General features: G+C 36.3%; 2 protein-coding genes across 9 annotated transcripts; one reads left to right on the forward strand and one right to left on the reverse strand.

The window, feature by feature from the left end:
* Positions 1 to 7920: 7920 nt before the first annotated feature.
* LOC131071965 (CMP-sialic acid transporter 4) lies at positions 7921 to 59075 on the forward strand. Of its 8 annotated transcripts, none has more exons than XM_059221077.1 (16): positions 7921 to 8077; positions 10425 to 10482; positions 10634 to 10691; positions 10778 to 10889; positions 11108 to 11187; positions 18267 to 18341; positions 32315 to 32390; positions 39929 to 40029; positions 56499 to 56570; positions 57177 to 57225; positions 57364 to 57405; positions 57716 to 57837; positions 58082 to 58141; positions 58263 to 58311; positions 58400 to 58494; positions 58632 to 59075. In XM_059221077.1, exons 1-16 carry the CDS (start codon positions 8051 to 8053, stop codon positions 58681 to 58683), a joined length of 1128 nt encoding a protein of 375 aa, XP_059077060.1. In that variant the 5' UTR covers positions 7921 to 8050; the 3' UTR covers positions 58684 to 59075. The 8 variants fall into 8 exon arrangements, with proteins under 8 accessions (XP_059077060.1, XP_059077067.1, XP_059077062.1 ...); XM_059221084.1 differs by lacking the exon at positions 18267 to 18341 and adding an exon at positions 31760 to 31810; XM_059221079.1 differs by having other exon boundaries at positions 10637 to 10691.
* A 2083-nt stretch (positions 59076 to 61158) lies between these two features.
* Positions 61159 to 62997, reverse strand: LOC131071960 (UDP-glycosyltransferase 85A1). Its single transcript, XM_058007943.2, has 2 exons — positions 62460 to 62997; positions 61159 to 62378 (listed from the first exon to the last, which is right to left on the reverse strand). The coding sequence occupies exons 1-2, from the start codon at positions 62953 to 62955 to the stop codon at positions 61300 to 61302; spliced, it is 1575 nt and encodes a 524-aa protein (XP_057863926.2). The 5' UTR covers positions 62956 to 62997; the 3' UTR covers positions 61159 to 61299.
* Between the last annotated feature and the right edge of the window lie 9092 nt (positions 62998 to 72089).

Below are 72089 nucleotides of genomic sequence, written 5' to 3' on the forward strand. Positions count from 1 at the left end.
TTCAATCTAGAAGCCATCTCCCCGAATCATGACTTGTAGTAGCACAAAGAGCTTGTCCCTTTCTCTTTGACTCTAAAGTATGATCCTTACCTTTATCCTTTTCTTTGGAAGAAGAAGCCAATGTAGACATTCTAGAAGGCAAACTTATTTTGTTCTTCTCAAGAAGATGTTTCAATTCATCAATATCCTTCTTGTAACAACGTTGTTCATCATGTCCTGACTTCTTGCAATATGCACAAAAAAGATTGTCCTTATATGATTTCCTCTTAGGTGAGGATGTAGAATCACCTTATTGTGGAGAGAAGGATTGTTCTCCATCTTGTTGTGGCTTAGGCTTAGGTTGCTTTTGGTTTTTGTCTTTTCCTTGATTGCTTTGATTCCCTTTATTAGCCACCAAAGCTTGTGACTTTGAAGATTTGAGAATCCCTATCTTGGTCAACTTAGATTGCTTGAGAATAAACATATCCGTGAATGCATCAAAGGATGGTGGAGTGTAGGAGGCACCTTGAGCCAATCAATGGGTGTGAAATCTAGAGACAAAGGCTCCATACTCTGATGGAAGCTTGTCCAACAAGTTGTAAACCAATTGAGCATCCTTTTTGTCAATGCCACAATCCTTTAGCTTTGCTCTTAGCTCACTTGATTTTGTGACATAATCTTGGATTGTATCAAAATCCTTGGGATCCAATGTTGTGAGTTCACTGTCAAGCTTGTAGCCCTTAATCTTATCAACTCGAGCATACAATTTGTCATAAATATCCCAAGCCTGTTTAATTGTTGTACACTTCTCAATGTGAAAAATGAGGTCATCTGATACATACTTTCTCAATGTTCCAAGTGCCATAGAATTTTTATTGATCCATTCAACTTGAGAATTAGGATCAGCTTTATTAGGATCAAGTGGTGTTGTTATTGTTCCATTGACATAATGAATGAGTACTTTTTCCATTAGTTTACTCCATGCCTTAATCTTCCATGATGCATAATTATGAGGAGTTAAAAGTGGAAATTTATGAGAATCCATAGCACCAAAATAAAAAAAACACAAGATAGAGAGAGGCACAATTACACAAGACACCCCACAAAATTACTCAATCAAGAACCCCCCCCCAAAAAAAAATAAAATAAATAGATGATTTGACACTTTATATTTAGTGCGTGTACAATGGGCCACTTGCACAAAATGGCAATGTGGACTTTTGATTTCAACTTTACAACTACCTCAAATAGGCTACAAGAGACTCCAACAAATACTGCAAGTGATTTAAACTGAGATCCAAGCAAAATACAAGTACCAAATAGGCCAAAAATGACCAAATACTGAAAGTACAATTTCTACTCAAAATCATTGCAAACTAATGGTAGATTATGAAAGTAGACGTAAAATTATGCACTTAAAAAAAAAAGGATCCCAAAAAGGAGGGCGTATGACCCCAAACGAAGCTTCTGAAGTTGCAAAATTGAGGATTAGATAGGTACGGTCATAAAAAACTGCAAATTGTGAAAAATTTATCCATGAAAATCAGAAAATTCCTCCACCACAGTGAAGAGCATGAAAAATTAGCTCTTGAATAAAAAAAATTGGACCAAGAAGGAGCACAAATGAGCAAGATGCGACCTCTTGAAGTTGAACCGCAAAATCAAAAAGCCAAATGGTGAGGGGGTCCAAAAAATTTAAAAAAGTGTTGATGCAGACTGACGTCAGCACTTCAACCATTTAAAATTGACAATCGTCAAAATTTTTTGCCTCCTTGCTCATGTGGATGCACGTACAGTACGAACTGATGATGTGGTCAAATCCGAAGATGACACGTGTCAAATCGTACAGATAACATGGTAGTACAAAGATATGATGTGGCAACCTCTTATTGGATACGTACAGTACGAAAAAGTTGATGTGTCAAGGTGATGTGGCTTGTTGACGAGGCGCTAACTGGGCACTGATTGTATGTTCGACTAGCTAACTGTATTCCCCTGCGTGGTCGTTGATGTGTTTTTCCATACGGTGATTGGGCATTGAATTTGCATAAACCGTACCCTGGGTGGCTAAAGTCAGATCCTCCATGGGTCCCTTCGACTGTGTTGACTAGGTAGAGAATTTGTGAATAATAGTGAGTCGCGTGGCAACAGTTGTCGGTCAGAGAGACGAGGGGAGGCGGCAGGAGCCCACGAGTGGAGCGGCGACCGGGTCAAGGTGGAGGTCCAGCATGGAGGACGATGACATGGGGACCCGGGCGGTGGTCGGAGTAGAGGCATGGTGGTTGCAAAAAGTGGAGATCCCGGGGAGGAGTGGCCGGATAGAGCAGCTACCAGAAGGAGGAAATTCTGGTGGTTGCTGAAAAACAAATTGCAGGCGACCGATACGATTCCAGAAAGGTGGATCTTTCGATAGTGATGAGACCAGTTAGAGCCGGTCGGTATGACACCTGCAGTGTTGCAAAATAATACGGGGGTGGGGGTAATAAACCCCCATCCAAATGCCCCCTCCAAATGATTTTTGAATAAATATAACTATTACACCATATAAAATTAAAAAACTACGAAATAATAAAAAATATGAAAATTTAAAAATTTCGCAAAATTTATAATTTATTTTTTATTTTTAAAAAATTTGCACCGCCTAGCCAAATAGTCTAAATTTTTCCTCCAATTTTTTTTTTCTCCAAAATAGGCCGAATTTATACTCATTTTTCATGGAAATAGCCTCTCGAATGCAATGGTGAGGTCAAAATCATCATAGAATTCACCTAAAATGAGAGGCTCCCCAAATCCAAAAATAAAAGCTCCAAAATCTCTCCAAAAAAGACTAATCAATGAAGCCCTATAGGCTCTGATACCATGTGAGAATTTGTTGAAGATAGCCAAGATCAAGAGCACATTGAATAACACGAAAGAGAGACAAAATAGATTGATATGAATAAACTATATTCTAAGCAAGATGAAAATACTGATCAACTGGATCATCAAAAGTTACATGCAATGTAGATGAGCTTGTTTATAAAGGCAAGGCTAAGAGACAAGATAGCACATAATGATGACATGTGGCTCAATGAGATGCAAGGGTAGGTAGGAGAAATTGTAAAAAATTCCACATGAGGTGGATCACCCATTGAAGGTGGAATTATCACTCCACAATAAGTGGATATGATAAAGTAATAACAAGATCACACCATAAAAGGTGGAATTTCTCCTACACACACACACTCCCAATGTATGCACATCTTCCCAAGTGTCTCATATGCAAACTACAGTGTGGTGCATGTACCTAAGTAAACTTAAGTAAAGTGTAAGTATATCCAAGATGAATAATTAATTAAACCAACAATTTTGGATACTTATTAGTGCACATGTCAAGGCTAGGAATCATTGTCAACTAAATATTGTTTAATGATTGATTCATTGCATTTTACCATGTATGTAGAGATATCACTTCCTTAAGTTTTCTTTCACATTCAACGAAATTCATTAATCATTGAATGGTATATCATGATTTCCTCCATGTCCAATAGAGCCTATCAAAGATGTTACTAATTGTGGAATGGTTTTGAATGCAATTTGTATTAAATAGCAAGACCTTTTGCATTATATCTCTATAGAATGACAACAAACATACTAATCCCATATAAATATTTTAGCTTGGTGCTTTGCAACCATTGAATAATTTAATGTTCCTTTATTTTAGATGTATCTTTAGGGACATTAAGTATATTACGTGCATCAATAGACAAGACAAGTTTTAATAGACTAACATTTCATCATCTTCCTAACCTTTGATGCATGTGCCCCATTTGATTATAATCATGTAAATTAAGGCGGATGTGAAAAGTAAATATAGGAAGGCATAAGCCATATTTACATGTAATGCATGAGGGTTGAAATATGGATTATGAGGGGCCATATCAAAGTTCACACCTTCTTCAAGTAAATTAGGTCTAAGAAAATGCAGTAAAGACAATGACCAAACTAGGAAATGAAGCGTGGAGCAAGCAAGATGAATCAAGCCATTATAAATCTCTACCACTTATATATAATCTAAAATCACTAATTGATAGATTTTTATCATTCATGTGCATATAATTAGTAAGAATTACTTCACACGTTAGGATGAATCACTAGACCCATCGTAATCATTATATAAAATTTCTGCTACAACTTGTAATATCATGTAATGTGTAGATGTATAAAATTAATTAAATTAATAATTAATTAATTTAAGCCTTTCTACACAATTAATTTATTTTATTATGTCTATCCCATTCCTCTTAAAACAAATTAAATCAAATTTAAGTAATTTTATCACTGTAGTCCAATAATTAATATATCAAAAAATTAACTATTCCCTTATTCTTTTAAAGTCACCTTCATCATTTTATTTCTTCTAATCCCATTTAGCTAATTAATTTCAACTAATTAACCTAATTATGCGATTCCTACAAATCACTTTCTCTGATCTCCATCTAGCCTAATTAATTCTTCTTTAATCATACTTACCATTATTCTCTAATTTTATATCCCTCCACTCATTCTCTCTCCTCGTGTCACATCCTCCTAATTTTACCACTTGTACTTTAACCCTCATTAACCCAAGTAATCACTCCTAATCATTTGCACATCCCTTAATGGATGAGTCAAATCTTTGCCATAAATGACTTTCCCATCTCACCCTCCAAACCTTACATGCACCAACTTTGGTCATGTCAAATAATTTCAAATCCTTTGCACATCCCCATGCCCTCTATTCCCCAGGAATTTTTAATTCCTTTATTCTTCCCACACAATCTATTATCTAGGAATTTTTAATTCCTTTGTAGTTGAGGATCTCTTCCCCATGTACTTGAGGAGTGTAGAGACAAGAGATACCTTTATGGAAAATCTATTGAATCCCACATCTTGACCTCTCAATTCTCTCCCACCTTCTTTCAAACTCAACCTTCCATTCCAAATCAATTCTGGCCCACCATTTTAGCCTCCTCCAATCTATAAATTGGAGTCTTCTTCCTCCATATCCATATCCATCATCCAATTAATCTTATGTTGTTAGTTTGAGCTCTCGATCCATCAATACTACCCATATTACGCCCAATTTATGCCACACTTAACCAAATCCATTCACCTCCATCCTAATCCCATTCAATCCCTTGTTGTGTAGCGAAGAGAAATCCATAATAAATCCATCCAAAGGAGCAAAACTCATTAAGTAGAGCAATAGGGCACATCCAGTTCATGATTTGGCTCAATCAGAGGAGGAAGGAAAGGGTATAAAGGTTTCTTGCATGTTTTTATGATTTACTTGTGTTTTATGTTCATTGTATGCAAATAATCCTAGGTTTCTTGCATGTTTTTATGTTTTACTTGTGTTTTATGTTTATTGTATGTAATTAACCCTTCCACCATTTTCTTGTTTTCATAATGTATGATAAGGCAATAGAGTATCAGTAAAATCAACATGAGAAGCTAGTGAATGATCATTAAGGTACAAGTTATCACCATGCAAGGAAAGATGATGCAAAAGATAAGTACTAATATATTCAACATGAGATGCAGAAGATTAGCCATCATGTATCACATCATTGTATATGAGAGGGGATTTGTTATCTAAAAGGTGTGTCCTATACATATTAGCTTATCAACAACATGTGGAAGTAAAATCGTCATGAGAAGAATCAATATTAATAGTAGGAGTAAGAGGTAAAGGTAGATCATTTATATGCGTGCAATATGGCATGCCACAAGATATATTTGCACTAGGTGTGTCACATGATCATATCATTAGGTGTATGAATACATACACAAAGATATATAATAAGCATAGATGAATACCCAAAAAAATCAATAAGGAATTAAAATATCAGACATTATTAAATAAAGCCTCTATAAAAACACATCCATATCCTTATCCTTATAAAATGTCTTGAGAATAACAACCTAGATAGAGGGATGTTATTTAATAAAATATAAAAATTTGTCAAAATTTTAAATGTACACATGAATACTAACCAACGAGAAAGACTTAAAAGGATCTATAAGATAGAATATCCTACTGTGGGAAGGTGGGAGGAAAGATATATGTGACTATGTATACCCAAACCCCAATGAAGGTGCAATAAGCATGGATAAATCCCAAACACTAGGAAATCTTAAATTTGAATGATAATGTTAGAATAATAATAGATATGAAATATCATAAAATCAAAGAAAGTATGACCCTAAAGTCAAACCTTGGGGGTGTAAATTTGGACAAATCACATAAAATGTGAAACAAAATAAAATTTCCTCGAATTTAACCTAGACTAATTACACAAATGCAATTAAGCAAACACATATTATCCTAGATTAAGTGGGGCCATCTAAGACTCATATTATAAAATTTGGGCTAGTGATTAAATGTGAGATTCATATTTAAATAGAAATAAAGATACTTGGATCCATAACTAATGCACGCACAATCTAACATAGATTTAAATCTAATAAACCTTAATGTAAAACACAACAAAGGATAGTTTGGTAATCACCTAAGAATCAAAATATTTTGTTGACACTATGTAGAGATGAGTGATGCAGTCATGGACAAAGGATCCAATAAATATTATCCAACCATGTAGTGAATTAAAATAACACACAATCACACAATGAAACTCTAATGAAATAATGTAAGACCACTATGAACTTTATTTATCCCCAATCGTGAACAAATTACTATCTATCACAATGGACTTCCAATATGCTAGGCCTTAGCCATTTGATTATAAATAGGTAAATTATAAAATTTGAATGATATTTATAATGTAATGCTCAAACATGACCCCCAACTCAAATCTCCCACTTGACTACCTCTAAATGATCGTGAGTGATGTTTATATAGTTGTTCATACCCTTAGAAATTACCTCAATTGATTGCAATGTTGTGCAAAATTTAAAGCTTTATGAAATATTAATTGATTAAATGTGTAGATGAATCTTGTAGAATGAAAACAATAATAATGGATCAATAAATCTCGATGTAGGGGAGAGGACCCAACAGTTGAGCACCCTAACTTCGTTCTTCTCAAAATCCTACGTGGAAATTTTGAATCACTCCCAATTTTTTTATAGCAACTTACTTGGTAAGTCCCCTGCTTATAACTAAGTTTTCAGGGCTATATTATCAAATATGATGCCATATCAACCCGCACAAGTAGCGGAGTTGGCTTGGGCTGTGTGTTTGCTCCCCATTGGTCATGGGTTCAACTCCGAGGCTCGAGTTTGCCTAATGCACGTAGTTTGTGGGTGATTGCGTGCATCCCTAAGGGATTAGTTTTGCCTTTGCTTGCCCCTTTTAGGCCCCAACTTGACAGTAAGCAAGACCAAGGCAAGGCAAGGCAAATTGGGTGTTGGGTGGAGTTGTGGGGATACCCTTGAGCCAACAAAAATAATAATAAAATGATGCCATGTCAACATGCCTTTTGCCAATGTGTCCAAAAAAAGGTTAGACCAATAGTCGTGAAAAAGGGAGACCCATACGTATGCAACTGATGTGGCATCATATGATTGGTTGCTTTTTATGACTAAGGGAAGCATTTCATTGAATTATGGATAGTCATCATCACCAATAACAACTTTAAAGTCACAACTATTAATATAATGTTATAAAAAAAATTAGACATTAAATTAATAACAAGTATGGGTATTAAATTAACATCTTCTATCACAACTATTAGAATAGAATGCCCCCGAAGTACTAGATCCTCTCCCCTAATCCACACAATATGATTTCTTGGGTCCAATATAAATGTTTCTAGTGATAAATTTCCTAAACCTATTAAAAAGTTAAGAGCTACTAACTTTTAACATTACATTAATGTTAAAAATTGAGAAATTTACATACCATACTTTTTTTTTCTTTTTTTGGAAAAGTGTGCCTTAATATCTAAATATGAAAATCAGTCCGTATCACGGAGAAAGCAAAATAAATTCAAGCATACATAAGCTGAACCTTCGACACCGAGTTAATTCTTCGCCTATATTGTCGACGGAAGCCTAATATCAGCATTCGAGACCTGGTTAGACTACAATGGAGTACAGAAAGATCAAAGATCAGGTGCCATTGTTTTACCCTTTTTCAAATTGTCATTTTTGTCGCTATGTTCTATTGTTTACGCTGCAAAATCCTATGTGGGTCAGTAGCTATAATTCTTTTTATTGAAAACTATCATTTGGGTGCTAAATTTGTGGTTTTTAACAATCCAAAGCACTTGTTTTTTATCTGGTCCATTTTCAAAGTTTCAATGCAGTATGCCTGTTGTGTAACCGTGTTTTACAGAGATCTTTTGTCGGAAAATATTGTTTTTCTATTTTCTCTGTGGAAGTTTGCTGAGCAGTCTGCTTTGAGATGCTCTAAGCATTTTTAGGTGCAAATAGATCCAAAAACTTTAGTTCTATTGCTTATTCGCAATGCAGAATTGTGCTCTGAGCATTCTTTTTAAATTCCCAGGGAACCCAATTCCATGCTTTTGCCTACAGAAATTTGCTATGGGGTACGAGGATTTGAGGCATGCTTGTAGATCCCAGGGTTTTGATGACTAAATTACGTATTTAGCTAAATGGTTAATGTGCATCTTCTCAATTCAATATACTAAAGGTGTTAATTCTTTTCATTCTCCATTGGAGGATCGTCTTCTGCAGGGCAATTATTGATTAAGCTTGAGATTTAAAAATTTCGCACCGCAACCATTTTGTGCATCGTGAAATTCTAAAGCAATTAAGATAACCCTTTTTAATGAATCAGTTTTAAACTTTTTTTGGCTTGGTAAATAGATAACACATATTCCTTGGTCTTTTAGTGCATGGGAGATGCTTGGCTTAGAAGTATGGAGTGCATCAGCATTTTTTATTGCACAGAAAGCACGTCATCTTTATTGCTGGACAATGAGAATTTTTTTTTGCTTTTCACAAGAGAGTGTAGTGTGTATATTCGAAAGTGGTGTAGACATCTCTACTCTTATAGACGGATCTATATGAAAGCACTTGGAGAAACAGCCCAAGAAAGCAGAAAGCACAAACACAAATCAAGAAACACATTTTTTCCTAACTATCTGTTATGTGCATATAGGATCCCCCCTTCAGGCCCAAGTCCCCCTGTCCCTGAAACTTTTTCCCTTTGTCCCCACGTCCCCGAAGCCCGTCCCCCCGTCTCCCCGTCCGCAACGGCCGTGGAACAATGAGATTCTATCCTGATAAAAATTCTTAACTGGTATGTATCCACTGTTAAGTATCCAATACACCAGAGTTGTAGTTCCTCATATAGAAAAGTACTGCCATGTCTGGGCCATATTGAAATAGTAATTATCTCATCAACATCCAATCAGCACCTAGAATGTCTGCTTACAGCGTGTAAAAAACTGTCCAAATCTAGATTTTGGACAAACCATTTATATCTTTATAATATATTCTCATTTTTATTATGAATAGAGATTGAGATCCGTTAGAGACTTTAATAGTGCAGAAGTTATACATTTGATTCAAGAATTGAGAACATTATTATCAAATTGAATTTTAAATATGAGCAATATAAGACTTTTCAGGGTAGGATTAAAATGCTCTAGCAAAGTAAGATGGATTTTAAGGATAATAGCATTAACCTAAATAAAATGAAAACCTAGAAAACAAAGAAGAGCACTAGAGTTCAAAATTGCACCACTGTCAGATAAATGTATCTCCTACAGCCATTTGTCATTATAATGAAAAATAACACATTGGAATTGTAGCTCTTAAAGGATATTCCGAGAAATAAGCATATAAGTTTTAACATCTTGAGCAGACGTAAATACAATAACCTGCTGCATGTATTGCTTTCTAAATGTATGTCTGTGTTTAGTTGTAAATTTTATATGGGCATATCCACTACTGTAGTGGGACTTTGAAAAGCTGCCATGTAAATATCTGTATTGTAGTATTCTTTACATGCACATCTACCTTTTGCCATTTGTTTCATCTACTCCATGAGAGTCTTGATATTCTCCAGGATAAAATCTGGATTTCCTTGTGTACTGAATATATGTGTATGCATTGGAAAAGTCAGTTTTTACTGATCTGAGATATTCATTTTATAATAGTATTCTCAAAAGATACTAAATGCTGGATGTAGTTGAATTTATTATTTGACAGTGCTTCTATTTGTCTTAAGTCTGAAAATAGTATTATAATTGTCAAGTACTTTTCTTTGGCCATTGAAAATGTCTCTGTACAATTCTGCTTCCTGGAAACAAGAGACACTCTGTAAATGTGAAGCCCCCAAAGAGTTCTAGGTCTTAGTTGATTATACTTTACCTTTGGAATCATGAGCATATGTAGTATCTTATGATTTGTAAACCCACTAGTCACTGAACCAAACATGGTTGTTTTGCATAAAGGAGTGAATTTCATAACGGTTGCCTTTGCTATCTCAGGATAAGGAGGAGAATGTAGCAGATATCGAAGATGCACACCCTAAATCTGGCTCTGGTGGTATGTTAATGCTGGGCTGAAACTCCTGTAGAAGCTCATAGCTGCCAGCAACCTTTTTCTATGTTGGCAATATTTTTCAAAGGATAGTCTTAGATATAGGAGCTTGGTACTAAAGACTATATTCAATATATGTATGTTTGTACATGTTCAGCAGGTATTGTAGATAAGCCAAAAATTGGCATTCAAGAAGGATCAGAATGGAAACGCAAGTAAGCCATTTGAATTAGCAATTCTACTGATTTCATGTTTTTATTATTGCTAACTAACCTTTTTGTTTCTGTTTATGAAAGTTCAGGTCTCTTGTGACAATTGCATTGACTGTGCTTACTAGTTCACAAGGGATCCTTATTGCATGGTCAAAACGAGCTGGAAAGTATGACTACAGTATCACAACGGCAAATTTTTTGGTGGGCATACAATGTGATTGTGATGTTGTATACACGAAAAGATTTTCCCTTTGATTGAATTGTTTGTTTCCAGTACATTGATTCTACTCAGTTATTACTGCAGATTGAAATGTATCTATCATTTATAGTTGGACATTTATTTTGTTTAATGATATGGATATTCATTTTGTTTGCTGAGATATTGAATATTTACGTCAATAAAACTATATATTTTGCAGGTGGAGACACTAAAGTGTGCATTATCATTGATTGCTCTCACTCGAACATGGGAAAGAGAAGGCATCACAGAGGATAACAAGTAATATTGACAGGCCTGTTTGACTGGTAATTTCTTAAAGTGATGTTTATTTGGATGAGGTACAATTAACAAATAAGATAGTGAACAATGCCAAGTAAGACAGATTATTTTGTCAAACATGTTCTCAAGTCCTGTGAATATAACCCCAAAGTAGCCATAACAAACAATTAATAACCCTCAGTCTCACAGAAAACAAAAAAGACAAACAACCGAATCAGTGTTTCACCAGAATATGCCCCCGGGCCTGGGTGATGTCCTTGTTGGTCAGGTGACTTGGAGATTTGGAAGGGACACCGCTCTTTTGGACTGGACAGACTGCTTCATTTGGTGCATGAAAATAAAAAGGTAACTTTTTAATGGATAAAATTGTTAAAAACCTTGAAAAATTTAAAAGGTGGAGGATTATCCATTGCTAATCCAGCACATTGCCAAAGTTCGGATAAATATTTGTAGTCCCTGGAACCCTATCTCTACATCCTAACAATTGATTGACACAACTCGAGGTTTGAAAGTCTCTGAAAATGCTTTAAAACTCCACCTGGAGCACCAGAAGTGGCAGAAAGAAACACATAAATCTTTGATTCCCTTGTTATTTGTTTCCCTTGGGTGCTTCCTTGTGTTAAGTTCTTCCAAAATTCTGTGGTCAAAATAGAAGAGATGGAGATATGATCTGAAAGTTGTATTTTATCTGCTATAGCGTGTTTTAAAGATGCACCACACTTATCAATTTCGGTGTGTACATCCTCCTCAATGTAAGCATGCTATATAAGTGGATGAGGGGTTACGTAGTGAAGAGATATGTCTTCCCACGTGGGAAGACACATCTCTTCCCTACGTACCTCTCACCGCAGTATATAAGCTAGTCACCGTTTACTTACCCGATCGGAAGGAGTGCAACTTGTTTGAGAATCGCTTTACCACCCGATACCATGAACGGTGTAACCGTTGGTCAAACGTGATAAGTTAACTTTGGTTTTATTTATCATTAGTTAACTTTAACATATTAGTATATGTAATCAAATATATATATATATATATCGGAAGCATGAAATAGTACGACCGACGTTACAAAATTAACACTCCCTCTTAACTAGGGAGGACACATTTCATGTTAGAGAAAACATCACAATTCATCCATTGATTGTGAAGAGAGGAGATATCACACCATAGTGATATTCAGAGATATGGTTCAACAATGAATATCAAGTCTCATGATACTCACCATAACTCATAGTTATCAAGTAAGGTATGTGCACTGGCATCAAGTCACATGATGCCTACCATACTGATAATGATTTCATGGCATGTCCACGAATATTATGTTCATAATATTCACCATGAAGATCTCTATCATAATTATGGTTTATTTAATGATATCAACCAACAGATATCTACCATAATGTCTTAGAGATATATATACTATCATGACATGTCCACAGATATCAAGTCACATGATATCCATCAAGATGGTTAAACTGATAATTGTAAAATCGTCACCTTACAATATCAATTTCAATTTGAAACAAGTGTTCATTATTGAAAAGTCGTCACCCTTCAATAATGTTCACAGAAGGCCCAACAGTCATGGAGTCACACACATGACAAATAAAAGAGTTTACACACTAAACATCTTTAAATATATTAGTATATCAGAATAAATGAGACTCTGTCTCAAAATTAAATAACATTTTCAACCATACCAAGTTTATCTCTAAAGTGTTCAATCTTGATCCTGGAGAGAGGCTTGGTAAGAACGTCTGCAATCTGATCACCTGTGCTAATATAATTCAGTTGGATCACATTCCTTTCCACCATATCTCGAACATAGTGATAAGGAATCTCAATGTGTTTAGACCTGTCATGAAATACTGGATTCATTGAAAGCTTGATGCAACTCTGATTGTCACAGTAGATGACAGTAGGATTTAAGCGCTGACCAAACAGTCCTGCAAGCAATTTCTGGAGCCATACAACTTCTCTTTCTCCCATGGAGGCTGCAACGTATTCAACTTCTGTAGAACTCTGAGCAACTGAAGACTGTTTTCTACATATCCATGAGATCATTCCTGATCCTAAACTGAAGCAACATCCTGATGTGCTTTTCCTGTCAACTATGCTTCCAGCCCAATCAGAATCAGTGAATCCATGTAGGTCAAGTTCTACATGTTTATATTTCAAACCAAAACCAATAGTTCCTCGAAGATATCTCAGAATTTGCTTTGCAGCAACAAGATGTATTTCCCTGGGTTCACACATGAACTGACTTAGTGCATTTACATCATAACATATATCAAGTCTTGTGTTTACCAAATACATCAGAGATCCAATAATCTGTCTGTAGAGTGTAGGATCTGCAAACTCTGATTCTGCAGCTGTTTCCTTTAGCTTGTGCAAATTTGTCTCCATAGGTGTGGTCATGGATCTACAATCCAACATTCTAAATCTCTTGAGTATATCAATGGTGTATTTTCCTTGATTAAGGATTATACCATCTGCCTGCTACAAAACTTCCAATCCAAGGAAGTAGTGAAGAATTCCTAAATCTTTCATATCAAACTCAGAGGCTAATTCTTTCTTACATCGAGAAATACAATTATGCTCTCCTGTGATTAGTAGATCATCAACATAAAGAATAAGAATTAATAATTCACCATTGATTACCTTGTAGTAGAGATTTGGATTTGCTTCATTCTTGAAAAACCCCATTTCCAAGAGATAGTGATCAATTCTTTCATACCATGCTCTGGGGGCCTGTTTGAGTCCATAAAGAGCTTTCTTTAATCTGCAGACATGTGATTCAGCCTTATGAATCACAAAACCTTCAGGTTGATCCAAATAAACTTCTTCTTCAATCTTACCATTCAGAAAAATAGTCATGACATCCATTTGATGGACTTTCCATCCTTTAGATGCCGCAATAGCCAAAACTTCTCGGATAGAAGTGTATCTGGCAACAGGAGCAAATGTCTCTTCATAGTCAATACCTTCTTTTTGTGAGAAACCTCTTGCAACAAACCTTGCTTTGTGCTTCTCAATGCTGCCATCTGCTGCATGTTTGATTTTGAAGAGCCATTTAGAAGATACCACATATTTGCCTTTAGGCCTAGGCACAATATCCCAGACATCATTTTTCAAAATTGACTGATACTCTTCTGACATAGCATCTTTCCAAACTTGATGCTTGAGCGCATCTCCAACATAGAAAGGTTCTGCATCAATGATCTCACTCATCAAGGCAGTATAACTGGAAAATAGGTTATGTCTCTTACTTTCTCTGAAGGTCCCCTCTGGAGCAGCATAATTTTCAGCTTCTTCAAGCATCTTTTTAGCCCAAAGTGGTCTCTTCCTAGTTTCGGGATAATTTTCTTCTAAAGGTAAGCCTTGAACTTCATGCTCGGCATCTTCAGGTGTCTCCCTCTGAATCTTAGGGGTGGAATCCTCATCCAAGCTTGTAGGAGGATCTTGGTGTTCTAATTCATTAGAGCTTTTGGACCTCCTGAATGCTATGTCGTCCTGAAAGATGACATTTCTGCTTAGTTCAATTCGTCTTTGACCAAGTATGTATATTCTGTAGGCTTTAGAGGTTTCAGTGTACCCAACAAATACTCCTTTCTTTCCAGAAGGTTCTAACTTTGACCTCTTTTCTTTGGGGACATGAATATAGACTGGACACCCAAAGATCCGGAAATGACTTATGTTAGGTTTGTTGCCAGTAAAGGCTTCTTCAGGGGTTTTATTGTCAAGAAGAGAATGAGGACATCTATTTTGAATGTACACAGCTGTCCTAGATGCTTCAGCCCAAAATGAGGTTTCTATATTTTGGTCAAACAACATAGCCCTAGTAGCTTCTACTATAGTCCTATTCTTTCTTTCAGCTACCCCATTTTGTTGTGGGTTATAAGGTACAGTTAACTCCCTCTTAATCCCAACATTTATACAATAATCTTTAAACATATCAGAAGTGTATGCCCCCCCATTGTCTGTTCTTAAGGTTATGATTTTCTTACCTGTCATATTTTTTGCAAGAGCTTTGAATTCCTTAAATTTAGAAAGGATTTCTTCAGACTCTTTGTACCTCAGAAAATATATCCAGGTCTTCCTAGAATAATCATCTACAAATACTACATAATATAAAAATCCCCCTAATGAGGGTACAGACATAGGTCCACATAAATCAGAATGAACTAATTCTAATTCATTTTTGGATTTACTGTTGCTAGAATTAAAAGACCCTTTAGTATTCTTTCCCAAGGCACACCCTTTGCAGGGTCCTTTAGATTTTTGACTTAGCTTGGGTAAGCCGATCACCATTTTCTCTATCTTAGGTAGGGCATGGAAATGAAGGTGCCCTAATCTTTTGTGCCAAAGTTCATTTGAATCTGTAGTCTCATGAATCAAGGCTAGAGGTGGAGTGGTGCAAAGTCTGTAGAGGCTCCCTTGTCTTACTCCAATGGTGTGGGCTTTCTTGATGGTGGAGTTCTCTGGCCAAGCAAGTACCTTTCCTTCCATAAACGTTAATCTGTAACTCTTATCTTCAAGTGCAGAAACTGAGACAAGGTTTTTCTTTATACCAGGTACAAATAGAACTCCATTCAGCTGTAGGGATATGCCTGACTTTAGGTTGATATTGCAGGTTCCTATTCCCATAACTGGATAATTTGAGTCATCACCAATTGTCACTTCTTCATTTGAACTTTCCACAAGTGTATCTATGTGCTCACGAAATCTAGTGATGTGTCGAGATACTTCGCTGTCAATCACCCATGTGTTGAAACTGGAGGTTACTTGACTAGAGAGGGCTGAGTAGAAGACTAGCTTCTCGGAATTACTCCCTTTCTTAATTTCTACCATTGAAGCTTGTTGTTTGATCTTGTCTGGACACTTCATTGCATAGTGCCCATATTGGTCACATTTGAAACATTGTACTTCATAAATGTCTCTCTTCTTCTTTGAAGACCTCTTCCCATTTGAGCTGTTGTCCCTCTTTCTCTTAAAGTTCTTCTCCTTTCCTTTCTTGTGGGAATTAGAGTTTAGAACTTGAATGTCTTCATTACCATTGTTTTGTTTTATTCCTCTTGTGACAAGCTGAGATTCCTCTTGAATGCAATCGGTTTTCAATCTATCAAACTTAGGAAATTTAGAACGAGCATTGATTCCTTGAATGAATGATTCCCATGAGGTAGGAAGTCCATTTAGGGCCATCATAGCAAGTTCTTTGTTGTCTACTAGATGTCCAATAGTGGATAGTTGATCCCTAAGCTCAACGATCCTCAAGAAATAGGATGTAACTGTTTCTCCTTTATTCATCTTTATATGGTGTAGTTGATTCTTTAGAGTGAGAGCCCTGCTAGTGTTGTTGATTTCATAAATGTCAGCTAGTGCTTTTAACATCTGAAAAGCCGTCTCATATTTAGAAATAACTGGTACAATGTGGTCTCTTACTGAATCCACAATTATCTTAAGGGCCTTCTCACTGTCCTTGCTCCACTAAATTTTCTCTATATCATCAGAGGGTTCAGGAATTTCACTTTTGACATGATAGTCAATTTTATTTTCTTTCAAAACAAGCATGATCCTAAATTTCCAAGATACAAAATTTGATCCTCCATCTAATCTATCTTCAAACCTAACTCCGGTTGCCATTAGGATTATGGGAATGTGATCTTAGTAAGAGCCTAGTGAAAGTTTATGAGATCGTTGCAAAATTTCAATATGATCTTCCTTAACTTCGCTCTGATACCATGTTAAGTTCTTTCAAAATTCTGTGATCAAAATAGAAGAGATGGAGATATGATCCGAAAGTTGTATTTTATCTGCTATAGCGTGTTTTAAAGATGCACCACACTTATCAATTTCGGTGTGTACATCCTCCTCAATGTAAGCATGCTATATAAGTGGATGAGGGGTTACGTAGTGAAGAGATATGTCTTCCCATGTGGGAAGACACGTCTCTTCCCTACGTGCCTCTCACCACAGTATATAAACTAGTCACCGTTTACATACCCGATCGAAAGGAGTGCAACTTGTTTGAGAATCGCTTTACCACGTGATACCATGAACGGTGTAACCGTTGGTCAAATGCGATAAGTTAACTTTGGTTTTATTTATCATTAGTTAACGTTAACATATTAGTATATGTAATCAAATTAATATATATATATCGGAAGCATGAAATAGTACGATCGACGTTACAAAATTAACACCTTGTTTGCCACAAAGTCAGTAATGACTAACCTGGGCTGAAAGGTTTCATTCAAGTTGTCTATTTCCTTATGTAATATTCTTAGCTTGCTTCAATCTCATAAAATATTTGTTGAAAAAGTGCAGTTTCTTGTGCTCCTTAAATAGCACTTGTTGATCTTCAATTTTATCAGCTGATAGGGTCTTACTGTGAGCCTACAAGTCCAAAAACTGCTGGTTGCTTTGTCTCATGCTGGGTAATTTTTTTCAATTGCTGGATTTTTACTTTCCAGCAGATGAGCTAAGAAAATTTATATGAAAAGACATATCTCAATCCAGCAGATAGGAAGATGAATACATTTCTAACAAAAATACTAGGCATGAGCATCTGATACTATATATTCGATTCATATGTCTCTTGGTTTTTCATCATAATTTTAAAGTGAACCACATCAGAATTGCTGATAATTTAGGAAAAGGCTACAATATTATTGGAAACTTCCAGTGTGATGATCTCATAATTTAATAACTGGAAGATTCAGTATATTTTCATTAGTTACCATGCCATAATTAGGCATGGGTGTCTTAAATTTCTATTGCTAGCTCCCACAAATATACCATGAAATATAAACTCCTATAAAACCAATCTTTTGCATTAAGGTCTGGAGTAATTAGTCCCATCAAATTGTTTCAGTATTATGTGATTTTGTTTTAGATCGATAAATATTTGTAGCACTTCATTTAATCATCACAGACCATGAAGGCTTTCTGCTATGTTAAGATGAATGATAATAGTGAGTATAGTGGTGATAATGTGAGAGGCAAAGCAGAGTATTATATGCTTACGTGGTCATGTATGCTGTATGCACTGGCTGGGTTGCTCCTGCCAAGGTCGGCAGCCAGATGGTCTGGTGTGGGAGCTTTATGCAGCTTGTCATATGGGATTCATTGGGCTTCCATTTCAAAGGGACCAGGTGCTGCTTTTCTGCCAAGTATATTTCTCATTTTATGATTTCAATTTCAATAAAATGCCTGCATCATCGAATTTGCCCCTTCTATCTGAAAATTCATCATTCTGATATGCAATCCTACAAATTGTAAGGACTTTGGATTTGCAGCTTTAATGTGTTTTCCCATACTTGTTTCCTTCATTTCATGCCATAGATTTGTAACTGTAAGTTATGATAGTTTTTGTGTCCACGAGGTTATCAGATTGCACTAGTAATCTACTCATAGTGATTGATACATACTTTCTACATGATTGTAATTGCAAAGCACCTGGTTGCAGTTAACATTGGATTGCTTGCTTTTCAGGACTGCAAAAACTCTCAAGTTGCTTTTCACGTCTGTTGAGTTTTTAGGTCGGATAGGAACGTCTGCATGGGTTTAGTTAAACGAATGTAAATGTTTGGAAAGAGTTCAAGTGGTTGGAGTTATTCTATTTTGCATTTCACATTTAAAGATTAATGTGAAAGTCTTTATTTAGCTATTTAGTGTAATAAAGTGTAGATAATCACTGATGATTTAGACTTATCTTCCAACTCATCTTTTATAAGAGATAAGGGTTATGCTTAGAAGATTAGATTTTAGTTGAATTGTATGATAGATGAATATTTGCTGAGTATGGGCTTCAGAAAAAATAAAGTAGATTCTAATCTGTATTACAGAGTTGTTGAGTCTGATTTGCTTATTTTGGTACTCTACGTAGATGACTTTTTCAGTACAGGAGTAGAGCACCTCGTTACAGGGTGCAAAGTAAATTTTTCTGCTGAGTTTGAGATGGACATCAGCTTGATGCATTAGTTTTTGGGTTTAGAGGTTTGGCAAAAACTGGAAGAGATTTTCCTTGCGTAGAGTAAGTATGCAGTAGAAATACTGAGGTGATTCCTGATGGAGGATTGGAAAACTATGACCGCACCCTATGATCACTAATCTAAAAAAGTTAGTGTTGTGACCTTTTCACACATCGCCCCATTGCAAATGGGGACCCTTCTTTTTGCTGAATAAACCAAGTGTTTTGCAATTTGTGTCGTCTCCTGACCCTGAGGAATGAGTTATAAGGTCTTGTTGGTATAGATCCTGGCCTTTGGAAGTAATAAAGTGACTAAGTAGGGAAGGATTCTTAAGGAATATACCGCCTAGACAGGATACTGTCTTAATATTGTCATCAAGTCGAGAATTAGGGTTTTAATGTATTGAGAAATGCATTGTGCTTATTGCTTTATCCTTCAAACTTTGCATTTTGCTAACTATGAACTTGATTGATACTTGTACTTTACAATGTTTCCTTGTCTTTTTTCAAGTACATTACGGGGAGCAAGACTTTGGATGTTGAGAGGAGGACATTGTTGAGTGGGTGATATCATCGTCCAAGGAAGAGATTGCAATAATAGAACAAAGAATGCACAGTCAAAGGAATGGAATGATGGACATTGGGCTAAGTGTCAAGATCACCTTGAGAACTGATATAAGGGAATGAAAGAGAAGCAGCCAAATTTTGGCCAAGTTTGGAAGCAAGTATTGTCTATTTTAGGGTTTTTATCCTTTAGACTTAAAAAGGAAGTCTGTAACTTTGAGCATGGTGAAATTTGAGGCTAAGTATATCAAAGGAGAATCCTTCAAGGAAGCCACCAATGAAATTTGAGCATTTTCTGAGAACTTTCTATTTTTAGCAGTGTTTATTTTTAGAAAGTTTCATTCTGTCCCCGATTGACCTAATTTCGAGTTTGAACCAAACTTTCTGTTTCAAAGGGCCTACCAATAAAATTTGAGAGTTTTTTGAGAACTTTCTATTTTTAGAAAGTTTCACAGTGGGGCCCTGATTGGCCTAATTTTGCGTTTGGACAAAACTTTGTATTTTTAACAGTTTCATGAGAACGTTGACTGTAAGTGGAGCAGATATCTAGATTCAAGTCTGGTAGAACAAAGATGAAATGCAGAGCGTAAAAAAGTGAGTGCAAAAGGAAAAATCCTCCTCCAGGTTAGGAGTGGAAATTCTCATTGAAGGAGGAATTTGGTGAAAACGAAAAATCCTCCTCCAGCCTAAAAGTGCACTTAGAAGTGGAAGTTCGCATTGAAGGAGGAATTTAAGAAAAGGAAAAATCCTCCTCTAGCCCAAAAGCGTGCTTAGGAGTGGAAATTCTCATCGAAGGAGGAATTTGGCGAAAAGGAAAAATCCTCTAGCCCAAAAGTGCGCCCAAGAGTGGAAAATCCACTTTGAGGACAAATTTTCAGCAAGGACAAAAATCCTTCTCCCTAGCAAAAGTGTGCCTAGGAGTGGAAAATCCACTCTGAGGAGGAATTTTCCCAAAATCAAAAAAATCCTTCATTGCCACTCCAAAGGCGCCCAAGTCTTGGAAATGGAAAAAAAATGACTATGGGAAAATTCCTTCTTCCCCCTCCAAGTGCACCCAAGTATTCATGAAGTCAGAGAAATTGAAAATTTGGCTAAGTGTTTGAAAATGCTTCCTCCAAGCCTATTATGTGCTCAAGCATTCCAGAAGGTATGGAAACTCAAAATGTGACTAAGTGTTGGAAACATCCTCCATGCCATCCCATGTGCGCCCAAGCATTCTCAAGGCATGGAAACTCAAAAATTTGACTTAGTACAGAGAAATTCCTTCTCCAAGCTCCAAATGCGCCCATCTCCCAAATGTTAGAAAATGATAAAACATTAGGGATTCATCTATCCAATCCAAAGGTAACATTAGGACATCAAGAGGCATGGAGGTCCAAGATGAGCAGATCCAATTTATGACATACAAGTTCAAGAAGAAATCCAATCTCAGCAAGTTCATGGAGGAAGAATTCTTGTTCTAAATGTCGAGGAGGACATGCAAAATCCAAACATTCAGGTTTCAAGGCAATCTAGTTCTAGACCCCAAGGTTCACTTCAAAGATCAAAGTTCAAGTGCAAATGTAGAAGGAAGAATTTTCTCTGGAAATCCAAAATCAAAGGTTAGAAAGTTCAAGTGTGAAAGATTTCAAGAACGACAGAATCTTCGACAGGAGAGTCCAATCCATTCCAAGAAGGTGAATTCCCGAATCCAAGTATGTGGAAAGTAGGGGTGATTAGGGAAAAGGAAGCATATGACTTCTCCAGATGGTATTGCACAGTGATATTAGGAAAGGAAGCCTTTGAGAAATCAAATGAAGAATCGGCTCGGCTAAGGAGGATACTCAAAGAAACTCAGATGGAAATCCTCTCCTCGACGAAGGATTTGTTTGCGCAAGAAATGAGATAAGGAAATGACTACAGATAATTTGAAGAGCAAGGTCAAGGAACATGAGTTCTTTCTCAAGGAGTCACCTGGACGACATATCCATATTCATCAGTTTCATGAACAGGATTCAGGTACTCAAGCTAGCATGGGAGAAGACTCTCAGTCAGTGTGAGAAGGATACACCAACCATGGAGTACAAGCATGAGACTTCTCCAAGTGTCTTTGTAGATGAACTCGAGATAGTGATGTCTAGGTTCATTGAATTCACCAACAAAGAGAGAGATAAGGGATGCTTACTTCTAGATGATGAGTTGTTTGATGCTTAGTTGACATCTAGTTATTGGTTCTTTACTCTAGTTCTTTTTGCATAAAAGGTGGTCATTTACTTTGAAACCCTAATTAGGGTTTGCTCTCATTGCCTTTTGAAGGCTTATATAAAGGGATTTACCCCCCTCATTTGTAAGGAGTGATATTATGAAATTGTTGCTGAAAGATTACTAAGATAATAATAATTGATTCATTGATTCTTTGGTGAATATTTATGTTGTCTTGAAGTTGCATGGTTTCCTATCCTTAAAAAAATAGAATAGAATTTGTTTCTTTCGAAGTTCTTTAGTGAATGAAAGATCTGATAGTGTTGATTAGTGGTGAAATCCTTTTTCTCATACCTTTGATGAATAGATGATTTCTTTTCATTGTGTAAGGTTAGTCTAAGCTTGTTTTTGTGGATGTTTAACTTCTATCCTTAGATAAGTATTGTTCATTCTGATGGTAATTATTCAAGGTATGAAAATCATAAGCACAACCTTTGAAGATTGCACCCACTTTGTCTAGTTGTTTCTTTTGGCGAACCTAAGTGTGGTTTGATTTCACTCGATCATTCTCCGTCTCTTGAATTCTTAGGAGTATAGTAGAATTCCTAACCCAATCCTTTTTTCCATTTTTTTGAATTTCATGATCCAAAATCCAAAGAAGAGAACCTTCATTGTTATATCTTCTGTACCATACATTCTTGGAGAGTGCATCATTCCAAGTCCTTATTATGATCAAAGAACAACAAAAGCACAAGTCACCCTTGGATTACCAACACACATCATACCAAACGAGCTATATCCATCATAAAATTGCAAGTTCGCATAGGAACCTTGGAATCACTTTTATGAACTTTTGCAATCTTAGCATAAAAGGTGATTTTGCTCAAGAGAGGATAAAGTGTCTTTGGCATTTTTATTCTGTGTTGGTGTGGTCATAAAACACCCATCAACAGGTAGCAACTTCAGATTCAGAGGTGATTGATCCCCTGTTGTACAGGAAACTGATAGGTTCCTTGATGTTTTTGGTTGACTCTAGACTAGACATCCGTTTTGTAGTGAATACCTTGAGTCAATTCATGGTGAAGCCAAGTAAGGAGCATTGAGTAACAACAAAACATGTGCTCAGATATTTGAAGGGCGTAGGTGGAGTATGGTCTAAGATATCTTGGAGATGGTAGAGCAAAAGTCTTTTATTTAGCTAATTAAGTCTAATAAAGTGTAGATGAACACTAGTGATTTAGTCATTTAGACTTATCTTCCATCTCATCATGGTAATTGATAAGGATGCTTTTTGTAGGTAAAGCTGATTTGGTGGAAGATTAGATTTTTAGCTAAATAAATATAAAGATAGGAGTAAGATAGAAGATCGATATTCAGAATGTCTTTTGAAGGAATGAAAGGTTAAGTTTTTCTAAGGGTGTAAAAAATGATTGTAACATACTAGAACAACATAGTACATGTTGGAGTTTTCAAATGGGAAGAGCGGGAGGAGCGAGGTTTTTTGCAGGGGGATGCAGTGAGGTCGGTGAGGATCGAGCAAGGGTTATTAGTTATTTGGTCCATAGTAATTAATAATGTTAGTGCATTTAATAATTGTTGCGGGTAGTTGGATGTTGGTTATCTCTATTGGCCTTCTCTTTGCCTTTATAAGCAAGGTATATGTACATTTTATTTATCGCTCAATCTCAATTCATCTATCTCTCATTGATGAAAGAGCTTCGCTTCTCTTGTTTGTGAAGGTGTGTTTGCAGTTTGTGCTCCTGGGTTTGGTGTCCATCACCAACAGATATGTGGCAGAATACATCAGCTACATATGTCACTATCTCCCACACTTGGGTAGTTGAGTTACACAACCTCTTTTGGCTTTTTCTGCCACCTCTCATAACCACTCTTCTGTCTTTACTTGAGTAGGTTATGGGGTAGTTGGGTTGCACATCCACTTTTGGCTTTATGTGCCACCTCTCATAACCACTATTTTGTTTTTACCATAGTCCCCTATAATAAAAACACAATTTTCTCCTCCTAAGATCATTCAATTGTTCGCTGTCCAACCTTTTTGAATCACTTCGTGACCAATGTGATTCCTTTTTGAAATTCTTTTTGTCCTTGTCCTTCTTTTGTAGGAAATCCTTGGATTGAAATTTGGTCCTTGAAGTGGTAGTCTCCATAGCTCTATCCTTTTTAATTGCTTCTTGTAGATTTGGAGGATTAAATGCTTTGATCCATCCCTTCAGAGGCTCCAATAACTCATCTATAAAAAGCACAATAAGTCTCTGAAATATTTGTCACCAAAAAAGATAATTGCTGAAAATTAGCAACATATGAATCTACTGTGTCCCTTTGATTCAGCTGCGCTAATTCCTTAAAATGTAGTTCTAGATCCTTCTTGTCAAATCGCTCAATTAACCTCTCAGTGAACATTGCATAGGGTGTGATCTCTGCATGACGCATGTGATCATACTGTGATGCCACCACTCATGAGCAATCCCGTCTAAGTGCAAGGTAACATATTTTATGGACTCTTTTCTTTAGGCATAGGGTTAAGATTGAAATAGGTGTCCACTTTTTGGATCCATCAAAGTATGGTAAGCTAAGTTTCCCAACCAACTTGTGCAAGTACTATGTTGTTTCCTATTGCCTTTGTTAGGCATATGTCTCATCCTAACATCCATATAATCCCTTAGGGATATATCATGCTGAAAATCAGGTCCTGCAACAAGCCAATCCTGTCTAAGCTCCTCTTGTAACTCCTCTTGTAATTCAACCAGTGTAAGGTCATTCCCTACTGGAGGTTCCACTATGGGTGGAAAAACGGGCACGAGATGTCTAGCTAAAGTTGCTCTATGGGATTAGAAGCCTTGCGTTGATCCTCTTGATCTCTCTACTCATTATTTCCTCGATTATTGACCCCTATCTAAGCTACTGCATCAACCAATTGTGCAATTCGCTGATTGGTTTGCTCTTGACTTCTAAACAAAGCATCCAGGAGTGCTGTTCAATCTGGTTCCTGGTTACCTATTTCACCTCTTTCACCCATGTTCCTGAATGTGATGATTACCGAGAATGATTCTGAGTGTTGTTCCTTTGGATCTGAATGCCACTGTTCCCAAAAATCTTCCTCCAGTTTCTTTAGTCTTTTCTGGTATCTTCTTTCTTTGTCACTAATGCTCATAGAAGCTCATTAACCCACTGGATGACAGGAAAACTGTGCTCTGATACAACTGTAGTATGCTGCCATGTTGTTCTTTTAATTAAAAATACTATGTTATTTTTTTTGGTGTGATCTTTCAGACTAAACAGAAGGTGCAAAAGGAATTTTTTTTTTTTTTTTTTTTTTTTTGTTTGTTGACGAATCAGCATGAAAGAACAATAATTCACAGCAATAACAAATTCTGAAATAACATGCAATTTAGGAGCAGAATTTTCCAGATTTAGATTCTGATCAAAATAATGGTTTTTTCATCAATACAACAGCGACCCAGTTCATCAAAAACCCTTACATATCAAAGCCAAACATACTAAGAAAATTTAATGGACTGGGAACTACTACTGGAATAAAAATCAGGCCTTCAAACTCTCAGATCTGGGTGCCACACCTTCAATTTTGAGTGCCAATTGCCAATAGAGTGACGGAAGGATGTCTGCAACCCCTAACTCCCCAATTTTTCTGATCAAGCCCTTCAAACCCTGACCAATCAGCTTCTGTAAATTTGCAATAGCTTTGTTATTGAATGAATTGTTTATTTTGTTGAATCCACGTGTTGCCTTTAGGATAATAATCTCAGATCTCCCAGACTGTATCTCTCAACAGTGTAGAAGATATTATCTGTGAGGGGTTTTGTTCACACTAACCCAGAAGAAAGCCTCTGCAGCTGAAAGCTCCAAACATGAATAACCTGAATGATTTGATCTAAGCTTCAATTGGCATCAAATAGGGCATCCACTTGCCAACCCTAACTCCCACTCTCTAAAGAGGAATAAAACACTTTATTTTACTGATATATTAAAACCCTTATGACTCCCATCTTGGACGCCACCTTTAGGCATTTTATTTTATTAACATATTAAACCCGTATGACTCCCCATCTTGGATGCCACCTTAGGTCTCTTTTATTTTTTATTTAATAAAACCTTATAAATCTTGGGTTGGGTGCTCATCCCTAGGAGTCCCCTTTTTAAAAACAACTTATGATGATGGGACTCTCAAATGACATAACTTTATAATATTTAAATAACATAAGTGAAATATTTTGATTTTTACTTAGACCTTATGTTATTTAAAAATAAAGTCTTGGACTACATAAAATATAAAATTATACCGAAAACCAAGTAGAGTGCCTCCAGAGTTCCTTATTGACATACCCATTAGCCTGTAGGAACTCGATTGACTAGGCTAATGGTTCACCCTGTCGACTGGTTAGGAAGGGGACATTACATTGTATGTGCAAGAATTCTTCTAGGATCTTGGATAAATCCTATGTACAAAAATCAATAAAAGGGAAATGCAATTCTATTTCAAATAAATTAATAATGGTTGTGGAATTCTAGGATAGGAGAAATATTATAGAGAGTTCGTTCATGAGAGGACATAAGTTGAACTAGATAGTAGAAAAGTGAAATTCCACTTGATGTGATTGTCTTTACTAGATAACAAACAAGGTAGCAAGGTCATTACCACTACAATAAAAGTTGGTTTTCCTCCACATTGGGGGTTTCTAGAATAAAATTTGAGATTTGTGTTTGTTCAAGTTTAATTTCTGTTTTTCTCAAAATATTTCTTTGTCTAAAGACAAACTTTATTTGTTGTAGCATGTATTGAGTAACTGAATAAATTTGTTTTATTCTTGAATTCTAACTGAAGAGTTTATGAATCATTACGAGTCCATATGCAAAAGCTGGCTTCTAGAAGTAAGAGGGATCTAAGACATGAGGAATGTGTGCCCATGCGACATTTCATTAATCATACTGTAGAATGATGCATAGGGGCCTCAAGGTGTGGCCTAAGGTGATATCTCGTGCTACCAAACACGTGGGACATCAAGAGAAACTATAAGATGTCGCCTAGGTGACTCCTCAAGTTGCCAAAGGTCATGAAGGATGTATTATCTAGGAGATATCTTCTCGAAGACAAAATTGAGGTATTGCTTGAGCAACTCCTTGACGACAAGGAAGTCATCTGTCAAGATATATATACCTTCGTCATTATAGATTTTTGGAACTCAAATTGTATAAATCATCTTAGTGATACCTTCCCAAAATAGTGAAAATGCTTCAAATTTGTTGCTAATGATACACCTCAAAATTCTGGCATGTAAGAATGGGCTACATTGATAAGAAATGTCTACAGGCCTTGAAATTTAAGGGAATGGTTGAAGGACTTGTTGGTTGTTCTTTGGGTTTTGACTTTTATGAACATTGTATATGTGGGAAGCAAAATTGAGTAAATTTCTTCTCTAGCTGTCATTTTGACAGAATTTTGCATTTGGTGCATATGATGTTTTTGGACCTATCAATGTACCTTAATTGGTAAAATCCTTGTATCATAGATGATTTTTCCAAAAAAAACCATTGGTGTTTTTAATTAGATAGAAATCCAAGATCTAAAAGAAATTCAAAGATTCAAAGCTCTTAGAGAGAATAAAAAAGAGAAGCAGATCAAGGCGTCAAGTATAGACAATTGAGGAGAATTTTTTTTGTAGAGTTTGAGAAATCTTGTTAAGGACAATGCAATTGCCAAGCAAAAGACAACTCCATATACCTCTCAACAAAATGGAGTTGTGGAAGTAATGAGCAAGACGTTGATGGATAGGGCTAGATGTATGCTTAGTAGCGTTGGATTAAAGCAGAAAGTTTTGGTTGACGCATTTAACACCACCTGCTCTCTAACCAATTGATCTCCTACATGAACTCTTGTTGACATGATTCTGAAGGAGGTTTCAGTGGGTACAAATGTAATGTCCCCTTTTTGAAATGGGATTTAATAATAAATAATAATAATAAATTAAAATACTGGCATATTTTGAAGCATAAGAGGTCAATGTTGGACTTCAAAGGTGAGAAATGTGCCTTCATTGGTTATGGTGATGGTGTGAAAGAACACTGGCTTTGGAATCTAGAGACATGGAAGACACTATATATTTGTAATGTGATCTTTAAAGAGAACAGGTCTTCTCCTATTGAGGAACCAAAAGATGTAGAGCAGACAAATGTACAATCAGTATCAAATACCAAGGAAATTGCACAAGTATTAACAAGAAGTTCATGAGGGCATTGTAGAGGGAGGTGATCTAGAGGAGGATTTACAAAACCCAATAGGTATAGCCCACTTGATTTCATTGTATTTTTTGCATTATCTGATAGGCATGATGATCCTAGAATTGTGAAGGAGGTGATTGAGTCAAAAGAGAATTGGAAGAAATCCATGGATGAGGAAATGATGGTCTTTAAGAAGAATGGGGCTTGGGAGTTGGTTTAGCTGCCTAAAGGAAGGAAACTTGGAGTATGCAAATGGGTTTTCAAATTGTAAAACTAAAAACTACGAGGCACAATTGGTGGCTAAGGGTTATTTCCAGGTTAAGGGAATTGATTTTGGTGAGATTCTCTCATTTTGCAAAGCACATATTGTTTAGATTGTTGTTATCTGTTGCTACTGAATATGGCCTTGAGGTTGAGTAGATGGATGTCAAGACATTGTTTTTGCATGTAGTTTTGAAGAAGAAATTTAATGTGTCACAGCCTGAGCACTTTGTGGAGAAAGGCAAGGAAAATTTGGGTAGCATTTGATGTCTTGTTTTATATAGGTAAGGAAATTCCCTAGGGTAAGTTGTTGAAGATTAGTAGCTTCAAGAGAGATTTTGGCTTCGACTTTATTTATGCTTGTCCGCTGTCACTCTTCGCGCTTCAGCTATCTTCGCATTTCATATTTGAAAGCTTTGACCAATGGTAGTTTGTCGGTGCCATCTCTTCTCTTCGTTGCCCTTGTTTTGTCTTCCGTCAGGTTCTGTCAGTTGGGGAGGTGGAGACTTTATCGTGTGTAACTGATGATGAGCTGTGGCGTTTTCTTGTCTTCCGTATTTCTCTTCGTGAGATTTGCTCATGAGTTGATATATCATTTAGTGTGAGTCGCTGTTCTTCCTGCTCTCTTCTTAGAACTTCTGCCGTAAGTTATTTTGATATCTACGTTCTCCATACTCTATTCAATCAATGATATTTGCAGAGTTTGCATGAGTTTCTCCTCCTTCAGTGTCGTCATTGTGATGTTGTCTCAGAGAATGAAAGTCTTTTGTGTGCAGATTGTAATCAGTGATTAGTTATTTGACCTATCTGAATATTCTATATTATTTGATAGTTCTGAGCAGAGATATTCTCTTCAGCTGTGTATGTATTTGAGAAGAGATCTATATATATATTGTAGTCAAATCTGCTTATTTTTGTGGTATGCTCTGTGAGAGCTAAAGTGTATATTTTAGAGGAGATTTATGATTGATGTAAATCTTCAGACTGAAGTGTTGTATCTGATTGGTCGAAGTTAATAAAATCTTCATTTTTGTGGGCTGGTTTTTTCACCCTCAGGTGGAGGGGTTTCCCAGGATAAAGTCTTGTTTTAGTGTTCTTGTTTTGAGTTTCAGTTGTCTGTTTATTTCTCTTATTCTGGTTCAAATTTATCATAAGTAAGCTTCCTTAGTTATAATGTGTACTCTTCTTGAATGATACTATCTTTGTTTTGTGCATTTTTTTCTGTTGGCATGAAATGTGAACATATTTGAGTGTTAACTACATCTATTGGAGGCAGATATACATTGTTTTAAAGGTGTTTGTAGAATTGAGAGAGAGGATATCTGTAGATGAGTGCTAGGAGTATCTCCAACATTTTATGGATCAGGATTCCAGACATGTAAGGAGATATTTTATTGCCAAAATCATTGCCACAAATAGAGAGTATTGTTCTTATGGAGTGAAGCAAAGATCTTCATGCTGGCTGTTAGAAGTTAGAAGATTGAGGTTAAAGGACTTGCCCACAATGAAAGCAATCAGCCTGTGTGCATAGAAGATGAGCACAGTGAGGACATTGATGTTCACATTTAGCAGTGGAACAGTCAATATATGAGCAATCAGCACACTGTGAGGTGAAGGGATTAATCATTAAGGTAAATTCCTTGAGGAGCATTTGCCTTATGCTAAGTCAATGGAAGTGGGAATAATGTATGAATAGGCGAGGTGGTATTTATAGTGAGGACTGGGGCACTATTAACAGAGTTGCAAGCATAGAGAAATAGGACACATAATGAAATCTCCTATGTGGAAGTGTGGCTGATATTTGATATTACTTCAACAAGATTTGGGATGTTTGGATTTGTGGTGACAGCATAATGAGTATTTCTTTAAAATAGAGACTTTTGGAAAATACTTTGTAGAAAAGTCTTGCACTACTATTTCATGTACAGTGAAAACATTATGAGCTTAACATATATAAATGTTGTGCAAGCTAGATCCAATTGGGATCTGAGTATGACCATTCCAAGAATTGATTGACATTAATTTTAAAAATTGAAGTTTAAGTTGCATAATAAAATTTGAAATTTCTGTGTAGTGGTCTCAGATATCTTTTATGGTTCAAGTCACAAAGTCCTATTGAATGTCATGCCATTGATTAAGAATTATTATGAATATGATAGAGTCAGTAGGAGTCAAATTATAAAGGTAGGTTGACTATGATACAAAAATGGAAATGAATCCAATGATATAACATTTTACTTTTTGGAAGACATATTGAGGAAGCTCTCAAACCCTGTAGCCATAGTCATAGTATGAATTAACAGACCCAGTAATAAATATGAGTCGTCATTAAAGCCAGTCCTTAGATTGATAAAATGTATGTGCCTTGTAAATGAATCATAAAATCCTAAATAGGAAAATTATAAATGTTAATCTTTAAGGATTGTTGAGGTAACAAAGTTCTGGTGGTCTGGCTACTCAGTGCCATAATATCTACTATCACGTGTGTTGTAATTGACCATTCTAGTTGTAGGCACAAGATATATTTAGGAAAAACAAGATATTAGAAAGACAGCAATTTTTTGATGCTAATTCATTGAAGGGGCAAATTTGCTGATTTTACTCTGAAAACGAAGCTAAGCAAAATTTGTAGGTATACATGGTTCACATATCTTTGATTACATATATTCAGCAAGTGTTGTCTTTAAACCATCAATGGTCAATGGAGAAAGATGTAAGTGTGCACATCTTTGACTCTGTCGGGTACTGGAAAGCACAGGTAGAATGGCAGGTTATCCATCCTACTTGGGCACCTCTAGGTTACATGAGGAGCTAAATGACACTAAATTTTTTGTGACTGAGATTCAACTACATGCATTATCAGGGGGTGGGTCGACAGTTTTGACTTGTTAAATTTACCACATAGAAGCTGATCTGGGAGTTATAGGTGTACCTGCGCAAACTGGTGCTGGAGTTATAGGTGTACCTGCACAATGGTTGAGTTAAATTGTGACATTCAATTTATAAAATACTAATTGAGTTAAATTGTGACATTTAATTTATAAAATACTAATTGATTTGCAGGTGATTTATGCAACCTTTACATCAGAGGGCTGGTAATTTTTTGAAATTTCTATCATATTCCATTTATGAGATCACTCATACACATAATTTGAATGACCTCTTGATCCATCATAACTCATGCTTCTCAAAAGATATAACAGGTTTCATGTAGTAATGAGTTTTGAGTAATGTTAGTAACATTTAGTTTATGTTAACAGCGGAAGTAGAGTTTTGCAAGATGGAACTCTAAAAATCCACATTTTAGTTGTTGACATTTGTCTGATCTGATTGTTATAGACCTTGGAGTGCACCCAAGATGCAGCCAAATCTGCACCCCAGACACACTTGGTATGGCATAACGCACCTGGGGACATCTACCCTGAATCTTTCACACACCCCATTAGAAATACACATTATTAATATAACCAAAAATTTAAAAACTACGAAGGAAAAATGTGAAATATGATATATTTAATTTTAGTTTAACCATCTTTCATGATGATTTTGTGTTTCAATTTTCATCTACCAAGTTTGATGCTTCAGTTTAAATGTCACTATGTATCCAAGTTTTTAGGAGTTTGCACCGAACCCCCACACCTTGTCACCTATTTAACCTTAGTGATTAGTTATTTTTTTCCTACCTATTCAAGTCCAACCATTGAGTGTTTTTAATATTTACATAGAGAAGGAATGAATAAATTCTTTGCTGGCGATAAACATTAAGGATCATTATAACCTTTTTTTTGGTTTTCCTTTTTGACAACTTTATTTCATTAATGTGTGGCACTCTAGATTAACATATATGAACAATTTTTGTCTGACAATGGTTTTTTGGTTGCATTAATCTGCCAGGCTTAGCACCACTTTGGAAGAGATCAAAGTCTATCCCATTCCGGCAGCATTATATCTTATAAAAAATTTACTACAGGTATATTCGTATATATAAATTTTCTCCCTAAGTTTTCAAGTTCCTTACAACTTTGCTTTTGCAGGCTAAGTAAAATCAACATTAAATTATTCTATGCATGTTACATACTTGTCCATATGCTAACCCCTTTATGTTTCTAATTTTAATGCAGCCCTTTTTGTGAAGCACTAAGGGCTAGTGGCATGTAATTTAATTGTATAAATGGTAACTGATCCATAAATCATTGGATTCCTGACCCTAACGATTTACCAACTATTAATTGCCAGATTAACTTTTCTACAACTCTTAGCAAACTACTCTTAAAGGTTTATAACAGATACGGTAGTATGAAATTCTGATAACAAGAAGGAAACAGTAGGCAATAGAGCACACACACAAGAAATTAAACATGACACGTTTTTTTTTCTGGAGAAAACCCAAGTCAGGTGAAAAACTCCCGGAAGAGTCATCTTTCAGTATTCCATCACTAATAGGTTTGAATACAAGGAGAAAATGACATTACAATGGACTTTTGAGTATTACAATGTAATTTTCACTCCCCCGCCTCTTCTCTGCTTGTGCAAACACAAGAACTTTTCAGCACCCTCTGATCCTATTCAAATCCACTGTGAGAGTCACTTTTTAAGCCAACTGAACCTCTTGAATGTCTCAAAGTCCTCCTTTCATTCCCTCTTTGGTTGCTTGACCCCGAGGAAGACAGACAAGCCTTTGGAATAGGAATGGTTGCCTATTTGCAACTGTTCAACTGTCCACATAACCATCAAGTTGTTCATCTTCAGTCCAATGGTCATCAAGAAAGAATTTCAACAGTTATTTGGCTGACCAACATGCATCTATAGCCACTACTTTATATAAATAAAAGGTACAATGCAAACAACAAACAACCTCATTGCATGGTGTTTTTCTGCCCTTTCACTGTCAAAGACCCAAAATGGCCTTTTCCAAGTCAACAAGCAAAAATTCCTTTTATCTTGCCAACATGGACTTTGGCAAATGATGCATACTTAGACAGCATCATGCACACACTTAAGCAACATCATATGCCTCCCATTAGCACCTCGGCAACAACTGAAGTCACTTCAGCAAGATGGACAATCTTCAACAGCAACATATTAATACAAGAGCTCCCCTACAGCAAGTGATGATTAGATTTTTCCTTTACAAGTGTCATGGCAATATTCTAAACAATCACTAAGAATTCCTTGAGCTTGCAAATTGGGTAAAGTGAGGACTGGTGCCGTACTAAACTTTTTTTTTTTCAGCTTGTTAAATATTTGTTGTTGTCTATTACCTCAATAGAATTTTCGTCCCTCACCCATGACTTAATGCAATTGGGCAGCAATGTATGAGAAGTCTTTTACAAATTTATGTAGGTATCAGGCTGCACCTACAAAGCTGCGTATCACATATGGTGGTATGCTTATTGACATTTATCTAAACCATGGATGGATTTATCTTTATTACTTCATCACCCACGACATGACCACGGTACACAACAAGGTTTTGGCATACTCGCACTTTTCACCATTCAGTAATATCTTATTGTCCTTCTCCTTCAAAATCTCAAACATTTTTCAAGATGGGATAAATGCACTTCATGTTTCTTGCCAAAAACCAATATGTCATCTAGATCTAAATTCTACAATAACACAAGAGTGAATTAATTGTCTCAATAGCTCATTCACAAAGCACATGAAGGTAACTGGTGTGTAGCACATCCGAAAAGGTGAAAACAACCATTTGAAGAAGTCCTGGATGTGTCTTGAATACTGTCCTCTACACATTTTTATCCTTGACCCTTGCTTGATTATATCCAGATTTAAGCTCCAGCCTTGTAAAATACTTGGCATGCTGCAATTGATCGAATTTATTATCAATTTGGGGCAGTGGATACTGGTTCTTCATAGTAATCTCATTCAGGCGCATAATATAGGCACATCTGCCATATCCTATTTTTCTTTGCCACTATAGCAATAGGCAATCCACATGGAGAGGTACTTAGTTTGATAACTCCTTGCTCCATTGGGCTGCTCCTTGAATTCCATTGCTTTAATGATACTTTTCCCATGGAGCCCCAAGATGGGTAAATGATACTTGAGTAATAACTGAATCTCATGTTCAATAGCTCACTTTGGGGGCAGCCTCTTAAGCTTTACAAATAATTTAGAAAAATTACTCACCAAATTATCTACGCCTTGCTGTTTTTGATGAGTATATATGCTATTTAGTCCCTTCAACTGTATCCCTTTTTCTCTCCTTTGCCTCTCAACATCAACAAGGTAAACTTGCTACTAGCATTGATCAACTGCTTAGCTTTTGCTATACTTATTGTTAACTTTTAGCACTTTCAGATTAATATAAACTCAGAAAACAGATTTTAGTTTCTAACTAAATTGATTAGATGCAAGATTTAAAGTTTTCTAGGTTTAGGCATTGCATAGAAATGAACAAATAAGAACAAGACACGATTACCCTAGGAAAACCTCCATGGAGGAAAAACCCAGCCAGAAAAGATCCTCAGATCTGATTATGGATTATATTCATACGAAGATTACAACACTTATCTTAAGTACTTGAAGGTGATTCCACTTAGGGCAAATAATATCCTCCACAAGACTGCACTGTCAAGTCTGCCCCCTTTATCACTTCCAACAGAAATCAGGTCCAAACGCTAGGTATGAAGTCTGCACTTTGGACTGCAACCTTAGTCCTCAGTTCGCTCTCCTCATGGATGAATTTCGCACCTTTAATGACAGATGTAGTTCGCTGGTATAGCAGATGAAATTCGCTGTGACATTGGATATGATTTGCTGTGATGTTACTCCTTCAAGTTCGCATTAGGCAGATGTAGATATTTCGCATAACAATGTATTGAATGTGTATTATTGAGTTGAAAGGTATCTTTATTTATATGATGCAATATCCATATATGTCGGCTGATACTCAAATCCATTTATGTCGGCTTGACCTTTAATTTATTGTTTTTCCTTTAACCGAAATGTATTAGATAGGGTTGGCCCTATTATGTTTAGCACGCTACCTTGTACGAGGTGTGGGGTTTCATTATGTAGCGTGGAGTGAGGTATAGGGCTCAGCCCTACACGTTGGAGAAAGGGGCTGGCCCCCTTGGGCGGATTCCAATGTTGCCCAAGGCAATTGGAATCCACCATTCCCTAATTATAATCAACACTTATCATGGTGATTTGTGTCTTCTCTATGACTGCACAAAAGAATAAAGCTTTTTGATTAAAATCAGCCTATACTGATTAGGATGTCTGGAATAGAGATCTAGTTCAGATCTTATTACAGAGGGCGAGAGACTGTGTCTCTGATTGGCCAAAATCTTATGTCTTATTTTGATGCTTTTGGATTCAATTGATGCCATCAATACTTGAATCAGAGTCACTGCTTAGATAAGTTATAACCAATGCAATCACAAGATAGATAGCACATACATTATGGAAAGGTACACAACATTCAAAAGGATTGTACAGTTGGAGAGTAAAATGGCACCAACATATATGTTGAAATTGCATTTAGTATGACACAAATGAATTGGCAGCAATGACAGAGCCTGCCACCATTTGTTTGAACTGTTGGATTACACGCAACATCCAACAGACAATGCTCCTTCATAAGGAAAGCAAAGATGTGAGAAATAAGTGTTGCACTATTGGCGAAAGGATGATGAACAGTCATCTGGGCCCAGCTTTACTATTTCAAATATTTTCTAATGTTCTAAGGCAAATGAAGCTCTGGTGAAAATAAGAGGGGAATAGCATCATAATCATTAAAACAGATGAATGCCAACAATTGTCACTGCACAATTTCTTGAGATAAAACAATGTGTTACACAATTCCTTGATAAGTATGGGGCAATAAAGAGAGCAGGATCATTGTGCACGCCAAAAATGAACCAGGCAACACACTTTAAAGTTTAAACGGTGCACAATGATGGAGCAGCTTATAGATGCGCAGGCATACAAAATACAATAGCCATTGAGGGGCAAAAAAGACTTAGCCAACCATCTATATAAGCTGCAACCATTTAAAAGACCTGTTTCTGAATATCAAGGTCCATGCACTAATTTAGGAAAGGGGATATGAAATGTCAAAAGTGAAAGGTATATTGATTATGGTGCAGTCCTCCAAGTTTGGATCTGTAGATAATACAACATCATATATATGAAGAAATAAGCATATACATATTCAGATCATATTCAAGCAAAGCCGCTCAGCCTATCTGGTGCCAGCAGTGAATAATGAAGTCTGTAAAAACCAAAATTACTAAACAGACACGTGATATATCTAGCGCAGCATATAGAGGAAGTGAAGTGTAAGACATGGCATTTAACATGACTTGAATCCATAAATAAATTGCAGAACCTCCTTCTGTTTGGCGCAAGCCAAAAAAAGGATTGACCATTCAAAGATTGGTGCAAGCATAAAACAAAACGGCCAGCCATTCAAAGATTGGCACAAGGCTCAGCAATAAACAAAATGCCTTTTGTGAGACCATGGTGCAACACCCAAGTTAAATCCAACATACTAAAGCTTAGGTATTGTGGGAAATAGGATATAGCACACTGTTTTTAATCATTGTGCAATAAATTGATCATTATACAGTCGAAGACTCGAAAGTGTTGAAAATATTGTCATTGGTGTCAACGAAGTGTTAATGTCAAGTCGATTTATTATTGATGTCAAAGGAAGATCATGTAGAGAATAAATGCCGAGGATTAAGCTAAAAAGAAAATATTTATTGTGTTTCAAAGATAAATATTTGTCTTTGATGGATGGGCCAACCCCATTTAGTCTGGTGCCCAAATGAGGGACAAGCTGTCCAAAATAAATAAAATTATTATTATTTTAATTGGGTCCGACCCCTTTGAGAAGTTGCCCCTCTCGGAGAAGACATCTTCCTTGGAAGGATCACCCATCTTCATGAAGAGGCATAAGGGGAATATAAAAAGAAGATGAGGTGAGGGTAAGGTAAGCAAGCAAAATAATGTAATATCATTCCAATACAAGCAGATTTTTGAAAAAGAGTGTATATGTGAAGAACGTTGCATCATTTACAAGTAGATTTTAATGAAGGAGATTTAAATGGTAATCATCCATTGAAGAAACAATATTCAAGAAGGCAAAGGCTTTGTTCATTTGGAGGTTGGTGTTTTGTAATAAAAGAGATTGGTGTCTCCTGCTAAGTTGGTGCTTAGTAGTGGGGATTGGAGACTCCAGTGGGTTGTGCTTCCTCATTGCTAGATCTTATGTGATTGCTTTATTTTGGCTGTTAAATTTTAAGATTGTTTTATATTGATTCACTCCCCCATGTGAGATTAGGTAAAGGTTGGGAGAACCCAAAGAAGTAATAATCTGCAAAAAATTGTGATTATACCCGATTAATCATGAATCGTGGAGCCTGCTGATTTATTCCCCCAAAAAATCCTTATTCATGATAAAATCGTTGACCCAATTTTCAAGGATTTTTTGCATTTAAATCATGTTAAAATTAGTTAAAAACCCCCAAAAATGGCCAAAAAAAGTGAAAACATCATTGCGAAAACCGCAAAACTCTATAAATCTTGTGAAATTACCTAATCGCTCAGAAATAGGGCTGATTGCGAGATGGAATCAGAGTCAGTGTAGAATCATCATGGAAACAGTTTGTTATTTTGTCCCTTAGTTTTCTTTTTGACCTTTGAAAAACCCTAAGTAGAGGGGTGAGAGGAACAATGGTGGTCATCAACCAAATTTGAAAGGGCCTCAATCATCTTAATTTGTGGGGGGCATATGAGATAGTGTCGCAGCTAGCAAATCTGCTCTAAATTGTGGCTTCAATATGACGTTAGCTCACTGCACAACCCAGCCCATGGAATTTGATGCGAACAAGTATATTAATATTATACACTAACTTTAAAATTATAACTATTATGCTCTATTATAAATGGCATTTTGATGGGCAAGGGGTGAGCCCCTATAGTTTACAATTAATACTATAAAGTAGTTTTAAATTTTAAACTATTATAGACTATTAATATATATTAATAGTTATATAGTAAACTATTAATTAAAAATAATCTAAAATTTACAATGTACATATTTAATTTTTAATATAATATATAATATATTTTTTTTTAATTGAGGAAAATAGTGTTTTTAGCCTGGTTTGAGCCCAAAGAGACCACTTATGGAGGATCTCTTAAGGGCCATCATTCTGCACACTTCACTTGTTCAAACCCATGAGCTCAGTGGCCCAGTGAAGGCACAAGGCCTGTGAGCTCAGTGGCTCAGTGGGGTTTGAACCTTGGTGGCTGCCTCACTAACGAACACTAAACGTCCAAAGACATATATAATATATATAGATATATGATTTTTAATTTATAATTGATATATTTAATTTCTGCTCAGCTTACATGCTTGTAATAAGACAGCCTCCGACACAATCATTAATATTTGTCTCCACCTAAAATAGTAGTTGCAAGCTAGGTATTGCCAAAACCAGTGGCTTGCTAATCTTTTACTTCAACCAAACAAATGCCTTTTGTTGAATTCTACCCCATATAAAGGACTCACCAATTGCCATTAGGGAATATAAAGCATTGCAATTGTGGAATATGATTTGATAAGCTTTCTCAAATATTGAACTACCCCTCAAAAACTCCTTGCCTCAATCATGATGAAAGTCTTGGATCACTTCAAAATGGCTTCCACTTCTACTAAATTCCTAACGGTAGCTGGATTGATGTCTGATAAATTTTGATCTCGGTTACTTCATAGCCTTAGCTAATGTTTGATCGCAGACTTAGACAACTATTTGGTGATTGCCTTTTTAAAAGTTAACTGAATATATGCCTATGTAATCAGCAATATGAATATAAAAACAAAAAGTAAAACTTTTTTTCTACAATTGTTAAACTCTTTTTTATTTGCTCTCTATATCTCTATGCTAAGGAAATGCAATTAAGTTTTAAAAAAAGGTAGTTTTTGTCTATTTTTCTACAATTTTTTTATGATTTTTTAAAATCTTATACTTTTGGTTTGCCAATTTTTTCCCCGAATGATTTTTGCTGCTATGGGAGAACCTTTTGTAGGTTATTTCAAGTTGTGGTTCCTTGTCAAAACTTAAAACTGTAGCTAATTATTTGATCTCTTCAATTAACCATTGTACAAAGGAGTCCCATAAGAAGCCAATGTTTCAACTTGTATACGTCTTTAAGTTTTAACTATAGTGCTATCACCATTTTCTTAGATAGTGTTTCCCCTTGAAATTTTTAGCTACTTTCCAGGAGTGTATGTGTCTTCATGACTATTTATTCGTCAATAGATTTGTGCAATGCCATCTATAGCATTTATTGTTAGAAGCTGCATTTTTACTATTCTGAATATATAATGAACCGTGTAGTTTTAGGCAATGCTATTTCCAAATTCTAATTGTTTCTCATAGGATTTCTAATACTTTTACTTGGCTAATAAACAGTCTGTAATTCTGTATGCTGATTTGATCTCAAGAAAAGTAACAAACTTATGTTTTGCAGTACTATATCTTCATGTATGTGGATGCACCAAGTTATCAAATCTTGAAGAACTTGAACATTATTAGTACTGGAGTATTGTATCGCATTATTTTGAGGAGAAAGTAAGGACCTCTCTCTTGATTTTCTATGCTCCAAAATTTTAATTGTAGAATGAAATGGCTATAGAATACAGAAATTGAAAATGCCCTCTGTTTTAAGTTCAACATTTAGCTTTTAATAATTTGTGCAGTTTGCATATCTGCTTTTCATATTCGTTTCAATAGCATTTTTCATAACTATAATTCATGGTTTATATTATTTTTACATAGGAATTGTTTCCTTTCTGATTTGTTCCTACAGTCTTCTGTTATCTGCCGGGCAATATTCGTCTCTATTCTGCATCCATTCTCTACTTGTTTCTTTTTTTGGAACCAGGATATATCCAAATTCATGTGATGTTGTGATGCTTCCCTGGTGTCATTGAAACCCACATTGTTTTTTGGATAATTGATAGAAAAGCAATGTCCCTGGTTATTTGTCACTTGGCTAATATCGTTGCCATCCTTATAGGTGATACATTTTTTCGTATCTGCCATGAATGGAAACATTGTTGTTCTCAAGGATATCTCAATACCATTTTTCTGATCTGAGGATTTTTCAATTAATCTCCATTCTCTTTCACATCCTGGCATTCCCATGTAAAGCTCTAATCCATGGGCGTAGAACCACATCTGTGCATGAACATTCAAAATTTCACAGTTTGCCCAATAATATAAATAAGCTTTCATCAAGATTCGTACGTACTTGTTGTGACCATTTCACACATCGCCCCATTGCAAATGGGGACCCTTGCTTTTTTTGCTTTTTAGGGTTTTTTTTTTTTGTCTTTTAGGGTTTTGTTAGTTAGCCTTTGCATTTTGAGTATCGCCCAGGGGATCACATGGATAAGCAAGTCCGGCTTGAGTGATGTCCTGATCCTGAAATTTTGGCTAAGTCTGAAAGTCCTGATCCTGAAATTTGACTAAGTCTGGAAACTGAAAAACCTCAAAAAACTAGATTTTGCAATATAACTCCTGGAGGTCTGAAACCACTCTCAAACATCCTGAAAGTATATATGGAATATAACTTAAAGTATCACTTATACTTAAATGTTATATTCCATAAAAATTATCCTGATAGAGAGTTCAAAAAGTCAAATTTCGCTCCTGTCCTTCACTGAGGATCCAGAGCGAAAAGCGCTACTGTCCCTCTCCGAGGGTCCAAGGCGAATCGCTCCTGTCCCTCACCAAGGGTCCAGAGCGAAAAGGCTTAGTGGAGTCATTCTTGACCTTGTTTGGACAAATTGAGACGTCAAAGGCATGATGGAGGACAAAATGAACGTGATAGAGCATCCAGACTTGATTAAAGACGATGAAATGATGGAGTTTTTGTCTAGAAAGGTAAAAGCGCTCCTGTCCCTCTCTGAAGGACCAGAGCGATTTTATTCATATACACATTTTTAGACCTTGTTTGGACTCGAACTCTTATTCATGGCATGTAACATGATGATATCTTCCTTAGCCAAGACATTTCATGGTGAAAAGTGAAGCATTTTGGCCTAGAAGACAAAATTCGCTCCTGTCCCTCACTGAAGGACCGGAGCTTGAATTTCAAATTTGCATTGTTCTTGCAGGATCAAGACAATTTTTTGATTTGAAGAGACCAAGGAAAACATAATTTATCCATTGAATATAATTTGGAAGGCTAACAAAGGATGGATAAGCTTGGATTTGCAAAATAGCTCCTGTCCCTCTCCAAGGGACCAGGGCGAAAAACCTAATATCCAGTCCTTCTCGCCAAGTTTGGACAAATCTAAGCCAAGGCGCGAATTTGAAATGATGTTTAAAATGCCTTGAGGTGGAATTGAGATGCGAGAGTTGCAAATTTTGATGACAATTGGCAAAAGCGCTCCTGTCCCTCTCCAAGGGACCAGGGCAATTTTTACAAAATCTACAAATCTCCTTCCAAGATCACGCCAAGACAGGCTTGTGCAAGATGAGAAATGTCTTTCAAAAAATGGTGAACAAGGAATTGCCTCCAAGAATCGACAATCCTAGGCTCAAATGCAAAAATCGCTCCTGTCCCTCACTGAAGGACCAGGGCGAAAATCTCTAGAACATCAATTTTGCCTTGCAAAAACGAGTTGAATATGCACTGAAGGGACGAAAGGGATCATTGCTAGCCCCACAACGTGAGTTGGTAATTAAAAAATGAAGGATTGAGGACAAAAGTGAAAAGGCGCTCCTGTCCCTCTCTAAGGGACCAGAGCGAAGTTATTGGCATTCACTATTTTCTACTTGGGCGTTAACATCCTCCAAATCGCATTAGATGCCAAATTTGCCAACTTCGAAATATTTAAAAAATTAAATCAAATTCACATTAAATTAAAGGCATTTCAATTTAATAAATTAATTTTGTACCTTGAAATAATCAAAATAAACATCTTAAGAGGTATTAAAATTAATTTAAATTGTTAAAATTAAAAAAGGGAGCGCTTGAGGTATCATTTTTATTATTTTATTAAGTCGGCCTTTTCCTTTTTTAATTTTATTTATTTTTTTGGCCTATTTTCATCAAGTCAGCCTATGGGGAGGTGAAATGGTGAGCGCTCTATATATTTGGGGTGTGTTTTTTAATTCAAATCATTCACTCATTGTTTCAAGTGCGATTTGGAGAAGCAAGGAAGGAAGTGCGAAAGCTGGCCTATTTGGAGCAAATTTTCCTCAAGTGTTGAAGACTAAAGGTGGTGGAGTTGATGCTTGTAAAGACTAAAGGAGGCGCATTTTGCTAAAGGAAGGACTTCAATCTACATTTCGCCTAGCCAAAATTCACCTTATTTTTGCATCATTTCTTAGAGTTTAAAACTCAAGAGGAGGTATGGCGAAATCATCTTGACACCCTTGTCCAAGGTTTGATTTTTTAGACATTTGTTTTGGAAAATCTAAGTATTACATGGTTAATTAGGAAATGATAACTCAAGATTTATCATGAAGTTTCCTAATTAAAATCTTGAATCTTCCTTTTAAGTTTAAATTTTAGACTTCAAGATATATTATTAATTGTGAAATGTTGTGTAGGTATCAAGATGGCAACTCCCAAGCCTGAAGGATCTACAAGTCGGAAGGCTCTCCTCAAGGAAAATCAAGCCAAATCAAGGACGGTCTCCTCCAAGAAGATCAAGCAAGGACAAGGGCGACCTCCTCCAGTCTAGCATCGACAAGGATGGCTTTCTTTGATCAAACATTAACGTCATCAAGGGCAACTTCTCCAATCCAGTATTCCAAGGCAAGGTACATCAATTGTCCTGCACATCAAAGAAAAGGAAGTTAGAACAAGGGTTCGTTGAAGAAGCGGATAGTTCCAGATGAATTAATTAAAGCTAGCTTCTCAACAACATCAAGTTGAATATCTACCAAGTTACAAGTGTCAGACGAGGTGGCATCCTAGTCATCACTTCTCCAGTCAGTGTGGTCCACCTCAGCATGTCCAGATTCAATGTACCTAACTCATGGGAGGTGACACATACTTCGATGTACCTACCCCGACTATTCATTGGTGGAATTTTTTAGAGAGGACATGTGTCAAAGCAATACAATTTTATCATTGGTCAAGCATTAAATGTTATGTAATGGTTGTAACAAACCCTAATTAGGGTTTTTCATTGTAAAATCTTGGCCATTCATCTCAAATTGATCGAAGCCATCGAATTGTATTATGGGCACTATATAAGCCCCGACTCTTCATTTGTAAAGGCATATAGAAGCAGATAGATAGAAATAATAGAAGGGAGTTAGTGAATAGAGAGTAGTTAGAAGGTGATTAGAATAGCAATTAGAGTAGAGTAGAGAGAGAAGGCAAAGATTGTTGCCAAGATGTTGTTGTAAAAGACTTGTAACTTCATTGAAGAAATGGTGAAATTTATGGGTCGATTCGACAATTTGCATGGTCTCTATACTTCTCATATTTGATTTCATGTTATTAGATGAGTGGAAGAAATGTGCTTGATTGATGGTGAAATTCGCATATCCATACTACTAGCAGTTTGTTGATTGCAGACTTGCCTTGTGTAGTCAACTGGAATCATTTAGCTTAAGCTTAACTTCAATTGTCGCTTCTTCATTGATATGCATTAGCTTGATGGTGTCTATGCTTGCAGTGATGATTTGAACATCATAAAGTTTTCCTTCGAAGATCGCACTAGCCTTGTGGAGATGGTCCTGTGATGTCAAAACAAGACTTAGTTAGAATTTCATCAAAGATCATTCATTGCTCTTACATTCTTAGTATTAGGATTAGATTATTTCCTCACCCTCATCTTTTTTCCATTTTTTCAAATCTAAGCTAGTGAAAATCCTGTGTTCCAGCAATATTCAAAGCAGATTAGACGTTCAATCATCAAATGTAAGTCCCCTTGTGATTCCAACAAATCACATCATACCACAGAGAGCTTATCCACACGTAGAGATCCTACAACAAAGAACCTTGGAGTCATCCTGATTGATCCTTTTCCGCGATATCTTCAGCAATCAGAGGCTTTATTCAAGAGAGGATAAGGTACCTTTAGGTATTTTATTCTGTGTTTGATAGTGTACAAAATACACGTCAACAGTACTGCTTTATCTTTTTATGCTGATGACTACTATCATGTAGGCCTGACACCACTGATGGAAGGGTTATTGACTACCTTGAAATGGAATCAGCCTTTGAGTTCTTACACACAAACATCAACTAATTTTCCCCCTGAGAATTACAGCAACCAGTCAAGCACCACAAAAGGCAGCGTCTTTGTAGGATGCATTGAATCTATCATTCAATAATTGATATTTTCTTCTAGTTGTTGATAGTGGCAAATAGAATATGCATGAGAACATTATTATACATGGACTCTAGCTTTAGCTTGTGGTCCTAGAGCCTGCACAAATATGCTCATTCTTTTCTTGATCAAATCTTTGTAGGGTGCAATCTGGATATAGGAACTTTAACCCATTCTACTATATGCGTATTTAATTGTTAGGTTATTTGGACCTTATTGTTGGGATTCTAACATGCATGTAGTTTGGTAGGTAATCTCTATAAATATTAAACTCTTCTCTATTCATTCCATAGATTATGGGCTGTTTTCTCCAAGCTTTTATCCTTTGCATTTTAGCTTTCATACATCTAGGAAGGCTTGCTAGGTTTAGCCAATCCTTATTTATGCAATATCGATGTTTTGTGTTTTGACTATATTCTAGTTTATCCTTCTGGTCGCCCCAGCTTTACAATTTAAGATCATTTCTCTTCTTAGTGGCTTTGCATTCACAACGACATTTGGAAGCACCAGTGCAGTTCTTTCAAATCCTGCATTGAAGAATATTAGCCTAGACAACATAATGCTGCTATAGATATTTTCATTCTCTTCTTCTTCTATATTCTCCTAAGTGGTATTGAAGCTTGCATTATATTCCACATTTATGTTATAGCTCTTTAGTTTTCCTTTATTTTGTTGAACACTTAACTTTTCTTGTAGTTTGTAGTTCTCTTTTTATTTTTTGTGTTTTTTTTTACTTTACATTCTCCCTCTGGAAGTCTCTCAAGTGGTTTAGCTTAGGGGCTCCATTAATTGGTATTGTTCTTTCATAGACATAAATATAATTTCTTTCTTTCAGCTCATATCTTATTGCTTTCTATATCTTGTGATCTTTTTTGGCTAGCTTCTTGTGTCTTCCACAGTAGAGTTTATTTCTTTTGAAACCTCTTCCTTCATTTCCTATACCTAGGATCTAATAAATTTATGAATTTTGTCTGTTCCAGTTCTTTTATTGCTGCTTATTACTAGATGATCACACTCTGTGTATCCTACTTTGCTACATATAATTGTTCAGACTCGGTACAACTGTTTTTTGTTCGCAGTTTAAAAAGCATTATACATTGGGTGGTACATAAACCTGTCTCCTATCTGGTTGTATTGCAGCCTCCTATACTGCCCTTTACCACGATGCCTCCCCTGATAGTCTAATGATCTCTTGGGCCTGCTGCTGTACGATACCTGCTAAGGCTGACTCCCCACCTTCCCCTCCTCCTCTCTGGGCCTCATCACGCTCTCTCTGCGCCCCTCTCCCTCTGAGTATCTTCCCTATCCCTTTGTAGCCTTGCCACCTTTGCTGTCCCTCTCTCCCTGGCTAAATCAAATGCATCCCTGGCTAACTGCAGTATATCTCTCTCTGTCCCGGTACCATCCCTCTCCTCCTAGAGTATATCCAGGTCAGCCCTCAGCTGGGACATTTTGACCCCTTTTTGGCAAAATAGAATGCCCCCTCACCATGGGTGATTTCTCAAGAGAACATACCGTAATGGGGGACCTGTTGTGACGTTTTCACACATCGCCCCATTGCAAATGGGGACCCCTGCTTTTTTGCTTTCTAGGGTTTGTTTTCTAGGATTTTTAGGGTTTTGTCAGTTAGCCTTTGCATTTTGAGTGTCGCCAAGGGGATCACCTGGATAGCAGGTTCTGCTTGAGTTAGGTCAAGTTGGTGAGTGATGAAGTCTGAAAGTCCTGATCTTGAAATTTGGCTAAGTCTGAAAGTCCCGATCCTGAAATTTGGCTAAGTCTGGAAACTGAAAAACCTCCAAAAACTAGATTTTGCAATATAGCTCCTGGAGGTCTGAAACCACTCTCAAACATCCTGAAAGTATATATGGAATATAACTTAAAGTATAAGTTCTTATACTTGAATGTTATATTCCATAAAATTATCCTGACAGAGAGTTCAAAAAGTCAAAAATCACTCCTGACCCTCAGAGAGGGCCCACAGCGAGATTTTGATTTCCTTCATTTTGCAATGAAAAGAGACCAAGTTTTGATCATAAGTGGAAAATAAATGACCTTCTCCACCCACCTGAGGAAGTTTTGGCTAGAAATAATGGAGGACCTTGTTGAAAACAGAAAAATCGCTCCTGACCCTCAGAGAGGGCCCACAGCGAGAAATCTTATAAGGGTCATTGCTAGCCTTATTTGGTCGATTTGAGAGGTCAAGAGCATGATGAAGGACATAATGAGCATAATGAAGTATCCAGACTTGATCAAAGATGATGAATCGAAGGAGTTTTGCCCAGGAAAGGAAAAATCGCTCCTGACCCTCAGAGAGGGCCCACAACGATTTTCTTTGTGTGCACATTTTTGGACCTTTCTTGGACATGAGCTTTTATTCATAGCAAAGAACAAGGTAACATCTCCCTTGGCAAAGTGATTTTTAGATGAAAAGTGAAGCATTTTGGTCTAGGTAGCAAAAATCGCTCCTGACCCTCAGGCAGGGTCCACAGCAAGATTTTCAAATATGCATTATTTTTGCAAGATCAAAGTGATTTTATGATTGGAAGGGATGAAGGAAAGCATGTTCTATCCGTTGAATATAATTTGGAGGATCAACACAAGAAGAAATCAACCCAAAATCAAAAAATCGCTTCGGACCCTCACTGAAGGCCCACAGCGAGAAATCGCTCCGGACCCTCAGAGAGGGCCCATAGCGAGAAACCTAAAATGGGAATTTTTCATCCAAGTTTGAGGAAGGCTAAGGTTAGGCATGGGCTTGAAACGATGTTTGAAAAGTCTTGAAGTGAAAAGAAATAGTTGAGAATCAAAATTTTGAAGGCAATTACAAAAATCGCTTCGGACCCTCAGAGAGGGCCCATAGCGATTTTCCAGTTTTCTCTCCTTTGTTTGAAGAATTGAGACAAAAAACTTGCTTGGACAGGAGGAGGACGTGATGTGTTATGTCTTGGAGGTGATTTCAAGATTAAAAGATGAAGGAATTTGCCTAGAACCAAAAAATCGCTATGGACCCTCACTGAAGGCCCACAGCGAGATTTTCAAAAAATGCATGTTTTCTTCAAAATGGTGCTAAGGCAAGGTTTGGACAAGGAGAAAAGACCTCCAAGAGCAGGATGAATATTATTTTGCCTTTAAAACTTGATGATTTTGGTCAAAAACTGAAAAATCGCTACGGACCCTCAATGAAGGCCCACAGCGAAAAATCGCTACGGGCCCTCAAAGAGGGCCCATAGTGATATTGTTGAAAAACCTCATTTTACCTTGCAACACCTAAGCGAATTTGGTTGGAGTGGATTAAGGAAGGACATTGCCAAATGATGAACAAAGTTTTAATGAAAAATGATGGAAAATCAAGCTCAAAATCAAAAAATCGCTACGGATCCTCACTGAAGGCCCACAGTGAGAAACTTCAAAAACCCACCTTTTTCCCAAAATTTGACAAAGCTAATTTTGCAATTCCATGAAAGGACCTAGTTGAAACATCTTGAAGAAGTTTTGGAGGTTGAAAAGTGCTAAACTTGAGCAAAAAATGAAAAATTGCTCTTGACCCTCAGTGAAGGTCTAGAGCGAAATTTGCATTTTCACCTATTTTTCCTCATAAAAAATGTCAAATTTGAAGTGCAACACGTTAACAGGATATCAATTTACCCTCCAGGAGATTTTCAAGTTGAAATGTGGAATATTCAAGGCTAAAAATCAAAAGTCGCTCCTGACCCTCAGAGAGGGTGCAAAGCGAAATCCTCATGAAATCTCATTAAGCCTTGTTTTAAAAATTAATATTCTCCAAATTGCATTAGGCCGCTAAAATTGCTAATTTTGAGGCATGTGGAAAATTAAGATTAAATTGACATTAAAATTTTGGCATTTAATAAATTGATTTTAGGCCTTAAAAAATCGAACTTTTATTGTTAAGGCATTTAAAATTAATTTTTATTAAATTAAAATTAAATATAGAGCGCACAAGGCCTTATTTTCACTTATTTTGCCAAGTCGCCCCCCCTTTTTTGGAAATTTATTTATTTTTAACCTCTTTTTTGCCAAGTCGGCCTAGAGGGAGCAAAGGGGTGAGCGCTCTATATATTGGAGGTGTTTTTCCACAATTCAAATCATTCAATCATTGCCTTAAGATCGAATTTGGAGAGCTAATTGGAGGTGCGAAATCTGGTTTGCTTGGAGCGAATTTATTTCAAGTGTTGAAGACTAGAAGGAAGTGGAGTTGATTCTTTTGAAGGCTAAAGGAGGCGCATTTTATCCAAGGGAGAACTTTGATCTACATTTTGCCTAGCGAAATTCATCTATTTTTGCATCATTTCTTAGAGTTTAATGCTCAAGAGGAGGTATGGCGAAATCATCTTGACACCATTGTTGAAGATTTGAATTTTGAACTTTTATTTTGAAAATTCTAAGTTTGGCATAGTTAATTAGGAAATGATAACTCAAGATTTATCATGAAGTTTCCTAATTAAAATCTTAAATCTTCCTTTTGAATCCTAATTTCTACACTTCAAGATATATTACTAATTGTGAAATGTTGTTTAGGTATCAAGATGGCGACTCCAAAGCCCGGAGGATCTACAAGTCGGCAGGTTCTCATCAAAGACGATCAAGCAAGGATAAGGGCGACCTCCTCCAGTCTAGCATTGACAAAGACGACCTTCCTTGGACTAACATCATCAAGGGCGACCTCTTCCAATCCAGCATTCCAAGGCGAGGTACATCAATCATCCTGCACATCAAAGACAAGAGAAGTTAGAGCAAGGGTTCGTTGAAGAAGCAGATAATTTCAGAAGAGTTAATTAAAGCTAGCTTCTCAGCAACATCAAATTGGCATCAACCAAGTGTCAGACGAGGTGGCATCCTAGTCATCACTTGTCCAGTTGGTCCACCTCAGCATGTCCAGATTCAATGTACCTAACTCATGGGAGGTGGCACAAACTTCTATGTACCTACCCCAGCTATCCATTGGTCGAATTTTTCAGAGAAGACATGTGTCCTTAAAATGTAATTTTATCATTGGTCAAGCATTAAATGTTATGTAATGGTTGTAACAAACCCTAATTAGGGTTTTCATTATTGAATCTTGGCCATTGATCTCAAATTGATCTTAGCCATCGAATTGTATTGTGGGCACTATATAAGCTCCGACTCTTCATTTTGTAAAGGCAGTTAGATAATTAGATAGGAGTTAGAAGGTAGGGAGTGTATAGTTAGAATAGTAAATTAGTCAGTTGATAGAATAGCAATTAGAGTAGAATAGGAGGACAAGGCAAGAAATTGTTGCCATTGATTGTAAACAAACTACATTTTCATTGAAGTAATGGTGAAGTGTGTCGTTTCTTGCAATATGCATGGTTTCTTGTTGAATCTTCAATTCTAGATGGTAGATGATTAGATCGAATGAAAGAGATTGTTGAATGCACCTGTGTGGAATCCGTTTAATCCATACCACTAGCCTCTTACTGATTGTAAGGATGCCTCGTGTGGTCAACTGGAATGAAATGAGCTTAATCTTAAGTTGTTACACGTCCATTGTTCATGCATTATCTTGAATGGTGATCATTGTCAGATGGTGTACGATTTGAACATATTGGAAGCATCCCTTAGAAGATCGCACTGAGTTGGTGTTGAATTGATCAAGCCTGATGGTGAGACCCAGCTAGTAGGAATCCACCTAGTCATTCATCCATCTTCTCGCATTCTAGGTAGTAGAGTAGATTTCCTGAACCTTGCATCTTTTGCCATTTGTTTGTCGTCCAGTTAGCTAGTAAAATCCTGTGTTCCAGCAATATTCAAAGCAAATCAAAAGTTCAGTCATCAATTGTAAGTCCCCTTGTGATTCCAGCAAATCACATCATACCACAGAGAGCTTATCCACACGTAGAGATCCTGCTGAAAAGAACCTTGAAGTCATCCCGATTGATCCTTTTTGCGACATCTTCAACATTCGGAGGCTTTATTCAAGAGAGGATAAGGTACCCTTTAGGTATTTTATTCTGTGTTTGGTTGTGTACAAAATACACGTCAACAGGACCCCAGCCCTAACGTCCATATGACATGTTGGGGATGTTTTGACTATGACCTTGAACCTAATAATTCGTTCATAATTTCTTTGGAAATGTGATTTGTACCTCCTTGTTCATTTCTTGTCATTAAAGCCAGTCTTGAAACTGTCTATAGACTTGCAGTAGGAGAATTGTTTCAACACAGAACCGTATCTTATGTTTACTGATTCTTGGCGGCCTTATTTTTATTGAAGGATTCCCCTTTACTGTCTATTCTCTGCAGGAATATCCAAACATGTTGTATTAATAAATAAAGGAAATCGTATTATTTGTATCAATTACTATTCTCTGAAAGTGTTTAGAAATAAACTTGTTTTGCTAGTTTATCCAGAAGACAATGGAAATCCTCACTTTTTGGGCACGTTTTTTCTTTTTTTCATGAATTATCTTTAGAATCTCAAGAGTTTCCTGTTTATATGTTGCAGAATAGTTGAAGACAACCCTTTCACCATCATGGGTGTTGTAGAATTTTTTTTTGATCAGTGATAGATTGTTTTTAATATTAAGATATCGGGTTTAAAACCTGGCCCAAACCAGTTGGGGCTACAACCAGGGAGCTACCTCCCCACAAATAACAAAGCACCATAGTGCAATGACCTATAAACAGGTCAACAAAACATTACTTAGTTTACCTCTCTTGACCCTTTTCCCCTTCACTATTGTCCACCCTTCCTCTTGCGCTTCACAATTCAACACCACCTCCTTAGATGCCCCATCAGAAGACCTTACCCTCTAAACCGAACTCTGTGAACCAACCTTTGTGAGTTCAAGAACCATTCCCTGCTGCTTTTCCACAGCACCATCTCCTGATGTTGGGGAACCGTTTTGACCTTCAACAACTTTCTCCACCAAATAATGATGTGGAGAGACCTTGTGCCACCATGAAGCAAGCTTGTCCAGTCTACACTTGGAGCATTGGACTGCAATGTGCCCTGTTTGGAAGCATCTACGACATCTAAAAGGAATCCCTTTGTAATCAACAGGTTGCAGCCAACAACCGTTAGTCGTTTTCAACGAGATCTCCTCAGGAAAAACTCTAGTCATGTCCATTTCAACTAATAAAAAAGCATAAGTAGTGGAAGAAAATTTGAAGAACCCTCATCCACCAGAAAAAAATCTTCCCAATGAATTACCTATGGCCTCAAAGCAAGATTCAAACTAAAATTGAAATGGCAAATTTGGCAACCTTATCCAGATCAGAACTTTGTCAAACGATTCTGTAGCAGGGTTGAAAGCTGGGTACTAAGGCTTTAGTATTAGCAAGTGCTTGTCCATCCAGCTCCACTGGTAGTCACATAGAATCTTGTTCTTTTCTTGCTCATTGTCAAAGACTACCACGAAAAATCCTCGGACACCTGGATAGATTTGAACATCCCCTTCGAAAATGGGACCCCAGATTTCTGACATCCATTTATATAGATCCCTAAGGCTTGGCCAAAACCTTTTAAACCTTCCATCTAGTGTAACCGTTATTGCTCTAGCAGGGTTTTGCCCGAAACAGAGTGAATTTGCCTTGCCACCATCCATAGCATCACCTTTAAAACTCCGCTCTGCAACTCCATAAAACCCTTGCCTCGCCATATTCCAGGTAGACTTTGCCGACACACTCTGCTTACATCTATCCGCCCATGTCCCCTTTGCTCGTTTTGAACACTCACCCACATCAGGGTTGTGGTTTCGTTTTGACAACCCGTGGTTGAAAGGGGGAAAACCGCATCCACCAGAATAGACATTTCCCCCCTCCGACTCCCGCCCATACTGTACAAACCAACCACCTTTGACAGAATTACCCATCCATTGTGGGGATCTGCTTGCACCAGACACACAAACCCCCACCTTAGTCCTCTAAATCGCAGCTGAAGATCTACCCTGCACTCTCTAGGAAGCCCTAACCGCGGGAGTCTCCTTCGGCAGCAACGACATTATTTCATGTATTTGCCATGGGTGTTGTAGAATTGTTGTTAGCCCTATGAGGTTTTTTAGCTGTAGAAAGTTTAAAGGTTGAACGAAATTCTGTATAGCCAACCCCCATCATCCCCAAAAAATTAGAAATTCTCTTTGCCATCTGTTGTGATATATTCACACATCGCCCCATTGCAAATGGGGACCCCTACTTTTTGCCTTCTAGGTCTTTTAGGGTTGGTTTGTCAGCCTTTGCATGTTGAGTGTTGCCAGAGTGATCACTAGGATGGCAAGCTTTGCTTGAGCCAGGGTGAGTCCATGGGGCCCTAGAATTAGGGTTTCTTTGAGAGTCTTCCTTAGGACCTGGTTTCTCTCTTGTTGCTAATTGTGTCTTGCTTGGTGAGTGAGTATCATCCTTGAAGGTCTGAGCTAGGTCAAGTTGGTGAGTGATGAAGTCTGGAATGTCATCCTGATCTTCAAATGCCCTGAAATTTGGCTAAGTCTGGAATGTCTTCCTGATCCTGAAATTTGACTAAGTTTGGAAAACTGAAGAATCCTCCAAAAACTAGATTTTGCATTATAACTCCTGGAGGTCCGAAACCACTCTCAAATATCCTGACAGTATATATGGAATATAACTTAAAGTATAAGTGACATTTCCTTCTTATACTTAAATGTTATATTCCATACATGAATTCTGACGGAGAGACCAAAATGTCAAATTTCGCTCCTGACCCTTCCAAAGGGTCTAGAGCGAAATTCTCCATAAGACGTTCTAGTTTGACCCAAACTTAGAACTAACTCATTCCTAGGCATTATTGAGGGCAAAACACTTGTTTGGATGGAGAAATGTGAGGAATGAAGTCAAGATTTGAGCCTAAATGTGAATTTTGCTCCTGACCCTTCCAAAGGGTCCAGAGCGAAATTCTCCCTAGACACCTTTTTTCTCCTTGTTTGCACTGGAAACCTTGATTCCTTGGGCATGGTAAGGGCAAATTGACATATTCTTGCCTTAGGAAGTGATTTGAGGTGTTTGAAAGTGTGGATTTTGTCTAAAGCATGAATTTCGCCCCTGACCCTTCCAAAGGGTCCAGAGTTAAATTCACCTTTTCCTCTATTTTGCTCTTTCATATGGCCAAGTTTTGGATTTTGAGGCATAGTTGAGGAGACTTGGATGCATGTTTGCCTTGGAGAGGAGGTTTAAGACTACAAAATGGTGAAAATCAACCTAGAATGGAAATTTCGCTCCTAACCCTTCCAAAGGGTATAGAGCGAAATCTCCCATTTGACCTTCTATCTTGCCTAAAATGATGAATAGAGTTTGAAAGGACCTTGAAATTGATCAAGTTTGAGAGAGAATTGGATAAATCAAGATTTTCGCTCCTCACCCTTCCAAAGGGTCCAGAGCGAAAATCCTCATAACCCTCATTTCCTTCCTAATTTTGGCTAAAGTGTTGGTCTCTAAGGCATGTCGGAAGGTAGATTGATGTGTTCTTGCCTTGGGGGATGATTGAAAGCATTGAAAAGTGAAGATTTTGTCCAAGAATGGAAATTTCGCTCCTGACCCTTCCAAAGGGTCCAAAGGGAAATTTCCCATAAACCTCATTTCCTTCGTTGTTTGGACCTACATTCTAGTTTTGAAGTGTTGGGATGTAAGAATGTGAAGAAGTTTAGCCTAGAAAATGAATTTTGCTCCTGACCCTTCCAAAGGGTCCAGAGCGAAATTCCTTACAAACCTATTTTTTAACCTTGCTTGGGCTTAAAAACTTTGTTCCTTGGTTGAAAATGATGAAATTTTGTCTTGTAATGAAGAATGAGATTGAAAGGATGAAGAACCAAGTCAAGAATGAGAAATTTGCTCCGGACCCTTCCAAAGGGTCCAGAGCGAATTTTCTCAAAACCTCTCTTTTCTCTCAACTTTGTGCTAGATCAAGTGTGGGCTAAGGTAAATTCAAGAAGGAGATGTCCCTAAGAATGACTTTGAGTTGCTAGTGATGCAGGAATTTGAAGGAATTGAGCAAAATAGTGAATTTCGCTCCTAACCCTTCCAAAGGGTCTAGAGCGAAATTCTAAAATCTACCTATTCCTTTCATATTTGTGCCAAGCCAGGCCTAGACAAAGATGATAGAAGCCCTTGAGATTGCCCTTGAATGGATTGTTGTCTCCAAAACTGATGATTTTGGGCCAGAGGAAGAAATTCGCTCCTAACCCTTCCAAAGGGTCTAGGGCGAAATTCATTATAGGTCTTGTACCTGGCCATGATTTCTAGCGAAATTCTTTTTTCTAGTCATTTTGAGGTCAAGCAAAATGTTGCAAGCATGGGAGAGGGATCCAAGGATGAGAGTCCAAGTATAGAAAGTGAAAAAGATGGACCTTGATGAAGGATGGCAAGCAAAACATGAATTTCGCTCTTGACCCTTCCAAAGGGTCCAGAGCGAAATTCTTCAAACTACCTATTTCCTCCTTGTGTCAAGTCAGGACTTTGAGTCATAAGGCGTGGTTGAGTTTGAAATGATGTTACTTTGCCCTGCAAGATGAATTGAAGTGAAGGAAATAAAGAATTGAGACCTAAAACTTGAATTTCGCTCCTCACCCTTCCAAAGGTTCCAGAGCGAAATTCCCAAAATCACCTAGTTTGCCCATGATGAAGGTCAAGTTGTGGATTCCTAGCCTTTGGTGAGGAGAAGGATAGCGTATGCTTGCCTTGGAAGGCATTTTGGAGTAGAGACATGATGGAATTTGTCCTAAAATGCAAATTTCGCTCTTGACCCTTCCAAAGGGTCCAGGGCGAAATCCTTTGAAGTTCCTATTTTTTCACCTTGTTTGAGCCAGGCAAAGGGCTAGTTGTGAGATTATGATGAAAAGAGGTCTAAATTGGGCAAAATGCAAAATTCGCTCCTGACCCTTCCAAAGGGTGTATGGCGAAATTCTTATAGGGCCTGTCCCTGGGAAGGATTTTAAGCGAACTTTATTTTAAAGTCTTCTTGTTGATGATTTAAGGTTGGAGTTGCCTCGATTGATCCTTCAGCGAAATCTTCAGCAGTCAGGAAACTTTGTTCAAGAGAGGATAAGGTACCTTTAGGTATTTTATTTTGTGTTTGGTCGTGTACAAAAGACACATCAACACCATCTTAAGAAACCCATCCCCCTATGCAGAAACTTGAAGAAATACCGACTACAATTAAATGTTATGTTTGGTATTTTGGTCTCTGGATACCTTGATATTCTCCCACTCAATACTGTTTTTGCATCATGTTTATATTCTTTTATTTCTAAGTAATTCTCATCATATCAAGGAGAGTAACCACATGTCACTTATTTCTTTTGACAGCGTAGTACTTTTCTGGCCTTCATGCCTTTGTTATGCAAACACTGATTTTGCAACCCATTCTATTTTCTTTGTTTCACAAATATATTAATATATCTATATAATGACTTTATTTCATTTTGTGAGGGGATACAGAGCAATAAAGGTAGATATCTATTTAATGACTTTTAGTTAGATATATCTTGTTAATTTTCTCTCCAGACAGTGTATATGCAAATTTAGAATCGTCAAATAAATAATTGCCAACATAACATTTTCTTGATTGTAGAGCAGTAGGAGATTCACTCTGTTTGTTAACATTTACAGAATTAATAGTAACTGTATATGCAACTAGATTTTTAAATTGTAAAAACTATGATTCAGAGGCATCATTGAGGGTATAATATGATGAATTCTCTGCCGTGGATTTTTTTAATGCTTGTTTGTTGCTAAATTATCTATTTGTTGCAGATTAACAGAGATTCAATGGTCAGCTTATATTCTATTATGTATTGGATGCACAACCGCAGAGCTAACTTCGTCGTAAGTTAATGTCTTCTTATGTTTTGAGGTTTGATTTGAATTGTACAATGATAATTATTTGGGAGTGCTTCTTACATTTATACACGTGTTTCTCATTTACTAGATTGTATCCCTTTGGGACTTTTCCAATTTTGAGTACTATACAATAAGATGGATTCATAGCCACTCAGTCTGCCCTATCTACAATTTAGTTTTTTGCACTCCTTTTTCGTGTGACATTTTTTCATCTTTTCAAGTCACAAAATTCATTTTTGCTCCTCACCCATTTTAATTTTTAATGTAAATATTTGTTGTGGGTGTATTTGTTCTTGTATATTGTGATTGTGAGTTGTAATATTTCAAGATGGTTTACACATTTTCTTTGGTTCTTGTGTATTATAATGGCAAGTTGTACGATTTTGAGATGGTTTAAGCATTATCTTCATTTCATACTCAAGTAGCAGTGCTCTAAAATGGATCGTGCAAACAAAATCTTTTTTTTTAAGCACTTTAGAAAAACTAGACAAAGACTTGAAATGTTGAGTAGCACTACCGATAGTTTATTGCACACTATTTATTTAGAAGCTTCAATTGCATTATTTCTAACAGCATAATATCTTGGTGCAGTTCTGATCGTGTTTTACAGACCCCGCTTCAGGGCTGGATTATGGCTATTGTAAGCTAATTAATTTATTTGGAGTTTTAACCATCCTTGGATCTCAAGGATAATGGAAGCATCTCAAGCTTGGTTGCATTTTGCTATATACAGTGGAATTATTTTATGTTTAACATTACATGACTATGGTTGTTGCAGGTGATGGCACTATTGAGTGGCTTTGCTGGTGTTTACACTGAGGTATAGGGCAAACCTTCTACTGGCTATTTTTATGTCGTTGTATAGACAAAAATAATAGTCCACTTTACTATAATGTTTGTCTATTAATTTGACTAAGCATTGCATGTTTGGTTGGTTGCTTATAGATTTAGAAACATGCAAGTCATTATAAAGTATATTTGTTTCTAACATACGCTCAGTATGATAAGTCTATTATAACTGTTTTTCTCCTTGGAATTTGAATTAGGTCCATAGATTTGAACTTCTTGATGAAAGTTTCTTTTGAGAGAACATGTTAACATGACCATTATCACTTCTTGTATTCTATCAGCTGATCATTAAAAAGCGACCTTCAAGGAATATCAATGTGCAGAATTTCTGGCTGTATATCTTTGGCATGATTTTCAATGTTGGAGCTATGCTTACACAGGATCATGACGATATTATGAACAAGTATGGCAGTGTCTTGTGCACTTGACTTCATTAATGTCATAGAACTTTGTGAATATGTTTATATTTAAATTAAATGCTTTTCTTTCTATGGAATATGGATCTGTTGTAGATATCAACTGGAATAATGCCAGTTCTATTGTCACAAACCATATACCCTTTTCTTCTGCATTCTTTGGAGGATCAACAGTACCATTTACACAAATATAATCATATCTCATATGAAGTAACATTGGATGTTTTTCAGGGGATTTTTCCATGGTTATTCACTCATCACAATATGCATGATTATCAACCATGCTCTTAGGTACATCATTTTTCTGTGTTTCTTGCATGTTACATTTGTCAGGAGGGGTGTTTAACAAAATAATTTGTTTTTGTTTCCTCGGTTATATGATTACATTTGATCTTATATCACTTCTCTGCAGTGGGATTGCAGTATCTATGGTAATGAAATATGCAGATAATATTGTCAAGGTACATTTGCTATTACATTCAACTTATTAGTATTTGCGCATACTACTGCCTTCTGATACTGTATCTAACATCCCCCTAATTTTTACAGGTTTACTCCACTTCCGTTGCAATGCTTCTTACAGCATTTATATCAATGATTCTTTTTAGGTTTCACTTGACTCTTCCTTTTGTCCTTGGTTCAATGTAAGTAACACATTTAAGGTTTTTTAGCTTTCCATTGATTAAGGCTGCTCTACACTTATTATAATTTGTCCTTTAGGCAGTATAAATTGGTCCTTGCTTTTAAAAAAGAAAAAGTTTAATGATAAGCTTCTTTGCAGGGTTGTGTCAGTATCAGTTTATTTGCATTCTAAGGGAAAGGCACCAAGGTAATATCCAACTGTTGAGTGAAGTCAAGGGATAAACATTTTCGAGAGTTAGCAAAATGATCTTTCTTTAAGGTTATCTTGCTAGTGAGGGTAACTCTTAATTCGGAACTACTCTGGATGGAGTTCCAATATCATAATGTACCAAAGAAGTTGAGCTTTGTTCCTTTTTGATTCAAGGATGGTGTACCCATTTAGCATTTTAGTTATTACTTTGTTATTTAAGTCACATTTAAAGAAACAAAAGGATACCAACCTGCCCTGAGCAGATGAGGTTCATAGTCATTGAGTTGATATTTATATCAAATATGGCTAATTGACGAGAGTCTTAAAATTATTTGGGCCCTGTACATGTAATTTACTTAATATTATCTGATTCAATTTACTTGTTTCTGGGTAGTTTAAGGGCCTCGTACTAGTATCATCCCTGCAAAATATTTTAATTGTGCATATGTAGATCCATTAATATATTTGAAACATTCGTTCTGTTAAACAATTTTGCATAAACATCAGCATAGTAGATTTTTTGAGTTTTCTTTTATAACTAAAATTGCTAATCATACAATTTCAATTTTGATAATTCTAGAAATCATATGCAAAATTATTGTACCTGTGAAAGAATGAAAATGAAACCTTAAATTAGTAAAAGTAAGTAAACTAAGGTTTTCTTTCTTAATGCATGTATGCTAATATAGATCAAATTTAGAACGTTTAAATTTAGCAAAATGGTGTCTAATCTGAAACTATACTCACACGAGCTATGATTGTCACTATGAAACAAAACATGGGTAACAAGGAAATTGAATTTGCAAGTATTAAAAGAGGAACTTGTGCACCTTGGAGAAAAAAAGTGTGAAATTGAAAATGCTTAAAATGATTGTCATAAGATTCTTGGAAAGTTTGAAGGCTTTAGAGTCCGTATACTTTGTGAAGGGACACAGATCTTCTAAACGGGGCACAAATGACATTGTATTAGATTGCCTTCAGAATGGATGAAACCAGAGGTCTCACGAGTCTAGAAAATCATAGTTACCTGTTTTTGAGATGCACGCACAGAGAGAAATAACAACACAAACATGGTCTGAGTATACAAAATACAGTAGAGAAATGAACACAAACTAAATAATTTAGACATGTTACACTTATTAAAACTTGAAACAAAAGATGAATTGAGTTGAGAATGAAAAAAAGTGTTTAGGAGCAGCTTGCCTCAGTTAACCTCTTGTGGGTTATTTAAACAAGACATCACATGGTAAACTTTGAAAATGGTGTATGCAAACTTAGATGGAAACACATAGCTATAATGGACAACAATGGTGGCTAAGATTCAAAACCCTAGTATGCGAAGGCTAACTTTAGGGGCTATGCAATAATGAACAATGGGTAGTAGATGATCAAATGTGGGCAACGATTTGGAGGTGGAAGAGGATATTTAGAAAAGGGCAAGAAAATGGGTTTCCTAATAGCTAGGAAGGAGAAAATGGATGGACATTTCTATGTACAAGGAAAAAAGGAAGCCAAGAGCGTTAGATGGAAAAATAAAACAGGGTCCAAAAGTAGTTACTCCAATGTGTAAGCACTTGTGGAAAGGTTGATTGCAAGGATGAGTGAAATGCATAGGGCAAATAAACACGAGAAATAAGTGGGTCACTAATGAGGTGCTTGTAAATTTTGGTGGCAAAAATCACCAAAATAATTCACATTGGATAATGGGAATGCCCCTTGCGGGTGGGTGGGGGGGTGGGTGTGTGTATATGAGACTTAATGTTAGAGCTCCCAAACATTGCGAGACTGAAAATAGCAGGTGAAATCACATTGGATAATGGGAATGCCCCTTGGGTGGGGGGCTGTGTGTAAATGAGATTTAATGTCAGAGCTCCAAAACATTGCGAGACTGAAAATAGCAGGGGGTTTCACGTTAATTTGATCATTCAGAAGTGAGATTATACGAGAGACAAGGTGGAAATAAGGTTTGACAACGCATGAAAGGAGACACAAAATTAAATGTTGGGTGAACAAGGATAAGGATGGGTTGGATAGGTATCTGCAAGACTTATATAAGGGTCTGAACACATGGAAAAGGAGGGAACCTAAAAACACATAAGGATAAACAAAGATACAAAAGAGTAGTCAAGATTTGAGCAAGGGCTAAAACATTCTAAAGGGTGAACAAGGGCTAAAAATATTGTAAAGGGTTTTATAGAGTTCAAACCATAGTAAAGAAATTGTAGAGGATTTTTATTGTATTTTAACCCAACTTTAGCGAATTGATATATTAAAGAGGAAATAAATATGCTAAAGTAAAAGGGTATATTGAACATATATAATTTTATACATATATAGTGGATACAGAACAAAAAAAAGTGTTATTTTGATTTATTTAATTTGTTTTTCTCAAGCATATATGTACTTGGTCTTGCAATTCATTTAAGGAAAGCAGTTATTCTACGGATACAAAAAACAATGCTAAACAACACACATATAGAAGAAATTGAAACACATCACAATTTATGGAACATGTAAATATAAACACATGGAAGGGGTGTAAAATGAAAATAAAACAAACACAAAAAACCACATCACGTAAGCATAAGCTTGTAATGGTTTTACGGTTTGGGCATTTCTACAGTTCTCCATTTGGAAGTTGCATCATGTCTTGAATAAACCTGTTCAGATTGAGAAAGGAAGAACCTCCCTCCCCAACCGCTTTAAATGCCGCCTCTTTCAACTCCATGCTCCTTTTTCTCAGCTCCTCCGCTTCCTTACCCTCCATTAGTCTCCTCACGCCTTTCTCTATCTCCTCCCTTCTAACCACCACATTTTCACCAGCCGCTTTAAATGTCGCCTCTTTCAACTCCATGCCCCTTTTTCTGAGCTCCTCCGCTTCCTTACCCTCCATTAGTCTCCTCACGCCTTTCTCTATCTCCTCCCTTCTAACCACCACATTTTCACCAGCGTCCACGCCTTCCAAGTCAATGCCAATTTTCCACACATCCTTGCAGAAACGGCAGTCCAGAAACTGGTCAGAGAAATGGGGCCATCCAAGCATTGGAATTCCCATGCTCATGCTCTCCAAAGTCGAGTTCCACCCGCAGTGGGTGAGAAACCCTCCTACGGAAGTGTGAGACAAAACCTTCACCTGAGGCGCCCATTTCACAATCACTCCCCGATCCTTGGTCCTCTCTTCAAAACCCTCCGGCAGAGTTGCAGGCGTACCTCCCGCAATATCCATTCGCAGAACCCACAGAAAAGGGTGCTCGCTCTTCTCCAGCCCCACTGCCAACTCCTCCAGCTGCTCGTTCGATAAAACGGCGAGGCTGCCGAAGGAAACATAGATCACAGATTCTGGCTGTTGGGTGTCCAGCCATTTCAGACAGCTCTCGTCCTGCTCCAAAAGACTCGCTTGCTTGCTCACATCTTTTCCTTCCAGGAAATTGGGAAGAAATACAGGCCCTACTGCCAAAGCAGGGCAGCCATTACAGGACAGCGCGCTTACAGTTTGAGGGGCTTCCAACTCATCGAACGTGTTGACCAGCACATAGTCTGCCTTACTTTGGAATTGAGACTCACGCAGAAACCACTGGAAGTAAAAGTCCGATGTATCGGTAGTGCGATAGAAGGAACACAGGTCACTCGGCAACAGAGGCGGAAGATTACCGGGCAAGCAAGTGATCACTTTATCCGCCCTCTTCGATTCCTCGACTGCAATTATAAGCTTTTAGTTATTAGAAGCCTTTTGAACAATCAAAACCCTATTGAGAATCACTGGTGTAGATTTCGTACCTTTGACAGGAATATGTCCGCGGGAGAGGAGAAGGTTGGAGTTGCACTGAGCAATAGAAGAGGCGGCGCACATCGGCCAGAAGATCACTCGGGGCACTCCCATGTTGTTGGCTACTTGAAGAGTGCAAGACATAAAAGATTCTGCTATAATGCAAGTGATGGGAGGAGTTCCCTCCGGTAAGCCGCATCGCAGATGATGCTCCAACACTGGGCCAAGATTTTCTATCGCGATTACGCGCTCGGCAGGATTGGAGAGACGACCACGATCTGGCGGCAACCCATCTGGAATGCTGAGAAACCTGAATGTGGAGGTGGAGTTGTGATCATCATTATCTTTATCAGCTGCTTTGGACATGCACCTGTGACTCCACTCAGTGTTGATGAAGGTGATGAAAACCCCTCTTGAAGAGAGGAGGTGAGCCAAATTGAGGAGAGGATTGATAGTGCCTTGCGCAGGGTAAGGTACTATCACTGCGTGCAGGGCATTCATCTCCATGCCTTTCTATTTGCTTGAGATGAGCTGAGCCTGGCCTTCATATAGAGGTATACATTTTAACAAGTATTAGGTGTCGCAGAATGTTAGGTTGAAATGACCTGTCCCCTTTACATTGAAATTGGAGAATATGGGTAACGTGAAGAGAAAGTAAACGATCGCGAAAAGCCACTCTTATTGGGTAATTCCCCGTCATACTCAAAATGGCTGAGCTGGTGGCTTATACAGATCACTAAGGCGGCTTCATATTTAAATAATAATCTTTTCGCCATTTCAAACAATCCATAGACTACACGTTGTGAAAATGTCGTCAGATCTTTAAAATATTCCAATGTGAATTGGATCAAATCTTGAAAAGACAATCGGAAGAATTAGGCATTTTAAAATGTCGTAACATTTTAAGCTGTTTATTAAGAACCCGCAAGGAAATTTTTTGTCTTAAACAAGTAACAATCTTGATATATCCGATGGATCTCTATATTTTATGCGTGTTGATTCTATATTAATATAAAACACTATATTATGGATTCTGGCTTCAAAAAGACAGTACGGAGTGACTAACACGCATGTTAGTCGCGTATTTTACACCGTCGTTTTTGCAATTAACAGTTGCGATTGTCTAACCTGTCACTAACACGTTGTACGAAAGGTCTGTTTTGGAACTAGAATAACCGCGACCGTATATTATAGGTATTGGGTTGTTATGTTTATACATATTTTAAATAATAGTGTAACATTGTTTAAGTGCAAACCTTTCTAATATTCAAGTCTAATCATTTAAAATATTGAAAAGAACATCCATATTTCTACATATATTTAATAGTAATTAATTTTCAATTTTTAAACATTCAAAATGAGATTGAGGTTCACTATTGTATTTATAATACCTTTTAATAGGAATATATATACAAGAGAGGAGGAGGTTAGTGATGTACTCAAAAATAAAAGAGGTGAAACGTTGTTTGGAAGATGACTTGGGTAAATTCATCTTAAGGTGACACACATAAAAGTTTTTGTTATAATGCAAGTGATAGCATGAGTTTCATAAGATAAGTTGCATAACAAATGATACTCCAAGAAGGGGACACATCTTTCCATTGTTGCTACATACTTGATAGGATTGGAGAGATGACCATGGTCAGTTGACAACCGATCCAGAATGGTTAGAAACCTAAAAGATGGATGGAATGGTCCAATGACACCAAACATATTCCACTAGGAGGATAAGACACAATCTATAAGAAGAAGGAAAATAAAGGTCCTGGGACTAGCAAAATAGTTAAAAAAACCCCATGGTGTCCAACTTTTATGGAAAATGGATATTAATCAAATTGTGAAGTGGTCACAAATATTATAAAAGAAATACTCAGATACAAACAAATCCACCCAGAACATGACTGATCCTAATCCAACATGGGCTCTCACATATGAAACTTTATGCAAAAATATAAATATTTCGTAATGAATCATCTCTTTTGGGATATTAACAATGGATGCAAAGCATATTTTTGGACCAAATCGTTGATGGCTTTACTCTATTGGCTTATAGTCCATCTGCCAACTATATGGAAATAATAACCCACATTCAAGGGAACTTTATAATAATCATTTATAGTAAAACAACACCATAAATGATTAGTCTAGTACATGAAAAAGTAGGGAAGATATTTATATATCAATTGATATTACACAAATACTTAATTTAGAGTTAAATCATGGAAATATCTAGATAAAACAAAAAGAAGATAAACCAATCTATAATAGATCAAATTGAATAATTACACAATGAAAATAGGCTATCAAATATAAAATCCACTAGAAGAAAGTTGAGATTAGATTGCAAAACTTTGTTGGAACAAATCAAACCTTATTAGGGCGAGTGCATTTGCATGGGCTTCCCTATGTAAAATAATTCTAACTAGAGAGATATATAAACCATTGGAAGCTCATAACCTTCACAATGTGTAATGTGTAAATAAAATGACAAGTCAATGAATCACCTTCATATCAAATACCATGTTTCTCATAAATCAATAAATGCCTACACATTCTAACAACTTTTGGCCATGTCAAACTCAACCACGCCCTCGAAGAGGGGAACAAATCTACAAATAGGTGGGCCAATTTGGGTCCCTTCACTAATTCCCTTTAAACATGAACCAACTTGCACAAGCTAGTTGGGGATGTTCATGTCACAATCTAGGAAGACATAAAATCTAATGATGTGTAAAGATCCAAGGATTTCCTTTTTAATTGTGCTCTTTTTTGTCATTTCCTATAATAATTTCATGATTGGGAGATGAATTTTTATATTTGGAGAAAGGTTTGCCTTTTCTAAAATTACTGTTAGCCGTCCTTTTCCTAATTCAATTTTGTTTTACCCCTTTGCGGTAAATATCACTTGATTTTCTTGTGAACATGTTTACCATGGGAGGAGATCTCATATAGATAAAGCCAGATAACTGTGACAACCTTAAGTAGAATGATATTCTTTGGTATGTGATTAAGAGGGTTAATTTAGCTTCCTATGTGGAGGGTATGAAAGTTTTTAACTGCTTGTTATTTGAAACTTTTTCTCATTCTTGTGAAGGGGGTAAAGTTTGCATTGGGAGTTTGTCCTTTACTATTTCCATGGATTCTATAGGAGCTGCTACTAGGTTCTTGGTGGAAGGCATGAAATTTCTTAAAAACCTCAAGGGAAATACAAAGATGATTTCAAGAGATTCTTAAAGGTGGGAGAGATCTGCATAATGGCTTCTACAGGGAGGACCTTCCATGGGAATGGAAGGAGGCTACACTAATTCTAATGAAATACATCATCTTGATCGATAGGTAAAAGAGATTCCACTCCTAGTTGTTTCCTATGTTGATTCATTTTAGATATGGTGTTGAAATGAATTTACCCTACTGGATTTTTTTCTTCCATTTTATAGTTTGTAGCTACGACTAAGTCTAAGAATGTGTCCCCCTTTATCAGGGTTGAATTCTAAGGCTCTACAATTTTCATTTGGTTATGTACACTACTGGAAAGCCCTCTATAAACCCTATTGGTCCCCTTGTTAACCCCACTCTGGTTATGGAGTTGTCCAACATCCTTTAGACCAGTTGTAAAGGTGCTTCTAGTTCTATGATGACTACCCCTCCTACCTTGGTTAACCCCCAACATTTTGCCAAAATAAAGAATATTGAACCCAAAGTCCAACAACTGAAGAAAAATTCTAGGAAGAGGTTGATCATTGAGGAAGTAATCTCTGAGGACTTCTCTTCCTCTTTGTCTATGAGCTCAAATTGGACCCTTGATAAGACTAATATTTCTATGATGACCCTAAATCATCCATGCCTTCCCTAGGTTCCCCTCCCCCCTCCCCTATTTTGTCTTCTCATCTTTGTCGTCTTTGTGAGTTACTCAATGTTGCTAAAAAAGTCAATGAACTCTATGGAGAATATAATAGGTAAAATGATATCATATGTTGGCTTCTTTCCTATCTCAACAATGCTAGAAGGAAGATTAATAGATTAGAGGTTGTGGTTGAGGTGAAGGCTAGGGCTTCTAATTAGGTGGTAGACGATAAAGATGAGAGAGTCTGATTATATGCTAATGACCTAGTGGAGAGGCTTATGAAGTGGGAGAATTTGGAAGAGGAGATCAATGCCTTGAATGCCAAGGTGACCCTTCAAGAGGATAGAAAGGAAATGGATAAGGAAATCATAGAAATCCAGGACAACAAGAAAACTTTGAAATGGAAGTTGGAGGAGGTAATAGCATACAATAGTGATATGGTGTGCACAAATTCGGCTTTAATGCAAGATATCCAAGAAGAATTCAAGTCAAGACATGCAAATATGAAGCATTCTATGGAGATTGTGATTGGTGCTTCTCTAGAGTCAATTGGGACCATTGTTAAGGTGACAACTAAGTCCCCTACTACTTTGTTTGGAAAGGGTTTAATTAAAAGATTGTCTTTCGATGATAAGGTCAAAGAAATTAGCTAGGATTAGAAAGTTGTGAAAACACCCACACTATTGACCATGGATTTGTGTCTTCTATGGGTGGTGTGTTTTGGTATTGGTCACTTTTTGTTTTTGTGTTCTTGTCATTCTTTGGTCTTTGACTGGGTTTTTTTTGTTTTTTTCTGTGTTTGTTGATTCTAACGTTGGGTTCTCTCACTTCTCATGAGGCCCATATCTTTATCCACATGGTTGTTTTGTAAGGGTTCGATCCCTCTCTCGTTTTATCTAATCAGAACTTAGTATATTATAAGAAAATCATTTAAAATATTAATAAAGTTGAATATAGCATATTCTAAAAATAATCAATCAAATAGTGCATTCAAATGTAACAACTTGAAATTTATCTACTCAAACATTAAAAAGCTTTCTAATTTTCATTTCTATTGATTGAAAAACACAATATTATAAGTAGTGGGTTGTTATCTATAAACACTGTTTATACATATAAAATAATAAAAATTCAACTAGTTTGGTTGAGACAAGTAACATTATTTGAGTGAAAAATTACCTAATATTCAAGTCTAATAATTTAAAATACTCATATTTTCACATATTTTTAATTATCACTTACTTATCAATCTGACTTCAGTGGCCCCTACCCAAGTGTCCCTTGGCTTGTCGGTTTATGTTGTCCCTATTTTGGTGGCCCCTACTCTTTGATCTAGGTTGATTAGTGTTACAAGTGTTTCTTTGACTCCTTCAGATGCTCTTTTGAGTACTATCCTTATTTCTTCCATGGTCCCAATTCCTTCTCTCTAGACTGCTATGTCCCACTTCCGGGCTCAATAGCTTGCTATTCTGACTTGTTTGCTTTTTCTGAGGGTTCTACAAGAACTTCTCCCCTTGCTTCTATCGATAAGGATGTCTTATCTTCGTTCCCTTCCGACCCAGAAAGTGGGCTCACTTCTCAGTCCTAACTCTGATTTTTAGTAATATGTGTTTTAGGTTTGTTTTGACTTTACAATGTTGTACTTAAGTTACCCAAGGGTACATCTATTTTTTTTCCTGATGTTTTTGACCTAATTTGTAATGGGTTGGGCCCCTTCCCCACTTACATTAATAAAAAACTAAAAGACAGCTTGTGAAGTTTGAATATAGAAACTTATCGATGCTTATAAGAATAAGATGACACACGTGTGATATTAGTAAAATAACATAGGAAATTGAGGAGGATTATAATATTAATTTACCATTTCCTTTTCAAAATAAGAAATGAGTCCACTATATAACTATAATAGCTTTTGTGAAATATGTTAATATGGTGGTGATCTACTACATGTGGTGGCAAGAGATTTAATTATAGAGAAAATCATAATGGATTGATAATATTAACTGTTGCTAATTTTATTCATCTATTGTAAATGAAAGAAGAGAAAAGGTGAATGATAAGAAACAAAAACATTTAAGAATTCAAGTCCAAATGGTTAGAGAAGAAGTTTCCAAGAAGAGAGACCTAAAACTTTACTTAATGAAGAAAACTAACCAATGTATAAGACTTCTATCAAATATTATGAAATAAGAAACAAAAGCATATAAGAATTATTTAAGTGGTTAGAGAAGAAGTCTCCAAGAAGGAGATCTAAAAATTTACTTAATGAAGCAAAGTAACCATTGTATAAGACTTGTATCAAATATTATTGAAGTAAGAAAAAAATAAAAGTATCATGGGTGGTGTAAGTTCATCATGTAAAAAGATACAATGCCATAATCAGTGGGAGATCTATGAGATTACCAATGAAGTTATAGGAATTCTTTGTCTTGAGAAAATTACTTTAGATCAATGGTTAGAAGTTAGTGAAACTATGCAATGTCTAAATTATGAATTACTAATTATATAATTATGTTAGGTTATGTTGACTAGCATACTAATAGATGAGCTCAAAGAATCAAATATCTTATGCTATATTGCTGACTAAATCTAACATTAATAAAGGATTAGGTTAGACTAGATGAAAATTGCAAGAAGGTGACTATCTTAGATTACTTCCTTGTGCAAATTTATCTAATAGAATTGTTCCTTGTCCTTTGACAAGGATGATGTTATTTGTTTAGCTTCATGTGCAAGTAGAGTTTGTTGGAGAAACAAAATTATTTTCTTTCCGATAGATAAGACTTCACTAATCCAACTTCCTACATGGAAACATTAGTGGTTATTCAAACAAATGGTCCTAAAAAGTGGCATCTCATATCTTGAAGAAACAATAACTTAGTGTGAAGTCCCTAGGGGAGAAATCTAAGGAAATGTTGTTTAAATAGTCCACATTCTACCTCCACAATATTATACAAAGAAATTTGCAAATCAAGATAAATTTTGGGCAATATTTGAACCACAATATTGCATTTTTTCAATTTTTAGTAGTGGCTGCAATACACCAATTTTTTAATTAGAACACATTCAAACATGCACAGATAGGAAGACATCAATAACGCAAGTGAACAAAGGATCATATGTAATTTTAAATGATTAAATAGGTAAATACTATTTTACTAACATACTATGTTGTCTATTATTCAATAAAAATGGTAATTTTTTTAAAGCACTACGTAGAAATGTATTTTTTTTAATAGACATATTATCTTTGAAATCAAAGATGAACCATTGGAACCACATGTATCCCTTGTTTACATATAAGGATATTACTAGAAAATTAATTATTTCCAATATCATATTTATTATAAAACTTTCTAAATAACATGGTATGTAATTGCCTATGACATACCAAATTATTTGCTGTGTGATAGAGCCCATGCAAGAAATTGCATGGTTGAGAAGATAGGTAGATGAGTGAGTGAATAATTTAATAATTTAAGACATTTAATAGAAGACATTTGGAAAGTTGTATGATCATATCATAAGTAAACCTGAATGTGCTCATATTCTTTCGAAGACATATTTTTTTACACAAATTCATAGATATGAAAATATTTTTTATTTTTTAGTTAAGTGGTATTCATGTAGTAAAAAAATGCATAGAGATAGTTGGTATTTGGTTTTCTTGTATTTTTGGGCCATATAATTTTTAAAGAAAATGTAGCTTATGAGGTTTGAATATAGAAATTTATTGATTCTTATAAGGGTAAGATGACACATGAGTGTGATCTTGGGTAAATAGAATTCAATATTGAGGATGATCTAACATTGATGTACCATTTTCTGATTAGAAAAGATGTTTTTTAAGAAAGGACTCCACTTGATAGCTATAATACCTTTTATGAAATATGCAAAGTCACAATTGATTGATGTCATTACTTATTGTTTTAATTTTATTCATTTGTTGCAAACGGAGGAGGAGAAAATGAGAATGATATGAAAAAAAGCTTGTAAGAATTGGCAAAGGGGTTAGAGAAGAAGTATCCAAGAAGTAAAACCTAGAACTTCATTGAATTTCAAGCAAGGTAGCCATTATATAAGACTTCAATAAAATATAATTGAACTAAGAATTTTAATGAAAGTGTCATGCACATGATTTAAGGTCATGGTATACAAAGTTCATACTTAGCGGGGGATCTATGAGGTTACCAATGAAGAAATACAAAGATTTTTTTTTTTCAATTTGGAATATTTCTCTGTCTAGATAAAACTACTTTAGGACAATGATTGGAAGTTGGTGAAAATACAATATGATGGAATATAAATTACTTAGTAAATAAGAATATCAATGAGCCAAATATATTATATTATTTCTAATAAGATATAATCTTATCAAGAATTAGGTTATATTGGATAAATATTGCAAGAAGGAAACTCCCTTAGATTACTTGAACCGTGTGTATATTTCTCCAATAAAAGTATTCCTTATCTACTGACAAGAACGAGTCTTCTTTGTCTATCATCATGTGAAAGTAGAGTTTGCTCGAGATAATCTCATCTCTTCTTTGGATAGACAAGAATTCATTAATCCAACCTCATATAGGAAAAAAATAGTTGTTATTCAAAGAGATTGTCTTGATAAGTGACATGCTATACCTTTAAGAAATAGAGAATTAGTGTGGAGTCTAGTAAAAAAATCTAAGGCAATGTAGTTTCAATAGTTCATATTCTACATCTACAATCTTAAAGAAAGCACTTTGAAAATCAAGATAACACTCAGATAAATTTAGAACCCCAATGCTATATTCTTTAGTTGTTAGAAGTGACAACTATTGGAAATATTAATGAATCTTGTGTTGAATAATGATGGTTTGGGACATAAGGAAACAATGGATATGTCACTTCAATTTATACATTATGGTTGATTGAGAGTTTGTATATATTTTCAACTTGTTTTCATCCTCTTATCTATGGCGAAACATCTTGAACATTGGATTTATTTTAGGACGTGTAGAGTTAATTTGATGGTGGGATTGTGTGGGGGTGCTAATGATGTCCAAATTGTATATGGGAACATAACCATAATTGAAGTTTGAGGAATATCATAGGGACCCATATTGATTAATGTGACATTAAATGTCATTAACAATTCAACAGGTGTTTCCCTTGTCTCATAGACCTACAGGAGTATTTTTATATTCTTTTGTGCTTCTTGGACACATATACTATATTATGTCAAGGATAATTTAATGAAATGATTAAATATTTTAGGGAAATTATACCTAATTTTTTTTTTATGCAAACATTTTATTAAATATTCGATAATTTGAAGTGAACATAGAATCTATACATGAAAAAGTAAATTTACTTTTAGGGATAAATGTTTTTAGAGGAATATCATAGTTTTCTTGTTTGTATTTGGTGTTTAGAATTTTTTATGTAGAAAAATTATTGGAGCTTGATTTGAGCATAAAATATTTTGGTTTTTTCATGGATTGTATCTTTCATTATCATACTCTAAAATTATTTTTTCATTCCTCTTTAACACTTTCTACAATTACCTCTACCATATTACATTGATATATGAAAAATATGATTTCTATTTTTTGTTATGTTTAATTTTTTTTGATGAAAAGTGGGTCAACATTCTATTAATTATTTTATTTATATTTACCAAAATATAACATCACTTCTATTAAACTAATATTATTTCTAATAAACTAACCCAATTTATTAAGAACACAACTACTATTTTTTTTGGTAAGTGCTATCTTTATGGGGATAGCTCCCTATATTGCTCCAAAAAGTTGTACAT

This window comes from Cryptomeria japonica, chromosome 1, assembly GCF_030272615.1.
Source record: "Cryptomeria japonica chromosome 1, Sugi_1.0, whole genome shotgun sequence".
Classification (NCBI taxonomy): domain Eukaryota; kingdom Viridiplantae; phylum Streptophyta; class Pinopsida; order Cupressales; family Cupressaceae; genus Cryptomeria; species Cryptomeria japonica.

Bases quoted from the DNA above. Each gene is read 5' to 3' on its own strand.
- LOC131071960 (XM_058007943.2), bottom strand. From the start codon at position 62,955: ATGGAGATGAATGCCCTGCACGCAGTGATAGTACCTTACCCTGCGCAA. The intron at 62,379-62,459 runs GTACGAAATCTA...TTATAATTGCAG, and splicing joins CGGACATATTCCTGTCAAAG to TCGAGGAATCGAAGAGGGCG.
- LOC131071965 (XM_059221077.1), top strand. From the start codon at position 8,051: ATGGAGTACAGAAAGATCAAAGATCAG. The intron at 10,890-11,107 runs GTGGGCATACAA...TATATTTTGCAG, and splicing joins TCACAACGGCAAATTTTTTG to GTGGAGACACTAAAGTGTGC. The intron at 58,495-58,631 runs GTAAGTAACACA...GCTTCTTTGCAG, and splicing joins CCTTTTGTCCTTGGTTCAAT to GGTTGTGTCAGTATCAGTTT.